General features: G+C 40.4%; 1 protein-coding gene across 1 annotated transcript; it reads right to left on the bottom strand.

Annotated features, from left to right (window-relative positions):
* Positions 1-23,939: 23,939 nt before the first annotated feature.
* On the bottom strand, positions 23,940-38,201 carry SLC40A1 (solute carrier family 40 member 1). Its single transcript, XM_070936745.1, has 8 exons — positions 37,803-38,201; positions 36,088-36,155; positions 32,684-32,843; positions 31,419-31,534; positions 30,309-30,435; positions 27,932-28,177; positions 26,778-27,428; positions 23,940-26,163 (listed from the first exon to the last, which is right to left on the bottom strand). Exons 1-8 carry the CDS (start codon positions 37,846-37,848, stop codon positions 25,844-25,846), a joined length of 1,734 nt encoding a protein of 577 aa, XP_070792846.1. The 5' UTR covers positions 37,849-38,201; the 3' UTR covers positions 23,940-25,843.
* Positions 38,202-72,089: the final 33,888 nt, after the last annotated feature.

The raw sequence follows: 72,089 nt of genomic DNA on the forward strand, positions 1-72,089 counted from the left end.
TATATAATGAATGTAAAAAGCAGTGACTGCAGTATAACCAATTAATTCTAGAAAGATTAGAAAAAGGTAGGGAAAACTTAAAAAGTCTTCACCTGACATGCAGAAAGACAAGAAAAGGGAAAGATCTATTTCTCCACAATAAACAGGCTAACTTTTTAAAAACACATCTTCTAAAGCAGGGATCCCCAAATCCCGGGCCCCTGGACCGGCACTGGTTCGCAAAATGCCAGCAACCGGACCGCACAAACAAGCAAAGCCCCATCTGCGAGATGCAGGCAACATGTGAAAACATGGCCCCTCTGGTCCATGGAAAAACCTTTCTCTACAGAATCAGTCCCTGGTGCCCAAGAGTTGGGGACTGCTGTTCTAAAGCAAGGCCCTCCAAACCTGATTGGCTTAGTAATTCTGGGTGTTGAAGTCCACAATTCTTAAAGTTGCCAAGTTTAAGACTGCTTTTCTAAAAGGAAGTGGTTTGTGCCAACTTTTAATTGTGGTCTTAAATCAAGGATTACCTGTAGATTTTAACTCTACATTAGCATATTTGACTCAATAGTTTTGTCAGTTTTTAATTGTCAGTTTTAATTACCAGATAAACTAGTGAAGGATTTATTCTGTAGCACCAATAAATGTATCCTCAGCAATATTTTTAATTAGCTAGTTGTAGATTAGCTTCCTAAGAAAGTAACAGGCTAAAGAATTCACAAGAGCAAGAGTTGGAGCAGCAAATACTTAAGCGGCTGGGAAGGTGACCAAAAATGTGATCTGTCTTAACCACAGATGGAGGATTATGAAGCAAAACAATATATTGTGCAATGTTCACATTCATTTTTTGCATTATGCTCGTTTCAGAATTATATAGCTGTTTTCTGCCTTTTTGGATGAATGAGTGAATATACTGTAAATACAGCCATATGTTCTGGGACAAATATGTATGCAAAGATTCTCAGGTTTCTAATCTCCAGCATTAATTAACGTTCAAGTAGCAAATCAATTCAGAACTTTGAGAGTTACTGACAATAATAGACAAGATTGGATAATCAGTAAAAAGTGGGTCAGCAGTCTTATTCAGATCTGAATTCTGAGGTACCCTATGTTTCAGTAGACTGGGGTTAGATTCCCACCCTACGACACCAACTAAAACTGACTACAGAAGAGGGAGAAGAATTGTTTCCAAACATTGCTCCTATCAGTTAGATAGCACGTTGGCAAGAACATACCAAAAGTTCCTGTTATTTTTTAGAACGATTGTGAATCCACAAGAAGTACTTTAACTTTCCACAAGTTTTGTAGTGGCTTCTCTCCCCACACCAAATGAACTCAAAAGAAGGAGGTTGGGGGGAAAGGGTTGTTCTTTCCCAAACTTTTTGTCAGGCACGAAAAACCAGGTCCACATGTAGAAGTTCCAAATTATTGGTTTATTGTTAAGCCTATGCTTAACAATCTTCTCAGATATCTTCTCAGACTAATCATTAGCATTTGGTTATAACTAGATAAGGGTCGATGGCATCCAATGAGGAGTTGACTTAGTTTACTTGTGATTATGTAAGGATTCTAAACTGATGCCTCTTTTATCATCCCCTTGACTCTGCCAGTCCTTCCCCTGCATTTCTACACATATGTTCTTCCACAGACATGCATGGAAAGGAGAGGTTTGCTCTTTGTGAGCCTCCTTCTACCATACTCATCCATAAGAGGACAGAAGATACTGGAACTAACAAGAAGAGCTATGATCACACTAAGTAATTTAGATGTTTCTTGGAAAGGAATAATGAACTTTGAGGCTCAAGTGTTAATTTCATTCATCCTTCTGGTCCATACAAAAAGGTTGGGGGAAAAAATGTGAACAACTAACTGATTATACCCTGTTTCCCCCAGAATAAGCCATCCCCTGATAATAAGCCCAAATGGGCTTTTGAGCGCATGCCAATAAGGCCAAGCGCTTATTTCAGGGTTCAAAAAAAAAATAAGACAGGGTCTTATTTTTGGGGAAACACGGTACAAACAGTCATGATTTGGCCTCTGTGCCAAATTGGGTGATTGATTGCTGGCATGAGATAGATTGTATATCACAAAGCCTGGAAAATGTTTTAGGTTGCATGCAAAACTTACTTGGAAGAATTGTAAACTATACCTTGAGAGAAAAGATTGTATACTGTAATATGAGAAATTTTAAAAAATTATATTCCAACTGCATGAGGACACAGCTTAAATAATCAGATTTTCTTTGGTGATGGGCCTTAAGAAACCCCTGTTGGTAATGTGCTGTAAAGATGTAGAATCATTGTTGAAAAAGCCTTCTTCATCATGGCCACTAATGTTACTGCTCTCTGCAGTAGGCAAACAAAGAAGAGTCTCTATTCCAATCTTTCAAATAACTCAAACTGTTAATGGTTTTATTGATTAATGCCAGCATCTCAAATATGACAACAATTTCATTAATAATACAGCAATTGATGCAATATAGATGTTATATTAACCAATTTCAATTTCCCAGGAATATTCAGAAGGGCGCATTGTATATCAGCTGAAATTATCAAACCATCTTTAAAGACAGTCACATTGAAATAAAGGTAAAGTAGCCTTCATGTCAAGTTTAACTCCTGGTGCCTGCATGGATTGACAATAAGATGGAAGTCAAGAAGAAGGTTTTTTTTACTTCTCTGACTTATTCTAGTATTAAGACCTAACCCTGCTTAGCTTCCAAATACAGACCAAGTTGGTCAAGTGCTCCAATCTGCTAAAATCCACTCTGTTTTATATAATGGTCATTAAAATACTCTAGTTGTGAATGGTTGATAGGATTAGACCAATCTGATAGGACCATAGCTAATATAAGCACAAGCTGCAAAAAAAACCCCTCTCCTGGTCAACATTTTTGCTTCAGATGTCATAGTAAATAATTCCAGAATTCCAACTTTGCATTTTGTCTTTCAAGGAGAGTAGAACTATAACTAAGATTGGTTGAAACCTCCATCAGTGTAATATGTAAATTAGCAGTGTAAATTAGCAATGTCTAGTACGAATCAAGTTTCACTTGTTTATCCTCATCCTTCCTAAAACAATCCTCAAATCTCAGTTCAAGAGCTTTCTAGATCAGTAGATCAAAATCGGAAGCAATACTGAATAATACTCCATGCTTAACACATCAACACAAATCCCACAGCATATAAATGTTGAAAACTATGAGACCGTGATGAAGCCAAGATCATGGGCTAAAAGAGCTATTGCTAAAAAGAAATCTTCCAGTTCCAATTTCTGAGTCTTACCGTCTGGAAACACTTTTTAAAAAAACTAACTGCAAAAGCATCTGAGAATTTCAGAAGAAGTGCTTACCTTGAATCTATTACCATGTGGAATTTCATTACTACTTTTGCCCCAAAAGCAGGCTTGAAACCAGATTGGAATGGATTTACTTAACTGAGAACATCCAGAATTCTCCAGTTAAAAGCTACCACGGGCAAGAATGAAGTTAAGAAATTGATCTTTCAATGGAGTTATTACTATAAATGATTCATAACCACTGACTCCCAGTTCCAGGATGTCCCTGAGAGATATTAAAGTTTCTTTTTGTTTTGATTTGACAACACCTTGTAAAAAGCTTTTACTTATAACTTCAGTTCTTACATTTTCAAAATATACGTATTAAGACTATCCTCAATTGTCCTGACCTATTTTATTTTTCAAGTCTTTACTAATCACTGAACAGCCCAGAAAATTGTATGTTGTATTTGTGTTTCTCAATGGCCTATTAGCAATGGTCATATTGCTATTTTAGTCCCAGTCCAAACTGTCGGAATCCTTTGAAGATGATGCTCCTCTGGAGCATCATCTTCAGAGAAAATAGACATGACTCATGGAAAGCATTTGCATTGCTAGAGTTAGATATCTCCTTCAAAATATTTATCCTTCTGCTCTTAAGTCATGCTTTGCTCTCCTTTGCAATATTGTCTAAAGGTCTAGTGCCTTGATTGTTTTATATATGTAATTTTCATTGTGATAATTACAGCCCCTTGAGAAATAATTACAATGTTTTGTGGAAGGACCTTTTTTCTTCTGTGGAAAAGCCACAATCAATCGTCTCCCTTGTCAGACACTCATGGGTTCCTCTGTAAGATAATACAATTATCATGATGTAGTTGTTGACCCTGCTGCATAATTCTTCCTAGACTGTAAGCAGTTTCAGCCAGAGGTTGCCATCTCTCAATCCTTGATAAGGATTAATTCATTTTAATGTTTATGGGTAATAGGTAGCCTGTAGTACAGTGGACTAAAGCACTGTTATTAACATCTGCTGCTTGCAATTACTGCAAGTTCAAATCTCACCAGGCTCAAGGTTGACTCAGCCTTCCATCCTTTCAAAGGTAGGTGAAATGAGGACCCAGATTGTGGGGGCAATAAGCTGACTTTGTATAAATATACAAAAGTATGAAGGCTATTGCTTAACACATTGTAAGCTGCCCTGAGTCTCCGGAGAAGGGCGGCATATAAATTAAAGCAAAAAAAATAAAAATAATAATAATAGTGACAATCCAAGCATTCAATGGAAAACAATAATAAAAATGCAAAGATTACCATACCCCAAAGGAAAATAATGAATTGGATGGTTTTCAAGTATGTTCACCGAGTCTCTGTTTTAGGATATTGCTTATAGCTATTAGTTTTATAGAAGGAAATTATAACCCTCATCTTTTTCACTTCAGAGTTTTAACTTTAAAAGTTTGGCTTAACAATACAGCAAAAATAAAAGGACAAAATTATATCTTCTGGCCAAACATACATGAATTTATATTTATTTGTCAATATTTATATGCTATCCATCCAAACTACTCTTGGCTTAAAAGACAGTAAAAAACCCCTGATTAACCATTAAAAGGCAGGGAGAGTAGGATAAGCTTTATCAGCAAAGTTATTTAAGGATTGAAATCCAATGTTAGGGCATAGAAACATTCTGTGTTTTCCAATTTAAGATCAAGTGACTAATATGTATTGCCGCCTCAGGCAAAGTATAATGTGATGTCTTTCTCATTCTCTGTATTTTTTTTCAGATTTTTTAAAATCCTGTCTTTATTACTTTATAAGTATCTCAAGGCAATGAACATATTCAGTACTCCTTTCTCCTATTTTCTCCACAACACTCCTGTGTGGTGAATTGAGTTGAAAGAGAGTGACTGGCCCCAAACCACCAGCCTGCTTTCATGGCTACAGCAGGACTAGAATCAAAGTCTCTTTGTCCCTAGACTATTATCTTAACCACTACTTCAACTTGGCTCTCAGAAATTGATTGGATAAACATTTGGATCTTATGTGGTAGTGGCTACAGTATTTTACTCTGTAAAGTGGGGAATAGATAGTGCAAAGGACGTCATATTATACTCTCCTCTCCTCTTAGACACTCATGAAGCTATTTTCCTCTTCAATTTTTTTAAAATATAATTTTTACTGAACAAATTTTTAACAAGATAAAAGCAATACAAATATTAGAAAAGAAACAAGAAAAATAAAGAACAGTAATGAATAAGAAAATAGAAAAAGAAATAGAAGAAAAAAAATAAAAAAAGAAAACATTATAAAGAAGCAACTTCCAATCTTTTTGAGAACAATTATACAACGTTGTATGTTCATGTTTTATCCTCTTTCTCTAAGGTTGTATAATAATTTTCTTCTCTCTTAAGCTACCATTTCTAACATGAAGCTCATAAATCACAAGTTCATTTTTTTTTCTTTTTTTTTTCTTTTTTTCACCAAGGGCTACAAGGAGTTTCCAGTCACTAATAAATGTAATAGTTGATCTTTCTCTAAATAAACAAGATAATTTTGCCTTCTCTTCCCTCCTACAGTTCTTGTGATTCTTTGATTTATGTAATTATATGCTTTCATACACTTGGGCAACATACCATCCAGAAGCATCTTGAAATCAGCTATCTGACTTCCCATTCAGAAATGTTATTTTTATAAATCATAAGAAAAAACAGGAAACCCTTTATGAGGAATTAAAAGAGCACAGTAAGACAAAATTTCAATTGGTTCTGACCCATAAAAGACTGTAGTCCTATTCACTATTAAGCACTACAAAATACCTTTAAGGGGCATAGGGTCATATCTGTAGGATCCATTTTTGTCCAAAGTGGTTCCATCCATCAGTCTTCAACCCTGTGGGTCCAACAGGATGCACTGAAACAGAATTTATCATGTTCCTCTGAACACCTGAGAGCTCTCCTTTATCAGCTTCAATGATTACATCCAAAATCCTCCTGGTCCAGGACATAGGTCAAAGACTCCTCTGTATAAGAAGATTGGGAATTTGAGAAAACAGGTGAAATATTCCATTTCAATGCTTTATTCAGTTCAACCTTTTGACTTCTGCATACAGCAAGTTTGTTCTCATTATTGGTCTTTCCTAAAACGATTTGGTCTGTACCGGTAGAAAGCTAATTCTGCCTGGCAACTGACACATATGGAACCATGGCAGCAGAAGAAAACAGGATCTAGTCTCTGAATTATTTCTCATTCCCATCCCCAAAACTACCCCAGCAGGATTGGGGCTTTGATTAGGCAATCATTTCAGCAGCCCATATAGTTGATTCCAATATTAATCTTAAATCCTTATTAGCCATGCTATTTATCAAAGCTGTATCAGGTTTCAGGATTGTTCAATATTATTTTCTCCAGAGCCCTGAATACTTGACTATAATATTCATATTATCATTCCAAGCGGATCTGACTTGCTGATATTGTCCATTACTAAATAGACTCAAATTATAATTTGAAGAGGCAAAAAGGAATAACAACAACACTTACAAGATTAGAACCTGTTTGTGTGAAACAATCCATTAAATTAGCCTCATTTAAAAGATGGGCAGCTGCAAATTATTTTGCTGGCATTTCTAGTATTTGGATGATTCTTCTGTAATGAACCTTTTCTTAATTGGCACTTTTTACTGCAAGGTGTTTGAGGGTGTGGTCTAGCTAAGACATAAAATAGGTCACCTAATACATAAACCCTGATATTTTGTTGAATGGAAAATTATAAGGCTGGCTTCTTAAATCATCTTGAAGTACTTCATTTGAAAGAAAGGTGTGGCTTGATGTTTAAATAAAAACCTTTCTTCTGTTTATAGGATAGACTGATGAAATTGAGGATTTCACCGGATTTCTGCAAGGCTTACATACTATTGCTGCCCATTTTTGGATATTATACAGTAGAACTGAAGCAGACAAACAGGTTATGCCATATATGCATTGTAGCTTTTCAGATTTCGAGGTCAAATTTCTGAGATGGCCTGAAAAAGCCATCTCAGAAAAGTTAAGGGATCCTCTTTCAATTCCGTATCAGATGCTCCATTGAGTAGAGGATCAGATTCTTGAATACTAGGTGCTGAAGAGCATGGGAGGAAAAATGCTATTGTACTTATTACTGCTACTGGGTTGTCCAATAGTATTCTGAGAGAGTTGTGTAGAAAACAGGATGCTGGATGCTAAAGCGGCTTTTGGTCTATGCCAGCATACACTAGAATGCTTTGTTAAGCAGAATACAGAAATATGCAACGCAATTGGTATTTTTGGTCTTGTGCTCTTGGTTAATATAGTTAATATATGCACCAAAAGCAAAAAATAAAATAAAATAAATATTCTGTTATAGTTTGGCCAGTATATTCATCCAAACATATTCAGAAGGCAGTCTGAAGTTCATCATCAAATGTTCTAGAAGTGAATCTTATGTGCTTTGAACTAGTTGCACCAGCTATTTCTCCATCTGATGAGTCTTGCTTTCTATTGAAGTTTCTCCTTCTGCTTTTCCTATTTTAATGATCTGGCTAACCAGAATTTCTACCAACCCTTTGCCCATAGTGTTTAAATAAATTGGAGTCCAGCTCATATCTAATAGTGGCAGCTGCAACATTCTGGATGCACTACTTGCCACTAGGTGTTAATCAGGATTATGTGGAAGTTGTGTGGGAACCGTCTCCAAGGTTCCAAATATATCAAACCAATTCCCATAGTCTTCCATTCATTGCCAAATGTTGTGAATCATTCCTACATATTATCACTGTTCACGAAGATATGTCCTACGTCCATAAGCGCAGTAACCTTTGAAGCTTGGAGCAATTGTTCTCATGCACACATAGAGTGCAATTTCATTTCAATCACTTTTAATTTTATCAGAATCTTTAAAGCCCAAAGAGCCAAAAGTAAAAGCAGATTCTTTTCTTTAAACTACTGTTGATTTAGGATGATCCAAAGCAGGGGTGAAATGCTCCTGGTTTGGACCGGATCGCCCGATCTGGTAGTGATGGCGGCAGGTGGTTCGGAGAACCAGTAGCAAAAATCCCTGTGTCCCCCCCCACTCCACCATGCCCAGCTGAGCCGCACGATCATTAGAGGCCTCTCCTCATGTGAAAAACACATGAAAGCCCGCTTAGAGTTTGTTCCTCACAGTCTAAGAGAGGTGCTTCAGGTGCTTTTTTGAAAACTGAAGTACTGAATGTAGATTCATGAGGAAAAAAATGAATTTCAACAACTGTAGAATCAAGCTGTAGCACAACAAAATGAAGGGGGTCTGAATACTTTCTGAATGCACTGTATCTCTAATTGTCCATAACAATTTTTTTTTAAAAAAATTGCCCCATGGTATTTTCAAACTGAGAATAAACCAGATTGTAAATTTGTCATGTGGATAAGAGTTAAAATTATACATACAGCAAAATCTTCTAAATCAGTCTTTTGTGGGATAAGTGAAAATAAATTTAGAGTGACACCATCAATTCAAACTCCACCCTTGCCCTTCTCCACACCCTGTGGCTGCTGAAGCATTGCCTGCCCATACTTAGCAGGTAAGGTTGGGAATCTTTATTTTCAATATAGGGGCATATAAATGATTTCTCATTGGCACATCATGCAGTTTCATTTCCATTCTCTAACTGGCTTTTGAGTTGTGCCTGTTCTGTAGCAGGTGCAGCCAGACAATCATAATGATGAACAAACAGAATTTATGGTTTAAAGAGATGATAACTTATTGTAAAAACTGGTGAAAGGCAGAATAATATATACAACAGAAAGCAGGATGGTACTTCAACAATAGTATGATGGGCAAGACATTAGAATTATAAATATAAAGTTTGTGAGACAATGAGGGCTATGCTAGTGGACTCCAAAATGGTGCAAAGCATGAGAGAATATGGAAGGCTGAGCAAAAAAAACCTACATAGTCTGTACATACAATTGTCAACTCTGGTATAAAAGGTAAAATTTTTTTTTCCTTTAACGAACCATTCCTTCCTTTTATAGAGTGCATATCTCATAATTATCCCATAAAACTATCAAGAAAATATTCTCCACTTCATCTTGTCTTTCAAATCCAAGGCTTTCTGTGAAAATGAACATTACTTAGGAATCCCTTAGAAAAATAGAAAGGATCTTCTTAGGAATGCTTATCAAGCATGTGTGTATTTAAAATTAAAAATTCCCAGTCTGTTTTGAAAATAGGAGAGAGAGAGAGAGAGAGAGAGAGAGATCAAATTTGGCAAAGATTCCACCTACAGTTATATTTAAGCTTAGACTGCTTGCCAAGAGCAAGAGGACCAGGAAGCTGAACTTTGCTCTACATTGAGTTTGAAAAATAAGAGACAACCAGAAAGCTTTTGAGATTCTCTGAGCATATGTTTCTTTGGAGGAGGGACGGTGGATTTCCCTCATTATGCAGATGAGTGGGCTGTAGGGGTTTATCTGCTGGCTACACTCCAAACTTCCATTCCTCTGAAGGACACCCTCCATTCCTGTGAGGGATTCATATGCTCTCTGCATGGCCTGTCTGGCAGATACAGGTTCCTTAAGAGAGATTTTTTCATTGTTCATGAAAAAAAAATCATATTTTTATTAAATTATCCCCATAATATGAGGCCATGCATTTCTCTGCTACTCAGATGGTCTTTGCTAATCAGGTGGCATAAGGACTCCCGTTTTGAAGGACACAAGGGTAATCAAATCATAACAATGAGCAACTCAGGTTTCTGTTCTTTTCTGCCACATATACTTCTTTGGTTATGTTTGTCAGTATCCTACAGCAAGATGTGGTTGAGAGGTTATTTATTAACTTAAGAAAGTTTCAGTTTGGAAACCATTGGAAACTCACTTCTTCGTTGCTCTCAATGTCAACTTGCTTTTTTATTTCTGAATCCAATTTGGCAAATTTCTAAAAGTGAACTCATTTGTTATTATTCATGGAGTGTAGTCAATGTCTATTTAGTGGAATTGTCATGGCACAGAAATGGGATGTAAAAATTAAACACAGATATTCTGATTTCCTTTATAGCTAAGGTGTGGTTAATTTGTGCAATGTAACTCTGAATGCATAATCCACTCAGTGATGGCGAATCTATGACACGTGTGTCAGACATGCCATGGCATTTTGGGGACATATCAGCATTTACTGACCTGTGACAACAATTATTCTTGAAAACATGCCCCATTCTCACGCGATTTTCAAAGGTTGCAGAGGCTGTACAAGAATGGGCCTTCTCTTGCATGGCTTCTAGAACCTCCATATCAGGGGTGAAATCCAGCAGGTTCTGACAGGTTCTGGAGAACTGGTAGTGGAAATTTTGAGTTCGAAGAACTGGTAGCGGAAATTTTGAATAGTTCAGAGAACCAGCAAATACCACCTCTGGCTGGCCCCAGAGTGGGGTTGGAATGGAGATTTTGCAGTATCCTTCCCCTGCCATGCCCACCAAGCCATGCCCACCAAGCTACACAACTCCCACAGAACTGGTAGTAAAAAAAATTGGATTTCACTACTACTCCATATATCTCCCAAGAATAGTGTGTGATTTTACACAGTTTTTGGAGAGTGCAAAGACTAAGGAAGAGCATTCTCTGAAGCTACCACAGGAACAAAGGCTTTATGTGACCTGAAGTAGCATTGGGTGGGCTGCAGGGGCCTGCCAACAGAAAGAGAACACTGCTTGAAGGTGAGCAGTGTATGACAGATACTGGGAAACATTGGGCAGTGGGGGCAATTGCACTATTCCCCAAGGCTTACACCTATTCGATAATGGTGCAATATGACCTTTTAGAATGGCAGTGGTGGCATTAGGGCTGAAGTCAAAAAGTGGGCTTCTACTTCAGTCCAAGGCTTGAGACAGCCACTAAGTGCCATTATTCAGAGTGGCCTAGATGAAAGTTTTTCTTTTGTTCGGAGGTGGGGGCAGGATGACACTACAGCAGAGTTAAATATTTTCTGAATTTTTGACCCATTGAGCCCAAAATGTTCACCATCACTGATCTAGCTTGAGAAATTGCCTTGCTGGTTCTCCCTGAGAATTCTGGGACTTGTAGAGCTGAAGAAGCTTCTTGGATGAGAAGAGAAACGTCTTCAAAGAAAAACCAGAAAGTCCAGTTGCCTCTTGAAAAAACACCTTTGAGACAACCATGACATAGATGACTGAGAGTCTCCATAGACATCTGGGACATGTAGTTCACCATACTGGAAAAATGCCTGGAAGACTAGTTTGCCCAGAATTCTTGAAAGTAGGGTTAGTTCCATGTAAATTGAGAATACATCTTAAGGTTACTATGTTTCTTGAATAGTCACTGAAATTCTTTCATTTCAGCATATATTTGTTTAAAAGATTTCTTATGAATATTTTTTAACTTTAACCATGACAAAGCTTCTCTCATCTTACACCCATATCTGCACAATAACGTGAAGTGCAGCATTATCTAGATTAGGCCACTTTGATGTGTTGTGGATTCTTTTGCCAGCTGATAAAGGGGGGCTTTTTATCAGGTCTGCCTGATACGCCAGTTGCGTCCCTTTCTAGATCGGGACTCCCTACGCACGGTCACTCAGGCACTCGTCACTTCCCGCCTGGACTACTGCAATGCTCTCTACATGGGGCTCCCCTTGGGGTGCACCCGGAGGCTCCAGTTGGTCCAGAATGCGGCCGCGCGGGGGATTATGGGAGCGACGGGGCACTCCCATGTGACACCTCTCCTGCGCGAGCTGCACTGGCTTCCTGTGGTCTTCCGGGTGCGCTTCAAGGTGTTGGTGACCACCTTTAAAGCGCTCCATGGCTTAGGGCCGGGGTATCTATGAGACCGCCTTCTGCTGCCAATAGCCTCCCACCGGCCAGTTCGCTCGCACAGAGAGGGCCTCCTCAGGGTGCCATCAGCCAGACAATGAGATACGCACGATACCAGACCTCCGGACTTTTCGTCGGGCCCTGAAAACACATCTATTTCATCTAGCTGGGCTGGCTTGATCCCATCCTTGCGGTTTTAATTTGTAATTGGTTTTAACTGGGTTGTTTTAAATTGATGGCCAAAATTATTTAATGTCTTTTAAACTGCTTTTAAATTTTATATGTTGTGTTTTACTGTGGCTGTTCACTGCCCTGAGTCCTGTTGGAGAAGGGCAGTATACAAATTAAATAAATAAATAAATAAATAAATAAATAAATAAATAAATATAATAATAATAATAATAATAATAATAATAATAATAATAATAATAATAATAATAATAAAATTAATTCAAGTTATGCATTCTGAAGAAAATATTTTCATCTATCTTGTACATTTAAATTTGGGGGCTCTATATGATGGATTTTTTCCCTGTTAATATTGCTTATTGCTGATCGTTGTTTGTATCTTGATTGTTTATTGTATGCCAGTCAGAATCATGCTGTTTGAGTTGGATGGTCATATAAATTCTTAAATAAAATTTGTGGAATCTATTATTGAAATATAGAACCTGCCTTGCATTCAGTTTCAAAATGGCTCCCAGGAATTCTGGGAGTTGAAGTCCACAAGTCTTAAAGTTGGCAAGGTTGGAGACCCCTGATCTAGATGTGTGGACTTCAACTCCCAGAATTCTTAGCCACGGCCATGCTCAGAATTCTAGGAGTTGAAGTTCACACATCTGGAAGGGAGCAGTTGGACTCACTCAGGTACAACAGTCACAACTTTTGCACACTGAAAGAGGAGTCCCAAATGATGCTTTTCCAGTATTCTGCAGTTACAAGGATCAAGATACGGTCAAAAGGATCCAGATACAGCTGCCCAGAATCACCTTATAGTGGAGATGGGTGGTATAAAAAATTAACAAAAATAAAATAAAAATGCTCCTGGCGTCAGTGGTGAGTTGCACCCAGTTTGGACCAGTTCTATAGAACCGGTAGTAAAACTGGCAGGATGCTTTGCCCACTGACCTGGATGTCATCAAAAGCGATCTGTGCATGCGCAGAAGGGTGCACAGACGCAAGCGGGCACGATGTGAACCGCTAGTAAAGGTAAATAGAACCCACCCCTGCCTGGCGTGTATCAAATCCAGTTCTGTTTGTGCTTTATCTGGCAAGTTTTCCTCTCCTATTCCTCATAACAGGCATTAGAGCAGATGTTCTTCAACATTGAGGAATAACCATTGATTTAGTTATTAAATTTATATGCTGCCCATCTCACTATCAAAATGGATTCTGGGCGTTTTTAGGAAGTACAAGGAGCTGTAACAAAAGGAGAACAAAGTAAAGATGAGAAAGTCTTAACACCCCATTTTATCTTAAAAAGTGCTTGCAGGGATCAATTCTCTGATAAGCAAACACAGTTCCTGTCAAGACGTATATTTTTATGAAGAAACTGAGCACAACACAAACCATTTAGTATATTACAAAGTTATAAACTCCAGATTAATGGGTGGAAGGCTAGTCTAGGAGCTTTGTAATATCTATTTTGTACCTTTGAGTCAATGATGATTTCTGGCAATTCCTTGGACCAATCCTTGAAGTTTTCTTGGTAAGATTTTCAGAAACGGTTTGCCCTTGCCTTTTTCTTCCTATGGCTGAGAGAGAGAGATTGACCCAAGGTTACACAGCAGGTTTTCATGCCTAAAAGCAAGACTAGAACTCACAATCTCCTGTTTTTTTTTTTTTGTTTTTTTTTGTTTTTTGTCTGGAGGCTTTAACCTCTACACCAAATTGGCTCTCCTGTATAGGCAAATGTCATTATAATTTGATGGTGAAGAAAATTATGCCATGATGGGAAGAATAGTAACATTCTCTTCCAGTAACACTTTTATTCAATAGAATGTAACTCCAGGAAGTTCTGCAGTATCAAGGGCAACTCTTTGGCAGCTATAAAATAAAGGATATATTGGGATGGGGAAATACTCCCCCCCCCTTTTATGTATATAAAGAAACTTTACTTGTCCTTCTTTGAACCTTGCCTTATCTTCTCCAGATCAGCTGAATGACAAACAAACATTTGTCAGCAATCTTGCAAGGCAATCATTGTGTTCAATGCCCTGAAAGAAATAGTTTTATAAAGCAAAAGGTTGCCTATGACTATGCAGCAGGTAATTTCAATAAAGATTTTTATGGAAATGTTTCGCACGGGTGAAATCAATACATTTTCCGAGCCTTTCACTTCTGACCAGCATATGATGGAACATCCAGGGTGTGCACTTTTATTGACAGCTGGATGACAAACCTCTTGATTGCCTTGACTTCTCACCACATTTCATATATATATATATATATATATATATATATATATATATATATATATATATATATGTATAAAATAATTGCTGTTTCATTATTTCTTGGAACCAAAGTAGAAATTAATGGGCCATGGGAGAATGACTTTCTCCCTTCTTTGCCAATGATCAAGATTAAAAGTTGCCACAAAACCAAAGTGGAATTCTTGGGGCTTGCTCTCCCTTTCACCTGTAATTTATTCTTCGTATATACCTCCTGTCAATATCAAGTACATCTTCAGAGCAGATCTGGGGAGACTCAGTGTTCCAAATGAGTTCAAAATTTTTTTCAACTTTAGATACTTAAGTGTTTTTGACTCACAGTATGACTGTTGTCAGCACCAGCATAGATAGCCAGCAATCAAAGATAATAGAAACTATATTCAGGGGTGTCAAACTCATGTCACATGGGACAAATGTGTCACGTGCTGGCCACACCCATCCCCGATTTAGCGGAGGGGAAAAAAGTTGTGATACGTCACATGATGACAATGTGACATCATGAGTTTGACATCCGTGCTATAGGACAACACAATGAGGAAGGCTAAGATGAAGGCTTTAGATATTGGTCACTCTTAACCAGGTTTCTCAATCTTGATCATTTTAAGATGTGTGGATTTCAATCCCCAGATTTCCTCAGGTAGCACTGGCTGGGGAATTCTGGGAATTGAAGTCCACACATCTTAAAATGGCTAAGACTGAGAAATACTTTTCTTAATGTTTGTGATGTGACCAAGAGCTACCAGGTATGAAGGATTAGCATATAATGAGCAGACCATTTCTCTCTCTCTCTTTCTTTCTCTCTCTCTCTCTCCCTCCCTCTCCCCCTCCCCCCTTTCTGTCTGTCTCTCTCTCTCTCTCTCTCTCTCTCACACACACACACACAGAGCTAGACTGACAGACATAGGTAGGAACAACATTTTCCTTCCTCTATCTCAGTGTTGGCAGCCTTTATTTGTTTTCTTCAGACAATTATGTTCAGCCTCTGTTTTCATATGACCCTTGCTTTAAAAAGCAAAGTATCTTGACAGCCATTTTGAGCAATTGCAGCTGAAAGAAGCTGTAGGGGCTGCTGAACACAGGTTGAAGGAACAGTTCCTCTTAATACTTTACTTCTTGGCGGAGGTGAAAACAATTCTGGGTCCTCCATACTTCTAAAGAACCAATGATTATAGGGAAGAGGCGAAGGCTCTGGTGGACTGGTGCAATAAAAGTAACCTGGTTCTAAATGTTAATAAAACAAAGGAGATCATTGTAGATTTTAGAAACAGCTGGCATGGTCATACTCCAGTCTGTATCAAGGATGCAGCTGTAGAGGTGGTCAACAGTATGAAGCATCTGGGGGTGCAGATAACTAACAGCCTGAACTAAATCCTTAGTGAAGTGTGCAAACCAGCATCTGCATTTCCTGCATTGGATGAGAACACATCTTTTCCTTCTGTCCCGGCCACTTTTTACAGAGGCACGATTGAAAGTGTTTTAACAAACTGCATCACTGTTTGGTTTGATGGTTGCAGTGCCTCAGAGAGAAAGTCCATTCAGTCCATTCAGAGAGTGGTAAAGACAGCCGAGAAGATTATAGGATGTTCGCTTCCCATATAAGCGCTATGTGCTTAGAGCTCAAAGCATTATTAGAAACCCTCCCCATACCCTTCACAGTCTGTTTCTGTTGCTCCCCTTTGGGAAGAGGTTTCAAAGTATTTTTACCAGGACTACCAGATTCTGTAACAGCTTTGTTCCCGATGCCATCCATTTGGTAAACTTGTAAGATTCGTTTTTCTTGCCGTGTACATGCATACATCCAAACTAGACTGTATTGTTTCTCCATGTCATATAATATATGTGGGTATATGCATAATTTTGTATTTATTTCTTCTGTCATGGTTATGTAGTGTATATTGGAGGTGGTGACCCTTTGAGAACTGTATGCAATGAAATTTCATTTTAATGTATGCCAATTAGTGTACATTCAAAGTGACAATAAAGTTATTCTAAATTCTTAAGTTCTAAAGAAAGTTGATAGGGTAAAGCTCTAATCTATTATCCACAGACTGTGGAAAGCAATCCACAGACTGCTATTTCCAACATGAGAACTGCTACCCTTGTGGGGAATTATGCTACTTGCAAATTCAATTCACCTGTGAGGCACTAAGCTGAGAAAGACTGATAAAAAACCTTGCAGGCATATTATGTATCGAGTATTCTATTTTAGCACAATCATCCCAATCCATTAAAAAAAAAGAAGTTAGGTCTGTGGTTTTACATATGACACAAAGCGATAGCTGTATCACGTGAATGGAGATAAGACATAAGGAGAGAATTCTGCCAGCAATTAGGCAGAGGCAAATCAGGTAATTCTGAGGCTGCTTCTTTTGGTTCAAACTTTTGCTGACTAGAAGATTGCTGAGTCACATTTGAATTGCACAAGAGAGCAAGGCAAATAGTAACAATGACACAAAGTATTTTGGTCTAATTGTTAACCCCAGAGCACAGTGCTATGGTATGAATATTTTACAGGAAATATATGTTAAATATTTCTGACATTGAATCTGTTCCCTTCCCATTGCAATAGAATATGGGTATATCATACACAAATTGTTAATAACAGCAGAAGAGGCCTGCTGGTTCATCATCCAGCATTATATACCCAAAATGACCAAGCTGATCGCATTGGATCAATGATTGAAACAATACTTTCTCACCTATGTGGCTGAGATATTGATATTCAGATGTATGACTGCCCTTGTTACAGAGGTGAAATCCAGCAGGTTCTGACAGAACCAGTAGTGGAAATTTTGAGTAGTTCGGAAAACTGGCAAATACCACTTCTGGCTGGCCCCAGAGTGGGGTGGGAATGGAGATTTTGCAATATCCTTCCCCTGGAGTGGGGTGAGAATGGAGATTTTGCAGTATCCTTCCCCTGCCACGCCCACCAAGCCAGGCCCACCAAGTTACACCACGCCCACCAAGCCACGCCCACAGAACCGGCAGTAAAAAAAAAATTGGATTTCACCGCTGCCTTGTTATATATGTTGGGGTGTCATAAGAAAACCATTGTCTATAATAGAATAAAGACTCACCATGGAAATATTGTGGCCCATTTTTATTGAGGTAGCTGCTTCATTCTCTGAAAGTGGCATATCTAGTAAGCTATATCCTCCCTGGATTTATTTAATTTACACTATGCTCGCCCACTATAAATGATGCATTCAGTGCATAATACTGTACTATTATTGTTATATGATACAAATTATAGTATTATAAGAGATGGGAATAATCTTCCCAGTTCATTTTTTCCATCACTATCATTTTTCTCTTTGCTTGTACTATTTTTATAACAGTCAAGGACATAATTCTACTATTATTGACCTTATTTTTGAGAAAACAAAATTTCCAACATGTCCTAGGCTTTCCCAGATAATAATTGAGATTTATCCTTGCTCTAGATTAGATCTCTGGGTGAAAGAAAAGGTTCTTCTACACACAGCTGCTTCTCACTTGTTAATTTCACAACTTTGTGTTGAGTCTGTTTTTGGTTCAACATATCTAGGATCGTATAGAAGACATTCTTACTCTCTACAATATGAGGGCTGCAAAACATTTCTGTGCAGCCATTTTACTATTATCAGGCTCTTGTTATGTCCTGTTTTCTGGGCTCAGACTAGCTTCTCTCCCCTGCTCTCTCCACATATGTTTTAGATCTTTTAAAACAATAGAAGAATAGTGACCTTGTAGCTTTGTAGCTCCCCTTCTAGGGAAGATCTCTGTCCCCTTATAGGAATTGCTTTTGGAGAAAAAGAAAAGAAATGGTCAGGTCCCTAAGATCCCAATTGGGATGCTACCATTCTGGCAGAGAGGGGCCCCTGGATGCCTCGTTACAACCTTTCCCCTATATCTGGTCTTCCTGTTACTTTGATGTACCTGCTTGGGAAAGGGAGGGGGAGGGATTGGCCTGAGGCCATCTGTTTTGTCTCAGCTCCGAAAGAACTAGCAAAGCGGTGCCTGAGAACAACTTCTTATCACCTTCTCAGCTCAAGTTCTCATAACAACTTCGTACCTGTGGATTGGCTCACCTCGGACTGGACATAGGGGAGGGGTTTTCTGCAACATTATCTAGCGTTTTTTGAGTAGGAACTTCAGATCCTGCCTTGCTTTCAGGGGTGAAATGCTCCTGATTCGGACCGGATCACCCGATCTGGTAGCGATGGAGGCGGGTGGTTTGGAGAACTGATAGCAAAAATCCCTGCCCCCCCCCATGCCCAGCTGAGCCGCACAATTATCAACCTCTTCATCTGAAAAAAATGCTTTTAAAAGTAAAAAAAAAAAGCCTCTGATGATCGTGCGGCTCAGCTGGGATCATCAAAGGCTTTTAAAAGAAAAAAACCCTTTTTTTCTTTTAAATGCCTCTGATGATCCCAGCTGAGTTGCCTGATCGGCAGAGGCTTTTTAAAAGCCTCTGCCGATCAGGCAACTCAGCTGGGATCATCAGAGCCTTTTGAAAGCATTTTTTTACAATCTCTTCACTGAAGAGGTTGTAGAAAAATGGTTTTAAAAGTTAAAAAAAAATTGGCCACGCCCACCCAGTCACATTACCACCACCCCACCAAGCCACGCCCACAGAATAGTAACAAATTTTAGATTTCACCACTGCTTGCTTTCCTTGCTATTATTTCCTTTCAATAAAAGTTTCCTTTTGAAATAATGCCTGTTTCAAGTGTTCTGCTTTCTTGAGGAAAGAGGAGAGGGAAGACCTTACAGAAATGATGCACCAAGGCACAGAATATAAAAAGTAAAGACATGGCAGGCAGGATCTGGGATGAGGACTTGATTCAGGGATGTGTTTTGTATTCTTTAAATACCGGTAGGTCTACAAATTTTGGGAAATTATCGACCTCTGAGATAAAATGAGTTAATTTTACATATTTTGATTACATGAATTAGAAAACAGATGATAAAGGTGCTGGTTGGCTAAAGTTTTAAAGATATTTCACAATAAACATTTATATACAGGTGAGTATATTTGCCTACAAAGGAGGGAGGTGTCTAATGATCATGATGTCTCGTAACTTCTCAACTAAGTATGGTAGAACAATGAAAATGGTACCATGCGGAAATGTATAAATTTATCTTCACTTTGAGAACAGCAAGGCAGATGACTATGAAAAACACATGGAAAATTTGCTTAGGTCCTATAAAGCACTTGGTGCAAACATGTCACTGAAAATTCACTTCTTACTCTTGCATTTAGACTTTAGCATTTCACTTTGAACTATGGGGCAGTGAGTGATATGCATGGGGAGACATTCCACCAGGATATCGCAGGCATGGAGAAAAGATACCAAGAGAACTGGAGTCCATCCATGCTTGCCGATTACTGCTGGAATCTCCCCAGGGATGATCCTACTGCAGTTCACAAGAGAAAAGCCAAAAAGCGCAGTTTAGACACCGAATAAAGATAGAACCTTGTCTTTTAATCTGATGTTAGAGCTTGTCAGTTTTTCATACAAAAAGCATGAAAATGTTACATGAAAAACCAATAAATGAATGGCAAGTTATGTAATTGATATCAATAAAAATATAAATGTATAATGATTGGTGTGGCACCATTTTCATTGCTTTATCACATTTTGCAGAAAAGTTATGGAGCATAATTGCATACACCCCTCATAATTTTGCTGTAATTTTGACCTGAAGTTGTATCTTGGAAACTGGATCCAATTAATACTCAAGACTTAATTTTCCTTTATTGGTGACACAATTCTAATAAAATTAAGCTACTTTTCATTTCTGAGGCTTTCTGCTTGTAGACCAGTGTACCTGAAAGGAATGGCTATTCTCAGGGTCCTGAGACCTTGCAAAATTGAGATAATGGTAAATTGGCTTCAAATCCTTTTCAAAGGAAGTGGGAAGTGAAAACGGGGCAGTCTCAAATAAAGAAAGAAAGACATTTCACCATACTTTTGTCATTTCTATCTTTTGCCAAAATTGCATCCCAGTAGTTATCTCTGAGCCTTGTGTGTTGGTTCAGGTAAGGTGAGTGCAGGGCACTTTGTGCTACAAACCCACATCGATTGACATTTTTAGTCTAACAGCTGAGCAAACATTATAGGCATGGGTCATTGCCCACAGCCCAGTTTCTGTTGCTTGATCGAAAAACAACATGGTTTTACAGAGATGCCAGATGGCTAATGTTCTTAGTTCTTAGAAAAGATGGCAGCCCCCCCTTTTTTTAGCACCAAGTGTTCGCAAAACCAATTTCTTTACATTTCTTGAAGCTGCACTAATGCTATGCAAATGATCAAATCAAGGAGTGACTTTTTATGAGTTTTTATGTTGTGCATTCTTGTAAGTCTGGAGTCACCTGTGTGTGAATTGGGCAGCCATATAAATTGGTATAATAAATGAAATAAATAAACCTAAAATTTGGTCAGTGAGTAAAACATTAACATACTCAAAAAGCAGCAGGAGAGAAAAAACAATAGTTATAGACAGGGTATAAAAATCAAGAGAGAAATAATAAAATGGCTGAAATGATCAAGATCTGTCTCCAGTATGCCTTATATAGCACCACTAGGAGAGTATATAGGACAATGAGCATGGGAAAGAGATCTTCTCTCCATGCCATTTTGCCATAGGCTTGTAGGTTTCTCAGGAATCACTCCAATGTTTTGATAGGCTAGGGTTGCAATGAAGCGATGAGGTTCATTCCCACTCACCTTTGTATCATAAAAGAAAAAAGTTGGTGGGAAAGAAACCCTTTTCATTTCTTGTCTTTTCAGACTTGCTACCCTAAATCTGCAAGCAACAGCAAGTTAAGATTTGACTAGTAGTTCGTTCCAAAGCTGAATGCAATAAATTTACAAAGCATAGCAAAGGAAGGTTTTGAAGGAAAAAAATATTATTTTATCTTTCTCCCTTAATAAAATAAAATATAAAATGTTTAATGGCCAGAACAAGAGCATCTATTTCTAGTGGTATACTGTATAGCAGGGGTGTCAAACTGGCAGCCCGCATGCTGGATGCGTCACGTGCAAGCCACACCCACCCTGGGAATAGGAAAAACATCGCGAAATATCGCGAAACATCACGTGATGGCAACGTGACACCGCGAGTTTGACACCTGTGCTGTATAGATATGTGGCCAAAGTGTGTTGCAACAAATTCCATTTAACATATCCATAAATAAATGCATCAAGACTCATTGCCAGTTTTATCATTACATAGTGGATTTTTTCTGTATCTTATCAGTTTAACTAAATTTGCTTAGTTATTTTGGGATTGATGTAGGTATCTCTTGGTATCTTAGAACTAAATCCTCATTTCCTTTGAAAAATGTGCTAGCCAAGCGATTCGGGATTATAAAAGACCACATCTAAGATACCCAAATACCTAAGATATCCAAAACAGCCCCAGATTGCAAACGTCAAGTCTGACAAAAAATCTTGGGGAAACAAAAATATAGGATCCACACACTATTCAATTTTAGGAGGTGAAGCAGGAAATGAACTGCAAAAGTTTCCTAGACTTCACTGTCATTACAGCTAAGACCTTTGACTTCTTCTCATTTAAAAGTGAGGTCATGTCTCTTGTACTTTATTAGAGATATTTGGAGGTGGACTCCTCTATGCCCTTTGTTATGTACCTTTCTTGCAAAATTCAGCAAGGAAAACATTAACTAGAAAGAAATATTGACTTATGGTAGAACAAGTTGAAGTATTCGGATAAGCATTATCATATAGCATGCACTTTGTCCTCCTTTGGTGGCCTTTCAGTAAACACACCGGTTTTTTGTTCTTACGAGAATTTTTAAAAGTATTTTTTTAGCCTTGTTCTGGTATCTTTAGAGGCATGTGAACTCTACAGGCAAGGAGGATGCATAAGGCATGCATTTGCTTTCTTCCATATTCATAACCCTAATACATGGGGCAATTGTCTGCAATAGACGACCCCCCCCCCATGATTTCAAATCCTACTTTTTTAAAGTTCTTAATTTGATGAAGGTAGTGGCTCTTCATTGCCATTGGTGGTTCTCTTGAAGAAGACAGTGGAAAATCAAAAATTGCCAAGAGTATCCATGTCAGCAGAAGTCAAGCTTGTTTTAAAAAAAATTTTGACCTAAAAAGGAAAGCAGAACTAACACATTCATTTGTATCACCTCATTCACACCCTAATGCTTGAATTTGCTTAATAATCAGTTAACATTTTTCAGGGTCCCACGCAGTGGTGGGATTCAGCCAGTTCTCACCACTTCAGGAGAACCGGTTGTTAACTTTTTGAGCAGTTGGCAAACTGGTTGTTGGAAGAAATCATTAGGGCAGAGAACCAGTTGTTAAATTACTTGAATCCCACCACTGGTCCCATGGCACAATTTTGCACAATGTCCTAGGAGGTAAGAAAATCAGCAATCCATAACCTGGGAGTGAATATCAAAGGTTTGTGAGGTCTAACATGAGATTTCAGTGTTTCAGGTAAGCTCTTGAGAGATGTGTTAATTTCACAAATTTTCAGGCACAATTTTACAGAAGGGAGAGACAAAGTTGTCCAAGCATCATGATGCCAACTACTGCCATTTGTTTGTTTGTTTGTAAGTTACAAATGAAGTGGGAAAGATCATGTGTCCTTTTTGGTCAATACAAATTATTGCTTCCTTGCCAAGGCCAGTCAAACTCATGTTGTCTTTTCTGCTGGACAAATTTTATTTTCAGAGGTCAGAGACCACTAGTATAAAATAAAAAGGTGGGATAAAAATTCTATAAATAAAAGTCATGTTTTTTTAATTATTATTTTCCTTAAAATATACCTTGTTGGCCAATTTTAGTAGACATGCTATAAAAATAGATATGTCTCCCAAATCCTATGTTTTCAGATTATATGTTTCTTCTCCATTCATCTTCATCTAGATCATCATCAGAGAAATGCTAGGATATTACAATCCCTCTTAATAAGGCAAAATATTGGCCATTCGGTGTCCAATCCAAGTATGTTTTAATCCATGGGTGGAACTATTATGAAGAAAGTAACTATATATTTATGCTCTTGAGTTATTTATCCAGGAAGTTTAAAAATGGACTAAATATAATTTTGTAATGACATTGAAAAAAGTATTGAGTTGACATATATGCAAAAATGAATTATAACGTTCAGTATTTGGGATTTTTGTTTGTTTGGCTTTTAAGCTGCTACTATAATTTTCTCAAATCAATCCAAGACTTATCTACAATTTATTATGCTGGAAGCAATCATAACTCCATTTTGATAAATTAAATTAAATTTTGTGTATAAAATTCAGTTTCAATTTAAGAGTTCTAGAGAAAATTCTAAACACAGGTTTTGTGAATCGCCACTTAATTTCAGATATGGGATTAACTATATTGTGTGCAAAACATATTACCCAAATGAAGAAAAGGCAAAAATGTGAAAAACAGTTTATATTTATGCATACAAATATTTTACAAATATTTAACAAACAGAAGTTGAAAATTATATTTAGAAAAACTCCAGAGAAGAGTAAGAGGATTCAACTCTATTTTAAAGCAAAGTGCTTGTAGCATTGTTACTGCAATTTCCACAAAAGTGCATGAAACTTACTGTAAAAAGCATTGTATTCATTTCTGTATACCATAAAATGTCTCCAAAAGCAATTCATACATAGATGGCATTGTCGCTCACTACTGATTATCAGTTTGCTTTTACATTAACAAGTTTTTTAAAAAATACACTCACACACACATTCCAATTGCAAACCAATTGCAACTTATTTAAAATAGTATTTTTAGTAAGCTATGGTATAAAAGTTTTTTAACAACCAGAGTGCATAAGGGTATTAGCTCTGTAAAACATTTTAAACTATACAGATGTACCCTAATTCACCAGTGTAAAGTGAAGCAGGACTGACCCTTTTTCTAAATGCAAACCATGCTGGCTGATTAGCACAGTAGAACCACACTAATCCTGTCACTGAACAGAAGGCATGCACCGCTGCCAGTCTTCACCAAAATCTTGCTCCAATATACATTTGGAGTTGTCAACATCAGTGCTGCCCAGAAGCTGTTTGATAGTATAAACACTGCTATGCTTCCTTTTGGATGCAAGTTGCTTTTGCAGATATAGATCTATGATCAGGGACATGCTTTTACTTTAATCATGATTAAACTATTAATCACGTGTTCACAAGTTACACAGCTTATTTCTCCAAATTACTAACATACATAAGAAAGGCATACACACAAAATTCATACATAATGTCTCATATTGTTCATCTAGGAAACAAATTACTTTTTTTTGTCAATTCATAGTCATTTGAAATGGGTTTTATATAAAGAAGGTGCTCGTGGTGTATTCTTGATTTCTTCTAGATATTAAGCGGGTCTATTGTACAATAAATGGTTGCAATTTTGCAGCTTAGGTGCTTTAAATAATTTAAATAATTTTGAAAAAAATAGATTGTATCTTTTTCCTTTGTACTCATTAACGCACGGACACACACACACACACACACACACACACACACGACACAAAACCTAGTTCTCTCACTTCATATATTTGGCCTTTAATACTATGAAACCAAGGCTTAGTAAGCATGTTATTGAAAATTTATAAAACCAAAAATATTTCCCCCTTATGTTTTACAATGCTATACTGTATTATATAAATAGCTTCGGTCTACGCTAGGTTAATCTTGCCTCCTATGAAGTGCTACATACATATTCTATACTATTTTACATTATTTCTTATTCAGATAATATACTAAAGTAACCCAGATGTTTCTCCAAAACTAAACTAGAAGTAACTTTACAGAAAAGAGGTCTTGTTTGTTTGGTTAAAGGCACATTTGAGACCTTTTTGAGATCAATAAACTTTGCTGTCGTTGATTTGTATGTTTTCCTCACATCTAGTATTTCTTTTAAAAAAGAAAAAAACTGCACATCTATGCTGTATGAAACAATAACACCCACTAATCATATTACATATAAGAGCGTATTTTGTTTAATTTATTAATCTCCAGCCCACTCCAACCAATAGTAATTGTGTATTTGAAAAGAATCAAAGTTATGTCCATCTAGTGAACTGCTTTTTTTTTTTTTAAATTAAACTTTAACTATTGAGGAGATATCCTCTTAAATAAATATGTGTATCTCTTGCACCTGGTAAAAATCCATACTTGGTTACCTGCCGAAAGGCAAAGGAAAACAAGGCAGATTGTGGGCTTGGGTGCTGGAAAGGAATACCCTTTTAGGTGCCAGCTGCTTCTGACCCATAATAAAGCATGCCAGTCAACATGGACCGGAAAAAAACACCTGGAGGAGTCAAAATCCTCTATGCATTGGATTCATCAGGATTTGGAGGCTCATTGGCAACTGACTTTAACTCAGGAGTACAGCAAAGAATGACATTCCTCCCCAAGCTTTTATGGGCAAAACGGAAGTACATGATATGACCCATTGCGACGAAGGAAACAGAAATGATTACTAGCAGTCCAAAAGCTTCAGGGTTAGGAGCCAGTATAACCATGATGAAATGCAGCAGATCCAGAAGGTAATTCATGGAGTTCTGGACACCATTTATGATACCTCTTTCGGACTCTATCACATTTTCCTGAATCAATTGTGTGACTGTCAGGTCAAAAGACCAAAGGCCTATACAAAGCAAACAAAAGGAAAAAGAAAAAGGTATTTAATTCCAGTTGAAGCAGGGCAGGAGACACAGAAGAACACTAGTTAAATAAGCACAGATCTCTATACTTCAAACAAATCCTATTTTTTTTTTCAATTCAAAGCCTTGCCACCCCATTTTGAAAATATATACAATGGAAGCATTTTGCTCCAGTCTTCTAGTCAGAACAGTTCTGATGGAAAAAGGCTGGGATATGGAAATAAGATAACCACTTCCACTGCGTTTCTTCCTGCAATGCAGGCTACATTTTTATATATCCAGCAACTGTGATGATGCTATTTCTGCACCACTGAGATTTATAATTATTAGTCCATTTTACTTATCTTGGATTTGTTTATGAGAATAAGACAATTTCAATTATATTGGGGAAGGGAAGCAAGTCCTAGAACGCTTAGCTGCCTAGACATTCTAGAAGTTGCAATCCAATACATCATAAATTCTAATCCAACTGTATCTGGAGACCAGCTTGAAAATCTAGACTTAATATATGATTTATGACAGGTCCCACAACTACTACAGAAGTATAGATCTGTATTCAAAGAAGTACCATGAGTATTTTATACAGGAATGTACGTACCAACTCTTGCTACAATGACTCCCGCGAACAGAAGGCTAACAGAGATGAGAGACACTGGGCTGGGAGCTAATCCTGGATCAGAAGACGTTGCATTGATCAAAGCAGGCATTTCAGTGGTAAAAGCCATTTCAAGGAGATCGCCATCAGGCGCCAGGGTGGGTAATGGATTGCTTTCAAACAACCTAGCACTGATGTCAGCGAACGGGGAAACCGTGAGATCCAAAGGACTTCCTGGTGTGAACACTGAGATCACACACAAAACAAGAGAAGACAGCTGGGCTATTCCAGAGATGATGCCTGTGCGGATTAACCCACATTTGTTACGTAGCCAAGTGAAGGCTATTGTTCCCAGGATTCCAGTTAAGGCAGAGGCCCCCATTAATAAGCTTAAAGTGGAGCCACTCAATCCCTGAGTGTATGCATAGCCAGTAGTAATGCAGTCAAAGCCAAGGACGGTCATGTAAAGGAATGCCAGGGCCAGACCTGCAAGGAACACTGACTGGTTATAGTAGGAAACCCATCCATCACGGAATGTACTGAAGGGTTCGGCCATGCGAGAAAGGCAGCTAGTATTTTCCTGTTCAGGCTCAGAAACAGCGGTCTCTTTCTTGTGAATTAACTGGACTCCTTCGGTGCCCTTCGATTCACCATCTGCAGAAAGAAGCAGCAGATGAAGGATCGCCCATTCAAGCAAACAAATTTGCACCCATGAACAACAGACATGCTCTTAGCAAGAAACTTTAGAGCTCTGTCCTCAGTCAGAGCAGGTTGTAAACAATTTTGACTGACAGGTCAAAACTGGTTCTCACAGCATAGCAGGAAAGATTTCCCATGTCCCCACCCCCCACTCCATTAGAAAGAAGAAGAATATAGGAAAGCACCAAATGCTTCTCTTTCCTCATTTCTGCTCTTCTGACTTAGGGCTTTGGGTATGTCAAATCAACCCTTAGTGTCGAGTGCTTCAGCAGCAAGAGTGCCACTGTCTTACTGGCTTTTCCAAATCTTAGAATGGATTTTTAAAAGTCTACTATATAAAGAATCAGAAGGAAACAGAAGGAACAACGAACTCCGTCGAAGTAAAATGACAAGGAAGTATGCAGAAGAGCATGCACTCATTGATATTTGATCAAAGATAACTTCTGAAATCCTGTTACCTTTCTGTACATTGAGCTGCTTCAGTTCTGACTCTTCACCCTTTGAACCAGTTTTGTGAGCCAAAGCAGGCGTCTTCTTGTACACTTTGTAGAGCAGTGTATATTCTATACACATGGAGATCAGGTTCCAGCCAGAAATGAACCCACACCCTATCACTGGTGATCCAAAGGTCATTATTTGTCCCACGGCCATAGGAGCCAAGATGTTGGTCAGCTGATCAATCCTTCGTATGGTAGCATTCATATCTATAAGCCAATGCACAATGTCACAAAAATAATTCTCTTTTCTGTGCCAAATCTACACAATGAAAGGCAGTTTCAGAAGTGGCTTTCTGGTTCCTGAGCTATGGTGGTTTTTATGAGGCCGACTGAAGAACTGCTTACTTTACCAAGCAGCTTCGTCTCCTCTTTATTCTGTTTTTCAGTTTTGTTAACATTTATAAATAATCTCAACAATAATACAATGGAGACCTGAGTATTTAGCATTAAGATAAAGATAGGAACCTTTTTTATATTATACTTTCATTTATTTTGCAATTGTCTATCAATGTTACACTCATTTTTAATTGTACAACTTAAACAAGCTTATATTTATCAATATTTTAGAACTTATAACCCTGAAATAAACTTTTTTCTCATCTTTAAAGTTTCAAATTATCTGAGCTATTATGAACAATTTCTACCTTATACCATTATCTCCAGTTAATATATGTATTTCATAATGTATTATTCACAAGTTCTACTGCAATAAAACAATTACTGAAGAAAAAGGAATACTATTTCTTAGGCTTTGTAATTATAATTTTAATCTTTTCTTAAACCCTGGCATTATTTCGACTCTTCCCTGCATTTTTGTCTAATTTTACACTTGCTTTCAACTTTTAAAATCTGGTTGCATACATATTTGGCTTAGTATGAATACAATATTTATATTGTTTCATAAACCTTCCTAGAAGGCTATATAAAGTATGTTAAATAAGTATCACATATAAAAAAGCAAGTTGTGTGTATTCATTCACAAAAGAATAATATTTATTCTAAACAAGTATCACTGGATGCAAAGATATTATGCCTATCTTGAAGTCTTCTTACTCACACTAAACCTAAACCAGATAATTAATCTTTTATATATTATTGTCACATTGTGTTTCATCAAATTCTAGCATTTAACTAGTATTGCATAAAAAGCATATCCTTTTATCCACCATTCAACATTCCCATCATTCAACATTTTGGGTTGACTACAAATAGAAAAAAAACAGACTATTACAGAAGGAAAAAAGCACAATTTCCCCTTGTCTCAGTAGTCGATTGGTTACTTCTAATCTAACCATTCCTGTTACATATGTAAATTAGAAAATTTTTTAGAGCACAGCAACATTTCACTATCTACCTATGATGTAAAATGGTACATAAAATAAAAATATAGAGCATAAAGAATTTGGCATCATGCTATATAACAATTAGTTGCAATTCATTGTATATCTGAGAGTCATTTTTAGTTTCAACTAACAAAATCTGTGGGGTAATTTGAAGCATATTATTTCTATTTGAGTCTTTATTCAGTTACCAGTACAACTCAGAATGCTTAGGACTAAAATCTAAGGCTGCTGTTGTTAGTTTGCATCACAGGCTACCCTTCTTTCCATAAAAGAAGCGACATTAAGGTATCTTATTTGGTACAAATAGAATGGGCTTAGTTATTTGTAGAATTGCCTGCCTCCAAATACCTCTGCCTGCTGACTGAGTCAGCATGCTCCGAGTTCCATCATTTAAGCATGGTCATCTGGTGGGGCTAGGAGATGTGCCTTTATGTCTCTATGCCTGCCCCATGGAACAGCATTCCTCCCAAAATCCATATGGCCCCAATTCTGCCCCCCTTCTGAAAGGCTCTGGTGATTGGGTTTCTCCACCAGGCACAAAATAAAGAGAGTTTGTGAGCCAATCTTGATTAATTGTTGAAGCTGCTTCTGGCACAATGCAATTTATATTTTATTCTTTAGATGATAATGAGTATTTGTTGTTTTTAACTGCGTATGCCATCCGGAGTTGCATATTGAGTAGGTATCTACATAAATTGATTTGACTGATGAACAATGGAAACAATATTGTTTTGCAAAAAAAGTGATAAAGTAGTATTTTAAGGAGTATTACAATTTGTTTGCTAAATCTTGATGAAACTATAAAGACTACTTATTCATACAAATTATATAATTCTCTGATCTGTTGCTTTATCCAAACAACTAGGAAAAAAAAAGATCTGGAAAAGAAATCTAAATTCATGTTCTCTTGCTGTAATCCAGCAAAATGTGTGGAATTCAATTGTTCTTTTAAGCCAGTCACCCAGAATGAAATAAGGTAAACAAATATACCTTACCTGCTAATTTGCTTCTATTGTCACCAGCAACAACAACAACCCAGTCTCTCTGTATGGTGATTGCTGTGGCTGTACTGGCCAAATTCGCAATGTTTGCTATTGAGATGACTAGAATATAGCACAAGGTCTGTGGAAATGGAAAGAACTTATTTATGGAAAAGGTAAGAAAGTACAGGCCTTCCTCCCACTACTTAAATCAACCTTCCCTCCTGAACTGCTGCGTTTTGCATGAATTTTACATCTCAAGATATTTGGCCACATAGGGAGCAGACATAAACTGATCTCCTTACTCTTCCCTTAACCCATAGCCCCAAAGTCCTCTCCAAAACCATCTCCAGGATGTTCTAAAGACCTTTCTGAATGAGATTCTATAGTGAACCTAGTGAACATACTTTGTAGATACAGCTGTGATTTATAAACTATGGTATACTATATAGCTTAATGTAATATGTAAAATAAGCCAATGTGGCTTAGTCAGCAAACAGCAGTAATAATAAGACATAGCATATCTTGATATAATCCCTCTGCTTAAGGATATCAGGCTGGCTGCAAAAATGACCACTAGATACCATAATATAAAACATTGTAGCTGTCTGAAGTTTTTGCAGTCCGGATCTCTCACTCTTTTTAAGAATCAGTATATCTACATTTGCAATCAGTTCTTTGCGATTGGTACTCACGTTGTACTAATGTTAAATTGTAAAGGCAAACTGATCTGGTGTAAATGTAATTGACTGTATAAGTGTTGACAATTAAACACACTAAAGTTTAAAGCTGATTAAAAACCTACCTAAAGCTTGTCCCAAAGGTGCTTTTTGAAGAGGCAACTGGACTTTCTGGTTTTTCTTTGAAGACGTTTTGCTTCTCATCCAAGAAGCTTCTTCAGTTCTGGATGAGAAGCAAAACGCCTACAAAGAAAAACCAGAAAGTCCAGTTGCCTCTTCAAAAAGCACCTTTGGGGCAACCATGACCTGGATGACTGAGAATCTCCATAGACATCTACCTAAAGCTTGAAGCTGACTACAAAACGTGAATGTATTTTTCAGAGAACAGTTAATAGCAAAGTACTTTGTATACGCTTATAAATGCTTTTAAGTTCTGTGCACTTACAAGAAGCCATCCTTGATACAAATTTATAAGCTGTGCTTTAAACAGGAAGACGATCATCAGAAGGATGCCACACACAATGACTGATGCATTCTGCACAATTAAGGACGTCTGGGCTACTGTTTAGGAGAAAAGAAAGGGAAAGGGTGCACAATGTCAATACTTAAAATAGGAAACATTTCAGCCTATTATTACATCAAGATGTTTACACCTATTTTCAAGGCAACATTTTTACGGCAATGTCCTAAATATGGACTTAACAAGTAAAAGAGTGTGAGACATTCATCTCTGCATTAGTGCTTAAACAGCACTAGACCATGGACGGTTCCTTCCTGGTGTGAAAGCATCACTTTCAAATTGCTAACGCTATTACCAAGGAGGAAACACCCAGCTTGAGTAGTTGATGTTTACATCTAATGGACATTAATTATTCAAAATTAGCTTTGCTTAGGCTAGATAATTATTTGTGAAGTATTTAGCCAAAAGACAAGATTTAAGTTGTATTAATAACATAAACATATTAATTTTGAAGAGTACATAACATAATTACAGAAGCCACGGAAGTATGAGGTAGCGTCCCTACTGTGCATTTTTAATAAACAGTTCAAATTACTATTCTAAAGTAGTCGCAGATCCTACCGAGTCATGCCTCATTATGGAGTAAGTCCCAGTGAAGCCTGCAATTCTTGAAGAATAGGTAAACACAGATATGACTGGGCAGTCTATTTGTTATTTGCATAGCCATTCTGAATGAGACACTTGTTCTTTACATTAATGTCAACAGAACTAGTATTTTTTTTTTTAAGTTGGGATGTAAACCTTTAATTTTGCATTAGAGAGAAAAGTCTCTTTTAAATCAATCTTGATATCTGGTGCTTGATGAAGATGATCATTCATTTTTCTTGGCAGCAATACAAAAAATGGTTTACCACCTTTTTTTTTGGGGGGGGGGGGGTTGTTTAATCTATCAGTCCAGTCCATGGCTTTCATGTGGTTTTCATGTAAATGGCTTTTCTGTAGACTTTTCAGAGCCTTCCAAAATCAACTATCTTTGAAACCGTAGGGAAATCTTTGGCTATGCAGCTGAGCATTCTATTTTAGGATGTTCAGTAAGTCTGGTAAAGTTTTTCAAGCTTAATTAGGTGCAACTAGCCAAATGGGCACACTTGGCACTGACACAATTGTTTCAGCAAATTCCATGCTTTTTTGTGATTTAGATTTCCCTTATTATATGCAAATAGTCTTCAATATTGTATGACACTACTAACCTTTGAGCCTTGAATTCTTGTCTACCCAGTCTCCAATAATGGCACCTAGAAGAAGAACTGATCCTGCCACAACCAATCCATAAACAGCAGTTAGGAGCAAACTGTTTCCATATAATTCAACCAGGAAGACAGACACTGCAAAATGCCACATACGATCCCCCTAGAATGAATACAATATGTTTAATTATTCATCGCTTTTTAAATCTGCAAATAATTAGAAAACTTTGGGCAGATTGCAAGGTGATACACAACATTCAAAATAAACATCAATAAAATAGCAAAACATACTGCTATATCACCTAAATATGTATATATTACATTTTCAAGTCTCTAGCAGTCTTTCTTATCCAAAATGGCTAGATTCTCAACAGTCTTAGTAATTAGATTCATTAAAAGGAAAATAGGGATAGGTTACAGAATCTTGAGAACAGGATACTTGGACTATTCTGCCACTATAGTATAGTGTTTATAGGGTTTATATCACAGTCTAAAGATTCATACTTTTATTTATGTGTTAGATTTTTTTATCTTGCCATTTACATACATACATACATACATACATACATATATTAATATATTACACTAATTAATATCAACATCTACACGGGGAGGCCATTGCTAGTATCATCAATGATATACATACAAATTGAAGGAGGGGCTGGAGGTGGTTTTTTTTAGTAGTGGTACTTTGCTAAGGAACACCTTGTTTTCCTTTCATTTTTTCACAATAAATCTACTTATGTCTGACAAACTTTCAGTGTGAGAGAGAAGGTTCTTATATAATTTTTGTTATTTACATTTACTGTTTTTATATTTGCTGTATTGTAAACTTTCTCTGCACTGAAAACAAACAAATAAACAACCTTCAACCAAACCTACAATTATAACATTAATATTTTTGGATTGCATGTCCACTGGAATTTGTGAATCTCAAAATATCTGGAACTTATCATCTTGGAAAAGACTCTCTTAAGACTTGCATTCTGTCTCACTGATAAAATGCACCATCTCTTAATGTCTAGGCTGGCAAGAATTTTTATTTATTTATTTCTTGAACTTAAAGATTGCCCATCTCACTCACAGAACAACTTGGGGCGGTGCCAGTTGTTTTGTCAACTTTTATGTTTGGGTTTTCTTATAAGTCAAACAGATTCTTAGAGGAAGAGAAAAAAACTAGCATTGATGAAACACAAGGTTACAAATACCCTTCACTTGGCCTCTTATAAACTTTTCAGAATAAGGCAAGGTGTATTTGCACTGTAAGTTCCTCATTAAGAATCCACCCAAGTGTTATAAAGTATATGAAATTGGCCCAATCTATTTTATGTGCACTCCTAAAGGTATTTCATTTTTCACTGGCAAATATCAATATTGTATATGGGTTGATGAGATAAGTTTGTTAAGAAATCATGGTTAATATCAACTCTTTGGAATGTACTTTTTAATTCCCGGTTTGCTTTTGCATAAGGTATAAACTGACCACAATTTAATGAAGTTACCACTGGTCTAATAAGGAAGCAGATTCATTGGGCTTTGAAAATGTAATTACTTTTGACTTTGCCATGAAGTAGAAGCTACAGTTTTTAACTCAATATGTAAGCTTGCTATTGTTGAAGTTCTAGCATGAGTTTCTTACTTTCTAATTAATAAATAACTTAATAGCTAAATCAGCAATATTGATATTTACTGAAATTGCAGTATTTCTAAACTTCTTGATACTTTACACAAATATTTATTTGCCTGTTTCTTTCTACTTAAGAAAGAAAAAATGATTTAGTCATTCAATATTACTGTATTTGGCTGTTTGCTTTCCACTTAAAGAAAAAAATGATTTAGGCATCATGAATGAGTGTAAGCGATCATTAATGAATTAAGCAGAAATTTTTATAAATATATTCTGGTATACAAATTACATAGCCATTTAAAATTATGCCATAATTCTAAATTTCCAAAGACAATACAATGAAATAAATAATGCTTAATTCCTTATTGGATCATAGTACTAGTCATATAATTCATTAAATCAAGGGACAATCAAATATGCTAGTGTTATGGTTATTGTTAATTTTAACAACTGGAAAAGTGATTATCACATCAAACACATTATTATGATAATGATAAAATGATAGACATCTTTTGGACATTTTAATGAGGATGGCCATGATTTTAAATTTTAAGAGTTGCTATCCACGACAAAGAGCTGACCAGTCACACTATATACAATGCTTTTATATTAAGTTCTTACAATAATTAGTCACTTTACAACCAAGTCAGATTTAAATCAAAATGTAGGTGTCAGGTTCATCAACCCAATACTATTTCTATCTCTTTCTCATACATACGTTTAATCATAATTTTAAATATAGGATATATTTTGAATGTTGTTTCTAATTTACTTGAGTATTTTTAAGTAGAAAAGCAAGTAAAAATAGATTGAGTAATTATTTTTTTTCTTAAGTCCAACATTGTTGCCAATCAGATATTTTTCACATAAGCTCTCTTACTACTGCAGTGAAAAATAAACAACTTTTTATTCAAATGTAGAACAATGCAGGAAAAGATGCAATAAGTGAATATTTAATATAAGTGAAAACCAAACCCTCTTCTAAAATTCTGAAGATTATAAGATTTAGCATTAAACATTAATAGGTCACAATTCATAATAATCAACGTAACTCTTAAAAATCAGTTACTAAGCTAACATAAAAATTACCAACTGCTTGTTTTAAACTGTTGCTCGGAAATGCAATGTACTCTATCTGCTTTTTTAAAAAGTTTTGCTTCCTCAAAAATGTGATGCAAATCCAACTTCTTGAACAATTAATTGCTACAAGTAGTTTCTATTTGCAATGCAAAACCTCAAACTTCTTACCCACAGAATATTAAAAATTACTAAAAGAGAGTTAAATCCATTGATGATTGTGTTGCAAGCATTGCCTGAAAAAATGGAAATGTGTCAAAGAGAATAAAAATGCCTCAAATCAGATGCAAAGTTCAATTTATTTTGTACTTAGTAGGTTGAGACCAGCCAATGACTTTTTAAGTAGATATATTAAAACCAAGGGAACAAATTCATAAATTATCAAGTTAAGGTCCACCAATTTCAAAAGATCTACCCTTAAGTATGGCTGCATCTGGACCTACCATTCAACAACTGTATGAGATTCTTTAAAATCAGTGAATCATGTGTTTTATCCATAAATTAAAAAGTCCAAAATCTAGTCCTAATTGTAATATTACTGACTGTAGGAGTGATTTCACAATTTACACCAGAGCATAATTTAACAGATGTATTTTTGCTAAATATAATATAGTAATATAAATGCACATGTATCCAAGTAATTGTAATACATATTAATTACCCTCAAATCAAATGCAAATTCCTGTGGTTTTATTTCACTTACCCAAGTGGACAGGGCATGTCCAAAGTACAGGAGGACTTTTGCAGATGTCAAATAGTTAATACAGGATTCTAGGATGGAAAAAACAAAACACTGTAATGAACACAGGTTGATGCCTGGTAAATTACTGACTGCAAGTGTTTGTTATTACCATCATTGTTCAGAATCTTCTTTTAAAGAATTAATTTGAATTAGATTAATTCAAATTTTACTTCTACTACTAAGGTAGCTTGACAGTTACCCATTAATATATTTCAAGAAATACTTGCCATCCTTTAATAGTAAGTTTTTAAAGTGCCTTATAATACCTTTTGCCAGCAACATATTATGGGGTTCTGATCATCTCCATTACTCCCATTCCATGTCCCTATATCCTTCATCACGAATATGTTTTTATTTCTAGGTGCTGTACATTTGGAAGGGCCACTCTCCAATCAAATATACAAGGGATAACTGGATTCACTTACCGGTATTTTAATGTAGAAAGTTGTCCCAAAGACATAAAAGCAACTGTATAAACTTAATTTTCTGGCACAAAATATCCCATTTGGGCATGGTAAGTGGAGGAAAAAAACACCCAAATCATACAACCTGCAGAAAGCACAATCTACCTGCAGTTCTATATATATGTTGGGCTATCTGTTGGGCTATATATATGTTTGGCTGGCCTGGACTGATGGGGTTTTAATTTTTAACTTGTTAGTCTTAATTGCACTTTTAACTGTTAAATTATGAGATTTGGATTTAATTTCTTTTAACTTTTTCATTAGATGTTTTTTACTGTTATGAGCCGCCCTGAGTCCGGCTGGAGATAGGGCGGCATATAAATCTTAATAATAATAATAATAATAATAATAATAATAATAATAATATCTGCAGGTTGTATGATTTGGGCCATTTTCCTCCGGTTACCATCCCCAAATGGGATATTTTCTGGCAGAAAATTGAGTTTATACAGTTGCTTTTATGTCCTTGGGACAACTCTCTCTCTCTCTGTGTATGTGTATGTATGTATGTATGTATGTATGTATGTATGTATGTATGTATATATGCAAGTTTTGGTGTATTCGGGCCTTTTCCCCGTGTAAGATTGAGAGTATCTTGGCCAAGATACTCTCAATCTTACACGGGAAAAGACCCGAATACACCAAAACTTGCATATTTCTACCCGTGAAAATCTACGAAAACACACACACACACACACACACACACAGATCATTTTCTATGTGCAGGAGGACATTAATCTCACCAATGTCATTCTGGACACGAATGTCATGTCTTATTGAACAGTCCACCAGGGCTTGCTCTGAAGCATCTTCTTTTATCACAAGAGCAAAAAGGATTCCTATAGCAACATTCCGGTGGCCCAATATTATTTAAACCCAGTTTCTAAAAGAAGCGGGGTTCCCGCACGCCTGGAGAGTCGCACAACTGGAAAAGCCTCCATCTCTTCCCGACAGTCCACTTGATGCTCGAATTGTGCTTCCCTCCCCACCCTCCTCTTTCCCCGGTTCCCCCCACCACCACCACTCCATCCTTCCACCCATTAGCCCCACTCGCCTCCCCCCCACCCCCGCCGGGAAAAGCGCCTTCCCTGCGCGTCGCGCCCACTTGGCCCACGCGCGTTTAACCCTTCCAGCACAAAACGCAACCTCGACGGCTTTCCCACTGCTGCCGTTCCCAGTAAAGCCCACCCCATCGGGCTCCCGCACACTCACCGCAACAGCCTCGGCTGTTTTGTTGTTCTGTTGCAGACCGAGCCATGGCAATCCGGGGTCGCCTCTTCTCTTTTTTTTTTTTTTTGCTCAGTTGCGGAGGCTGTCAAGCCCTTTCAGGCGCAGAAGCAACAGAGAGAAAGAGGTGGAAGTAGATGAGAGTGAGATACAGAAAGCAGAAACACGGGGCGATTCAGGATGGGGTGGGGGCTAAAAGGGGTGCAGGAGGACGCAGCGGCTTCTCTCTGTTTGGTCTTTCCAAACTTAGCTATCACTGTAGCTGAAGTTGGAAAGGAATGGCCTTATGCCCAGGCAGAGGCCAAGAACGGCCCCGAGAGAAAAAAAGGGGCCCAGCGAAGAGCCCGCCGCCCTCGTCAGACTCTAGCCGCCTCTCTCCTCCGAGCCACAGCTGCCCGCTTGGACTCTGTTGTGCCTTGCGGGAGAGCCGCCTGTTTATAAAACGCTGCCCAGAGGGGCCGAGCCGAAACGGAGGAGAGCCCGGGAATCACCTATCAGCGCCCAGCTGATCTGCATATCTCCGCCCGTCGGTCCGTCCGTCTGGGGTTCTTGCGCTCGGCCTGCGACCTCGGGAAGGAGGTGGTGGAGGAGGAGGAGAGTTTGGGGTTCGCGCGCCCTTTGGGGAGTCTGCGACTGACAAGAGGGGGGCCTTTTATACTTCTGGGAAGGCTGACCGGAATCTCCACCCCAGAGCACCCTATTTGCACCGAAACAACACAACACCCTGAAATAAAATGCAGGGCGTCCTCTTTGGGCAGCCTCTGCGTTCCTCCCGAAAGTGTTTAAAACCCCAAAGCCGGCGATTCCGCTGGAAACAAAAAGTGTACGGGGTGGATGGGTGGGTCGTAGCGATCCGAAGATATTTTGTTATGTTGTACATCATCCCCCCCCCCCACTTTTTAATAAAAGTTTATACGTTTTTACTTTGCCGGGGATTTCTCCCTGCGTCTTTTTTTGGTTTAGTTTCTCTCCTTTTGGGCTGTGAATGTGGTTTGTTATTTTTTTGTGTCGAAACTTTATTTTTATAAGCCATTGGGGGACTTTTTAATGGGAAGCCAGTCGTGGTATATGTATATTTTATAAACGAATAAAACCCAATTTAAACAAATAATCAACAATGATATTTTTTTCTGGTGCAAATATGTCAGGCCGTTAACCTTTTGTTTAAAAGCTGTCTTTTCTGCTGGTCTCTCATTTGCCTGCTATTGTTTACTTGGGCTACTCAAATTTTCCTTCTACTTTATCTATTCTGAGCATTTATCAGCTTTTTCAGGTGAATATTTCTGTGGTTGGCTTCCTTACTGAGGACCAAGAAGGCATTTGGCATCAGAAATGGAAAAAATACCCCTCCTTCCACTGCTAAGTAGAGAAATTTTAGTAAAAATAATTGACCCTTTTTTCTTTTTTTCCATGCAATATCCTTATTTGGCAATTGAAAATTTTAACTTAGGAAGGGAAAACTTATACATTTAAACCATACCCTTTTCAGCCCCCCCCCTTCCAATCCAAGTCTCCTACGCTGGAATCCTTGAAAATGGAGGCATACCCCTGAAAAAGAGCATTTATTTTTATACATGGAGAAATGCTATAAAAATTTGCTGTAGGGCCTATTTGTAGGTAGTAATGTCAAAGTCAATAAAATGTGATCAGTTGGGAATCGCCAACAGTAAGATGTCATTTTTACCTATTTGGACTAATATGTGTAAAGAAAGATCTTTCTTTTTTTCTAGTTGGCAGGTTGACAAGACTCTTTCATTACACTAGTTCTTTATCAAAAAACAGTGGTTCCTTTTAAACAGTGTTTTCCTTTTCAATTATTTTCTTTGTTACAATACATGTAATTTTCTTGTTTCCTTGTTTTTATATTTTGCAATGAAAATTTTGCTTGTTTTACTATTGTTGACTGCATCCAAAATTAATTGAGAGCTTTTGGCAAAATGGACAATATAAGCCTTTTCTCACCAAAATGTTAGTCTGAGACATTTTCTTGGAAGGACTGATTATAAATGAATGGGAAGGGAGGAATCTTAAAATGGAACCTTTTTATCATTTCTGTGTAGTTCAATGGTACTTTGGCATCATGAGGCAACTGGGGATAAAAGAAACATTGAGATTTTTTTTCTTCAAAAAATGGATAAATTAAAGGGAAATGATGTACTTGAGGGGCTTAATTTGTGTTTAGTTAGTATACACAATGTCTTTAACCCTCATCCTAGAATATGGGAAATAAAGAAATAAAAGAAATAAAGAATAATAGATTAAAACATGCAAAGTGGCATTTGTTCATCGGGAAGCATTAATAACTTTTAAAAAGGTTTCCAGGAAAGATTTCCTTCTTTGTGAAAGATGTTAAGCACTATTAGTCCATTTCAGTTTCGGTCAAAATATATAACCTTCCCAAATGGAGTTGAGTGCCAAATAGTACACATTTATGAGAGTTTATTTCCTGTCTAATGCACCTCATTAAAACTCAAAACTCAGCAGCACTTTTTCGTACGGCTGTTGATAAAAACAGGATCGAAACATGATCACCAACGTCCGATGACGGATATGGCACCACAACAACAACAAGAAGAAGTACCTCATTCCTTTTCTAATGGAAGCAAACAAAGAAAGACAGTACATATCAGCTATATCTTCTGTTTTCGTATTGTGGTTGGATGCAACTGACAGTTAAAAGGAAAGAGCCACTAGGAAATCATCTTCCAAGAATCCTATTTATTGGAATCTTTATGCATTAGTCTATTGCACAGTAGACACTCTGGACAATAGTAACATGAAGAATAATATAAACAATATATGTACATATAGTTTACAAATGTTTTTGCACATTAAAACTAGGGCCTAGTAATCAAGTCATAAAGTGCAATTAACTATTACAGAGCCTTTGGGAATGGGTGGCATACTAATACAGTACAAAAGTAAATATATTATTAAAGATCAAATGAACAACAATGTCTTCCCCAGCCATTTATAGGAAGAAAAGAGGAAACTAGCCCAATCACATTGGGGAGAAAGCTCCATAATAAGGAAGCTGCTACAGAAAAGGTCCTGCTTCCTTCCGAAGATCGGTTAAGCAAAGTGATGCATTTCCTGTTTTTCAGGGATAGCCCTAAGGGGCAGAATAGAGAATTAATACAAATGTGGAATGAAGAAACAAAATAAAGGGAAAAAAAGAGAAAAATGATTCAAGAAAAGAAAATATTCTCAGAATTATGTTTGCTCTTAACGTTTGCTCTTATGGATGGCATTTCAGCCCAAGTCCAGGCAATTCAGCCCATGCCAAGATATAAATTAAGCTTCAGAACAGGAATGATGTGCCATAATTCATTTCTATTATATTTCCTCATAAGAATATTTTAAAATCCAGAACATATTATTTTCAGAGGTTTCTTTGAGAGATTCTATTTAGTATCTTAATAATTTTTTAATCAAATCGTTCAGATTGGACATGCAAAACAATGTTTTTGTGAACCTACCAACACAAGACTCAGTGGAGAAAATGATTTATTTATTTATTTATTTATTTTTTAAAACAGACAAACATTTAGTACATCTATCATCCCTCCCCTGTGACATCTCGATGTTATCTTCTTCACTTCTTTTTATTTCTTCTTCTTCCAAAAGTTTCTTCTATCTTGATCTTCATCCAAACCTCTATGACAATTCAGTCCTATAACCATATTCTAATCATCAAGTTTTTATACATAATTATAAAATTAATCATTTGTATCTCTTTTCCAACCAACAATAAAAATAATTCCATATCTTAAAATATTCTAGTCAGTCAGAGAAAATGTTGAATACACGAATATTACTGAAGAAGAGTAACAGTATGCACTGAATAATTTATCTCGATAGTGAAGCTTGAAAAGATTATGAGCCAAAGACTCATAAAATACAGATCAAAAGAAAGGCAGATTAGAATCCATTTCATTCAACACATAAGATCTGATACAGTTCCAGACCTGCTTTTAAAATGATATTAAGAATCTGAGTATCAGCCAGGAGAGGTCCAAGTGAGTGCATTGAATCCATCTCAATCTGATTCACCCCAACCAGCAGTTGCTTAAAAGGAGACATGTAACGGATGCCCCTTTTGAGGAAGTGTATTGAATGCATTCAACTGTTTACTGAATTGAGATTTACATGCAACTGAAGCAAAAGTTTCTTAAGTCCTTCTCATGGCCATCTTAGAGGAAGTGTGCTTGTGCATGTGTGAGTGAGGCAAATTTATTTATTTATTTATTTATTTATTTATTTATTTATTATTGAAACTTGTATGCCGCCCTATCTCCAAAGGACTCAGGACTCAATAAAAACAAGCAAAATCAATGTTAAAAATACCCAATAAGATTATAAAAAGACCATTAAAATCCCCTTTAAAACCCCTTCAGTCCAAACCAGCCAGGCGAAATAACCATGTTTTAAGGTCATGGCAGAAAGAGCGAAGATTAGAGGCCACCCGGAGCTCCAGGGGGAGCTGATTCCACAGGGTAGGTGCGCCCACAGAGAAGGCCCGCTCCCTAGGGGTTGCCAGCTGACATTGTCTGGCTGACAGCACCCCAAGGAGGCCCTCCCTGTGAGAACACACTGGGCGATGGGGAGCTGTCGCTGGTCGCAGATGGTCCGCCAAATACCCCGGGCCTAAGCCGTGTAGGGCTTTATAGGTAATTACCAGCACCTTGAATCTCACCCGGAGGGCAACCGGTAGCCAATGCAGGTCCCGTAGGAGAGGTGTAACATGAGAGTGTTGGGACACTCCCATTACTACCCGCGCGGCCGCATTCTGCCCGCACATTCTACCCATGCAGCTGCATTCTGCACCAGCTGAAGCCTCTGAGTGGTCTTCAGGGGCAGCCCCATATAAAGAGCATTGCAGTAGTCGATCCGGGATGCTGTTAGAGCAACCATGTAAGACCCAAATAAAAGTAAGATCTGATCATGATGTTCCAAAATGTATTTATTTGCTGCAAGCAGTTCTTCAAAATGATAGATATTATACTTGGTTTTATAGAAATGCTAAACTGACGTAATTTGTCACGAGGCATCTGCTGCTGCTGAGTTTTAGGTCATTGCTGGAGGCCTGGCTATCAGTTGCAGGGACGGGTAATTTGCTCTCCCATGGAAGTTCTTGTTTAAAATATGCCCCGGTTAACCTGGGGTCAATAGTTGTATCAATGAATCACACTGTTCATCTTACCCATGGGAGGAATATCTTCTTGGTGAGGACCTTAAACACTGGTAAGAACATAAGTTAATGAATGCTTCTGTTAATAGAGAAGACTTAATATTATGATATGGTTGTGCCATAACAACACGTGTGAATAAAACATACACTGGCAGCATATGCACATGGTCATTTTCTTTGATAGATCACGTTCAGCATGTGACCGTGTCACTATCTGTTTGTAAACAAAAAACTTTTCCCCTGCTTTTATTTCAGTTTGGTTGTGGATTCATAATTGATAGCCTCCCCAAAAATGGTATACAAAGATACTTTTCTGCCCATATACAAATTTCAAAGCCAGATTTATAAGTAATAATAGACTCTAAATAAGAAATGTTTTGCTCTTCCATTTCAAACAAATGTTTCACATCATTTATCTATTCATTTCATTGCACGCTAGTGATCCACTGATGTTTTTTTTCTCTCCAGATGCAATAGGACTAATATAGTGAATCTTCTTCCTTATAACAGCTGGTTTGTGACTGCTTACAACCTGTGCTCAAAATGTCTAAAAACATGCTTCTGTGCTATATATGTGGCTATATTGCCACGTTAAAATGATGCATACTTCTTGTCCCGTAAACCATTGAAAGATCATAGACAATTTTGAAGATGTACATCTCAATGTTGGGTCATTAGTTCAAGGCACTCTTTGTCATCAAAACATTTGCAATTTTGATTTCATTCAAGGAGGAGACTGAGTACTTGAAACTTAAGTGTGGTGAACTTCCTGTTTTCTTACCACCAGCTAGCCTGAGCAATTTTGCAAAAAAATGATTTGCACGAGATGCAGCACCAAACATGTGACAGGGTGGATCCTTGGATAGGAACCCTTCAGGCTTCTCATATCCAGCTTCAATCAGTCAAAGGAGGCAGAGAAAGAATCCTGAGGGTTGCAAATGAAGGAAATCTGGTGGGTAGGAGGATGCATTCCTTTGAGGGCTAGATAAACAGCAGTTTTAAAAAAATCCCACGAACGTTATCAGGCAACAGATTGCAAGGAGGGAGCTGTTTGGATGCAGAGAGAGGGGAGAACTTTCAGAAAAGGTATTCTAACGAAAGTAGCCCTTTCTAAAAGTCATAGACCTGGGAATATTTCATGCCTGACATATGTTTGGCAATCAGATAATTCAAGCTCAGCTTCCTTCCTTTAAAACAGAAGTGGGAATTCAATTTCATCATCATGGGCAAGTTGCCTTGATGCAAATGCTTGCCGGCTAACGGTTCAGTTGGGGAACAGAGACAGCCCAGGCACAAACAGATATCGCCATATCCCAAACAAGGAGTGGGCAAACCACTCAGCATATTTTCCCATATCCACACAATGAATTCACATATAAGTGAATGCCTGCCATGGTAAGCAACTGAAATGGGAAAGGTATAGAAGACACAGTTGGGCTGTTTTGGGGGTTTCAGATGAAGATGAATCAAGTAGACATCTTTTTATTGTATACCAATCACTTTTCCATTGTTTGTTTATACCTGTCAGAAGCGTCACAGTTAAAATAAGGCACACTATATGACTGTGATGGTGAACTTTTGGCACGTGTGCCACAGGTGGCCCTAGTTCATCTCCAGTGCGCATGCACGTGCTGGCCGGCTGATTTTCGGATGGCCTTGCCCACGCTGCCCCTCCCCTCCCAGGAGTCTCCACATGGCCCGTTTTGGATGCCAGGTAAGTAAAGGCTTGTGCGGAGGCTCTGGGAGGGCACTTTCGGCCTCCGGAGGGCCTCCAGGTGTGTGGGGGGGAGGCTGTTTTCGCCCTCCTCCGGCTCCAAGAAAGCCTCTGAAGCCTGGGGAGGGCAAATAATGGGCCTTCCGGGCCCAACGGAAGTCTGGAAAAGGGCCGTTTCCAGCCTCTGAAGGCTTCAGGAGGCCTGCTATGCCCAAAATGGGGCTCGTGGGGGTCATGTGCGCATGCACGGGGGAATGCGGGGGGATTGCGCACGCATGCACAGGGGGTGTGGGGTGGGGTGGGGATTGAATTATGGTTGTGGGCACACGTGCATGCGACCCCCGCGCTCCCCCCGCTTTTGGCACGCGGCGGCAAAAAGGTTATCCATCACTGCTGTATGATATAACATTTAAAATATAAAATACAAGATTCAGATATATACAGATTAAACAGATCTTGCCCAGAAACTAGAAACATTAATGGTGTTCTGTTGCCTGCCACGAGGTCCTCAAGTGTGCATTGATCAGGGTATAAAGGCTGTGTTGTCTGCATTTTACCACAATCATAAAGGGCAGAAATCACCGGATAGCCCCAATTATTCAGTGCCTCTGGATTTTGAAATAATGAGTGGGAGGGGCAGGTATGACGGGTGCAGGGGGACATATCATGTGTCGGGGGTGCGCACACGCTGTTTACGAGCAATTGCGCACTCCGGCCCCCAATGTGCGACTCGTGGCCTGGGTTGTGCAGAGTTTCAGGCCCAGGGTCCATGGCTGATGTTGTGTAATGCCAGGTCGGTTGTTAATAAAGCCCCCCTCATTTGTGATCTTATTTTGGAGGGGGGTGCGGACCTGGCAGGTATTACGGAGACCTGGTTGGGCCAAGAGGGGGGGTCCCCCTCGTCGAAATGTGCCCACCAGGTTTCCGTGCATTTCATCAGCCAAGGGCCCAGGGGAGGGTTGGGGGAGTGGCGGTGATTATTAGGGAAAGTCTTTGTCCAAGGGAGACCACTGTTCCTCAGATAGCCCGATGTGAGTCCCTTTTTGTGAAGTGGGGCCGTGGGGTGCAGATGGGTTTGCTGACTACGTACCTGGCTCCCTGCCACGTAGCAGCGACCCTGCCCGAGCTACTTGACGTCATTGCCAGGGTGGCGGTTGATACCCCCAGACTTATTGTCTTGGGGGATTTCAACCTTCCATCCGTGGGTGAGGTGTCAGAGGTGGCTCGGGAGTTCATGGCTTCCATGACGGCCATGGACCTGACCCAGTTAGTTCAAGGCCCCACTCACATAGGGGGACACACTCTGGACTTGATTTTCATCTCTGGTCAGTGGTTGAATGATCTTGGTAGAGGGGACTTAGATATTAAACCCTTGTCATGGACAGATCATTCGCTCCTTCACTTGGACTTTCCTACCGCTTCCCCCTGCCGCAGGGAGACGGAACCGACCAAATGGTTCCGTCCCAGGCGCCTGATGGATCCCAAAAGATTCCTGATGGAGCTTGGGCCGTTTCCTGAGACTCTGACACACGACTCGACTGAAGAGCTGGTGGCCGCCTGGGAGAGTGCGGCCACCGGAGCTTTGGATCGTGTCGTGCCTCTGCGGCCTCTGACCCGATGCCGATCTCAATTGGCTCCTTGGTTCTCTGAGGAGCTGAGAGAGATGAAGCGTTGGAAAAGACGCCTAGAGAGCATTTGGAGGACTAGTCATTCTGATTCCGACCGGACACAGGTGAGGTCTTATATCAAGACCTACCTAGTGGCGATAAAAGCGGAGAAATCTAACCATTTTTCCGCTCTTATCGCATCTGCAGAGAACCGCCCAGCCACCCTGTTTAGGGTGACCCACTCCCTTCTTTGGGGGGAGAGTGCGGGAAGATCCCTTGCAGGGTCGATCTGAGGATTTTGTGCAATTCCTGCACGATAAAGTCGCTCGGATTCGGGAAGGCTTGGACTCCGACTGGGTGAGTCCGGGGGAGGAGACAAGGGTAGGTCTTGAGAATATTACCTGGGAGGAGTTTGATCCTGTGGCTCCTGAGGATGTGGACAGGGTTCTGGGTAGGATTAGTGCCGCCACATGTTTATTGGACCCGTGTCCCTCCTGGTTGGTACTGGCCTCCCGGGAGGTTACACGAGGCTGGCTCCAGGGGATTATAACTGCTTCTCTGAGTGAGGGTGCCTTTCCCGCCGCCTTGAAAGAGGCGGTGGTGAGGCCCCTCCTCAAGAAGCCTTCCCTGGACCCGGCTGAATTAGCTAACTACCGTCCGGTCTCCAACCTTTGTTTTTTGGCGAAGGTTGTTGAGAGTGTGGTGGCACGACAACTGCCCGGGCACCTGGATGAAGCTATCTATCTAGACCCATACCAGTCGGGCTTCAGGCAGGGGCACAGCACAGAAACGGCATTGGTCGCGTTGGTGGATGATCTCTGGAGGGCTCGGGACAGGGGTTGCTCCTCTGTTCTAGTCCTATTAGATCTCTCAGCGGCTTTTGATACCATCGATCATGGTATCATGCTGCAGCGGTTGAGAGGGTTAGGAATAGGGGGCACCGTTCTGCGGTGGTTCTCCTCCTTCGTCTCCGACCACTCGCAGTTCGTGTTGGCAGGGGGGCAGAGGTCGACCTCGAGGCATCTCGCATGGGGAGTGCCACAAGGGTCAGTCCTCTCGCCTCTTCTGTTCAACATTTATGTGAAGCCGCTGGGTGAGATCATCTGTGGTTTTGGGGTGAAGTGTCATCTGTACGCTGATGATACTCAGCTGTACATCTCCACCCCAGACCACCCCAACGATGCCCTTGATGTGATGTCTCGCTGCCTGGAGGCCGTGCGGGTCTGGATGGGGAGGAACAGGCTCAGACTCAACCCGTCCAAGACCGAGTGGCTGTGGCTGCCGGTGTCCCGATATAGTCAGCAGGTGCCATCACTGACTATTGGGGGTGAATCTTTGCCCCCCACAGAGAGGGCTCGCAATCTGGGTGTCCTCCTGGATGCACGGCTGTCTTTAGAAGAGCATATGATGGCCGTGGCAAGGGGGGCCTTTTACCAGGTTCACCTGATCCGCCAGTTGCAGCCCTTTCTGGACCGGGACGCCTTGCGCACGGTCACTCATGCCCTTGTTACTTCCCGGTTGGACTATTGTAATGCTCTCTACATGGGGCTCCCCTTGAAGAGCACTCGGAGGCTCCAACTGGTCCAGAATGCGGCCGCGCGGGTGGTTATGGGCACAACTCGTTGTGCCCGCGTGACACCCCTCCTGCGCGAGCTGCACTGGCTCCCAGTGGTCTTCCGGGTGCGATTCAAGGTGTTGGTTACCACCTTCAAAGCGCTCCATGGCATAGGACCCGGGTACCTTCGAGACCGTCTTCTGCCACCAATAGCCTCCCACCGACCAGTCCGTTCCCACAGAGAGGATCTCCTCAGGGTGCCATCGGCCAAGTTATGTTGGCTGGCGACAGCCAGGGGGAGGGCCTTCTCTGTGGGAGCCCCAGCCCTGTGGAATGAACTGCCCCCGGAAATATGTAAGATCTCCGACCTCTGGGTGTTTCGCTGCGCACTGAAGACCCTGTTGTTCCGCCAGGCAGGGCTATCAACATAATAATTTCAAATTGGGGTATTTTAAATTTTTGGGGTCTTAAATCGGCCAAATCTATTTAATTATTTTAATTTTTAATTATTGTTGTGTCCTGTGTTTTTAAATTGGCTGTACACCGCCCTGAGTCCTTCGGGAGAAGGGCGGTATAGAAATAAAATTATTATTATTATTATTATTATTATTATTATTATTATTATTATTATTATTATTATTATTTATTGGTTAATCTTTAGTGAGATTCACAGCCTTTGAGGCTGGTTAATAGCTCAGCAGCTCGAGTCCTAACCAAGGACCTAGGAACTGTTAAGGTATCGTCGGAGGATGTAAGCTGTTCCGAGTAAGGTGGTTTTTTGTAGAGTCAAAATGTTCAAGTCCGGCAAATTTAGAATTTCTAAATAGCGGGGTAGCCCTTTGGGAATTGCTCCGAGGGCTTTTATTATTATTATTATTATTATTATTATTATTATTATTATTATTATTATTGTTGTTGTTGTTGTTGTTGTTGTTGTACCCATGCACGGTCTATTCAACAATTTCCATAGTTCCCAGCTTTCGTCAGACCCAGGTGCCCGCTCCTCCGTTGATCCTGTCCCGTGTTGTTCTTTGTAGCTTTCCATAGGTCCTCTCTGCTTTCAAATTCTTTGAAAATTTAAAGCATTTCTTTAAGTGCCATATATAGCATTCTATCCTTTAAAAAAAATCTTGTGAATGAGAAGAGATTTCACTTTCTCCTTGGCCCATGACTGTTACAGGCCACTCACTGGTTTCTGAGAGCAAAATCAGAAGATGTTGTCCTCTCACTCCTGCCCCTTTGTAAAAGCACCCCATGATTTCCAGTTTTACCCCATTCCTTTGATTTCCAACTTCAATTCAAAACAGCTTTTTCCTAACCTGAGCTGTTTTATGCCCTTCAGAGGGGAGGCCTCATTCCAATTCTAAAGCAGCCCCAGCTCCATTGACTGCAGTGTCCAGAAAGTCCTTCCTCTCCAGCAGCTGGTCGCTGTCTTGTGCAGTTATTTCATTCTAGGCTTTCAGGAGATGGCTGTGGTTTGTTTTAGGGCAGTGATAGCAAACCTTCTGGGTGTGTCAAAAATTCCAAAAATGCCTATGTTGGCATCTCTGTCTCTCTCTCTTCTCCCTATCTAGTCATCCTGGACAGTGGCACTTGATGGCAGTGCTGAGGCTGGCCTAAAATAGAGGCTTGGGCCTTGACTTCAGAGCCAGTGCCACCCTTGCCACTCAAAAAGGCCATCTCATGCCATTCCCCAAGGTGTGCAAGTCTTGGGGAATGATGCAATTGCCCTGCATCCCAGTGCTTTCCAGGATCTATCTCACACCACTTACCTTCAGGCAGTGTCCTGTTTCTGTTGACAGGCCCCTGCAGCCTACCCAAAGCTGCTCAAGGTCACCCAAGGCCATTGTTCTTGAAGCAGCTCTTCTGCAGCCTCTGCACTGCAGCCTCCAAAAACTATGCCAAAATGTGCCTTGTTTTTGTGAAATTTTCGGAAGCCCTGGAATCTGTGCGGGATCGTGTCCTCTTATGTGACTTTCAGAAGCTGCATGAGAACACATCCGTTTCTCACGTGGCCTCTGCAGTCTACAAAATTGCGTGAGAATGGGGAGTGCTTTTGAGAATAGTTGTTGTTGAGTCTTGGTGAACACTAGTGTGTCACCCAAAATCTTGTGATGTGTCACCTTTGACATACATGTCATAGGTTCACCCTCACTGGGTTTAGAATCCTGAGATGGAACCCTATTAAGTCAATGAAATTCATGCTCCATTCAGCCGTATGTTTCCCAAAGGGCAGTCATCCTTTTGGTTCTGGATAATGCTTTCCTTGCTTTCCTTTTCCCTCCCCACAATATTGCAAGATTTTCCTGTAATTTTGCAAAACGTAATTCATTTGCAATGTAGGAATTTTGCTATTTTATTTCATTGTCACTGATCTATCTGTTCTTAACTTGCTACAAAATTCCTATGGACCTATATAGGAAAGACACAGCCAGCTGTTCTATATTGCTTTGATTATATTGTAGTATTTTTAAAAAATTTGCACTTTCTTGCACAGTACAGCCTTTTACTGTAGTTGCTTTGAGGTACAAGAACTGTAAAATGCAAAAGAGGTGTGTGAGATAATATCAAGACTTGCACATTGCAAGGTTAGAGATAAATTGTCTAGGTTTGTTTGGCATTGGCTAAAGAAATAGTTGGAAATATTCAATATTTACCCCACATTGTATAAGTTTGCCATATTAAGCATTTCTGGGTATGGAGTTCAGTATTTTCTGATTTGTTATACTGAAGTAATGTGGACAGATATAAAGAAGAATTCCTTACATCATCATGAAATCCCTTTGGATGCCTTTTTTCATTCATGCAAAGCATTGATCAAGGTTATGTTCTAAATAAATCCCTACCCATTACTGCTCTGCATTTGATAACTATTTCAAATAAGGGTGGTAGTAAACAGCTAAACAGCTGGTTTCTTAAATAATAGATTGACTTGCTGCATCAACACAGAACTCACTGCAACCTCAGGCTTTATGGATATTAAGTTGTTTTTTTCAACTCATTGCTCAAGGATTCCATTTCAGGATTCTGATGTGATTATGAGGGATTGTATTTTTACGACTGTCCATAATTTGCTCTGGCCATTCTCATAAACAACAATAATGCCATTTCCTTTCTTCCATCCCAAATATCTTGACATGTGTGGCTTTCACAAATACTTTTTATCACTGTTTTTATTTATTTAAGGCTGTGGATGGGGGCAGAAAGGTACGTAAGGAAATCTGTTTGTCTGTTTGTTTTGATAGGAATGGAGAAGAAATCCATCCCAGATTTCCTTTATATTGAAATGTTCTGATCTGCCAAGCTTTGCATAATGTAATAATTCATTGATTTTTATCTGAATTACCAAACGTATTTATTGTATAGTGCTAAAGGCATTCCCTCTATCCAGGAGGCATTATGCAATCTTAGATGTAACTCATTTAATTAAGGTTGTATACCACCTCCACACATTCCATCTTAATATGATACAAACTACACCAGCATTTTAGGGCCTTTCCCTGAAACCTCTTCCAGTTATAACCCTCTGGAGTTTTACTGAATATGTAATCTGAATAATTCTGGAGAACTCAGAAGTTTCTGTACTATAATGAGAGGTTTTAGTTTGTTTATTTATTTATTTATTTATTTATTTATTTATAAAAGATATTGGCTGCCCATCTTACCATAGAATAACTCTGGGCGACTTAAGAGTTACATATACAATTAAAACATAAACAATTAAAATCAAACATTAAAACCAAAGGCACATGGGGAGAGGTGGAGGTGGGATCTGTTATTACTCAATCAATCAGCTCCATTGTGCTGTTCCCACATTGGGGCCCCAAGCCAACTGGTAAAGCCACATCTTTATGCCCTGATGAAAAGATAGGAGGGTTGGGGCCAACCTCACATCGGGGGCCAGGATGTTCCAGAGGGCAGGAGCAACAGCAGAGAAGGCCATCCTCCTGGACTCCGCCAGCCAGAATAATGGGGCTGATGGGACCCGTAGCAAATGTCCTCTGTTGGCATGAGTGGTACGGACCAATCCCAGTGGAGTGAGATGGTCCCTCAAGTAACCTGGACCTATGACATGAAGGGCTTTAAAGGTAACCTCCAACACCTTGAATAGCACCTGGAAGCAGACTGGCAAGCAATGCAGCTCTCAGAGCAGTGGCGTTACAGGTTGGTTGGAGGTAATAAAAGGAATTGCATGGTTACTGGTCTTCTAGGCAAACTCTAGTAACAATTTCCCTAGTTAAACAAATAATGCTCTCTCTTATCCAGAAAGCAGAATAAAGAAGGAAGACTTCAGCAGCATTAATTGTGCATCTATTTTGGGTAAAATCTTAATACCGCAACATCTGCCTCTTCCAAACTGAAATGACTCTTTCTTGAAATGGTCCAAAATGAACCAGATTAGATTCATACTTTCTGTTTGTCCCAAGGCCAGTATGGACTGGCCACCGATTCCTTACTGGAGGAATAGATAACATATTCTGTTATACACTCCCAATTCATTGCAATTGTACCCCATACCTGTCTTTTCAAGTTTTCATTCAAAACTGTTGCTTTCCAGCCTGTTGTGTCTTAAGCTCTTCAAAATACTGTAGGTAGTCTGAAGCTCTTCATGCCATTCTAACTGAAGCTTCAGCTATGACTGATTGCTGGCATGTCTCCATTTCTCTAGTAGTTGATCATTGTCCTGGGCAGTCATGTCATTCGGACTCCTGAGACACAATGTTCTCTGCGGGTCAGCAGTTCCATTTTTAAACTTACCTTGTGGTTGATGCAACAACCAACTGTTAAGTCTTTTTTTTTTTTTTTTTTGGCCTGTATTTTCCCAATCTCTCTGCAGTTTTTTTCATTCCATTCATCCTTACATCTCTGGGAGTCTACCTTTTGATTTATCTGGCATAAAAGCATGTTCCCCTTTTTCCCCATTCTGGGCACACACAACTGAAAATATCCTTCCCTTGTCCCTGTCCCTGTCTCTTTTCTTTTCCCCACCCTTTTCCTTTCCCTCTCTTTCTCCTTCTCCCCCTTTTTCTCCCTTTCCCCTCTCCCTTTCTCTTTCCTCCTTTCCACTTCCCCTTTTCTTTTTAAACCTGTAAGTTGCGATGTAGGCGTATTGGAATGAAATTAAAAGGTTTAAATTAATGTTGCTTAGCAGCTTCCATGAAACTGAACCATCAGTTTCTCTTTGCTAAAAAGTTTCCATGGCTTACAGTGGAACACAGGAATGAAGGAGCACCTGATTTCCTTTGCTTTAAATCATTACAGCATCAAAGCAATGATGGCACAATAAAGGGGCAGAGGAGAAAGAAAGGGCATGTATCTGTGTTCCCTTGGGAAGGGTTTATGAAGGCATCTATATGTACAAAGGTCTGAAAAAGAAAAAGTATAAGGACTATTGAGGAATAGAACAGTCCCTTAAAGGAAAAAGCCACCTAACGAGAAGGAAGGACTGACTGGAGAAGAGCCTAATGTTGGGAAAGATTGAGGGCAAAAACAGGATGACAGAGAACAAGGTGGTTGGATGGAGTCACTGAAGCAGTAGGCATGATCTTAAATGGACTCCAGAGGATGGTAGAGGACCGGAAGGCCTGGAGGAACTTTGTCCATGGGGTCGCGATGGGTCAGACACGACGTCACAACTAACAACAACAACAACAACAACAACAACAACAACAACAAAGGAAAAAGCAAGCATTGGTATACTGATTTACTCAGAACCAGCAGATATGAAAGGCAAGAAACCAGAGAAAGACCAATTATGCCCTGTAGTGGCCATAAACTGGAGTGAACACCAACCCAGCCCTGTTGTTAAACCAAGCTGCAATTTCGGAAGCCGGCTTCCAGAAGAGCCCGGAGCAGAATGGGAAATGAGCAGGTGAGGGTGTGTAATTGTTATTCTGGTTGTCGTGTCTGATACTTTGTGACCCCCCTGGACCACAGCATGCCAGGCTTCACCGCAGATCCTCCACTGTTTCACATAGTCTGCCCAAACTCATGCCTACTGCATTGATGACACTACCTAACCCCTTCTCCTTTTGCTTCAATCTATCCCAGCATCAGGGTCTTGTCCTCTCTTCTCATTTGGTGGTCAGAGTACTTGAGCTTCAGCTTCAGCATCTGCCCTTCCAAAGAACAAACAGGGTTCATTTCTTTTAGGTTTGACTGATTTGATCTCCTTGAATTCCAAGACTCTCAAAAGTCTTCTCCAATTTGAAAGTATCAATTCTTCGGCAGTCAGCCTTCCTTGAAGTCCAACTCTCACAGCCATTCATTACTACTGGGAAAACCATTGCTTTGATTATTGTATATGTGCTGTGGTCTTGCTCTTAATCCTTCACATTCCCTTTGGAATTTCATTAAGACCTTGCAGCAGAGTTAGCTTTTCCACAAAGGTTTTATTAGGTGAATGAGAAGGAAAAAAAGCACCCTTCTGAAAAACTGCCAGAGGCTATCCTATCCTCCATCTGAGGGTCAGGGTCAGGCTTTTAAATGACTTAGCTCTCCTCAGAGGTGGATCAATGGCCATTCTGTATCAGATTTTCCTTTTCAATACTTGTAACTTTTTTATATGGAAAGTAGCAATCAAAACACATACTCCTCTCTGCACCAGAAACTATAGGAGTGAGGTAAAATGTTGTAACATCTAAACACATCCTGGGGTGGGGGTGGGGGCTGATCTATTCTATTCCATACACTCATAAATTGAAGTATGCATATTCTAGATCAGAAGTGTCAAACTCAAGGCGGGGTGCTTAGATCTGGCTCGCGGGGTTGCCCTGGAAACAACAAAGGACCGGCCCGCGGTGCCTCTGCCAGTGAAAACTGAGCTCGGGAGGGCCACGTGCGGCTCTCTCAATGTCAACCCTGAAGCTCCGTTTTCACTTGCAGAGGGCTGCGGGTGGATCCCACAGCCCTGCCTGGGCCACCATATGTGCCCCCGACACGAGTGACATGAATCTGGCCACGCCTCATGGCCATGCCCCCTGCACCCCTGAGGTCAAACACAACCCTGATGCGGCCCTCAATGAAATTGAGTTTGACACCCCTGCTCTAGATACTTGATCCCAAAAGGGAAAAAACAAAACAAAACCTGCAGCACATTAAGTTGTCATCCGGAAGTGATTTGTACATTTTCTATTCTTATAGTAATAATGACAATATTTTTGAAAGCTGGCCTTCTTATCAAGACATAAACAATAACACAAGTGAGAACACAATAGCTTTGAGTACATCTTAGTTCCAGGTGCAGTTTATTTGTATTTTGTTTATACTTCTTGAATAAAGCTTGCTGCAGTTGTTGTCACTTTAAGAAGGTACTTGAGTCATTTGCCCTAAGCAACACAAAACAACTTTAAAAAAACTGACTGTTTTTTAAGTTCTTAATTTTATGCAGACTCATCTCAAATAGTGGAAATATCAAGTCAAATTCTGAGTGGAACTTAAATAGCTGACAAGCTTTTCCACACTTCAGACCTAAACCGTTTCTCTCTCTCTCTCCCTCCCTCTCTCCCTCCCTCCCCCCCCCCTCTCTCTCCTCTGCCTCTCTTCCATCAAATAAAATGAAAGTTGCTTGAAAATGAAATTGCTTTCTAAGTTTCAAGCTTTTTCTTTCCTTTGGTTACACTGAAGATTTGATGTTCTGTTCAGGCCATATTTATCTAGTGTTTGGCAGATTCAGCTGAAATGGGGAAGAAAGGGAGGGAGGGAGAGAAAGAAAGAAAGATTTTACTACTTTTCCTGTCACAAAGGTGCTTTTCAAAAAGGCAACAGGATTTTCTTGGATTTTGCTTCTCATCCAAGAAGCTTCTTCAGTTCTGACTGAATGGTGGAGGTTGGAAGGATTTATATTCTTTGCAGTCATTTGGTCGTAAGCACTCCAAAGGTCTGTCATTAGCTCTCAGACAGTTGCTCTTTTGAAGACAGCAAAGTCCACATTCTGGACAGTGAGGGCCACTGGTTTGAAAGGGGTCAAAGAGGCTGTCTATATTGAAATTAAACAGTCCTCTCTCAACAGAGGGGGAGGGATATCTCCTGTCTACAATGCAGCCTTTTCAGCAGTTCCAAAAAGATCCCACACTGATTTACACTCTGATTCAGGTGACTCTGAGGATACAAATAAATCCCCAAGTGGCCTCAACGACTCTCAGAGAGTTAACAACCTTCTCTGCTTGTCCTAATGGTCAGATTAACATTTCCATGGTTGAAAACAGATTCATTTAAATGTACAAAGCATAGTGGATGTAGCAGTGTGAGTATTAATTTCAGAAATCAGACGATAATGAACAAGTCCCAAGTGCCGTGTAGTGGCCAACTGTGAATTTATGTGTTATGCTATGTGATTCCACTTAAGGAATATAAAACAAGTATGAGATTAATAAATATAATTATGAATACTGAAAAAAAAATTATATTGGGAGATCTGCTTGTCTATAGACCCTTAGTTCTCAGGCCCTTAGTTCTCAGATATTGAAGAATATTCTATTGAAGACTATATACAGAACACACTAATGTGTTTTTAAATAATGCAGGTAGTTCTCAACATCCAACCACAATTGAGCTCCAAATTTATGTTGCTAAGTGAGAAATTTCTTCAATGAGTTTTGCCCCATTTTACAACTTTTCTTGCCACACTTGTTAAGTGAATCACTGCAGTTGTTAAATTAGTAACACGGTTATAAGTGAATCTAGTTTCCCCATTGACACTGCTTGTCAGAAGGTGACTCCGGGACACTGCAAGTGTCATAAATGTGAGTCAGTTGTCAAGCATCCGAATATGAATCATTTTATTTTATTTTTATTTTATTTCGAATTTATATACCGCACCTTCTCCCGAAGGACTCAGGGCAGTGTACAGCCAGATAAAAAACATACAATACAAACATTAAAAACAATTAAAAAGATATATATTAATTTGACCCCAATTTAAAATAACAAACCAATTAAAAATATTTAAAAATATATTAAGCCAGCCCGGCTTGCTGAAAAAAGAAAGTTTTAAGGGCACGGCGGAAGGCACCGAGGTCTTGGATTCTCCTTATCTCTGGGGGCAGCTGATTCCAGAGGGTAGGTGCCCCCACAGAGAATCATGTGACCATGGGGATGCTGCAATGATCATAAGTGTGAAAAATGGTCATAAATCACTGTTTTCAGGGCCGTTGTAACTTCGAACAGTCATTAAACGAACCGTTGTAAGTTGTATTAAATTCTCCAGATGTTATTATGCTTGTTAATTTGAACTGTGTTCTGCAATACAACTCTGTTAATTTCAAACACCTATTAATAAAGTAATGGATAATGCTGAGAACTAAAGAAAAATTTGAATGGTGACACACATGGGGTCCATGATATTACACTATGCTAGAAAATATGCCCGTGTCTATAATTGCTTCTGGATGGCATTCAGGTGTTCTGGATACCATTTATCTTCAGATGAGCTGAAAGCCAACTCAGAGAATATTGAGCAATCATACTTCAGGCTGGCAGGAAGGATTACAATACAAGAGCCTCCTTTTTTAGACTAGACTAACAATTCATCAAGAACAGCATGTCTCAGGCTTCATTAATATCAGCCAGACTTGTAAACTCAGTACAGTTTCTCTCTCACAGCCCAGTATCAACCATGTGCTTCATAAATGAACCCACATAGATCTGTCAGATTGGGATATGAAGCCAATACTAGATTAGAAAGGAAATTGAAGAAATATGTCACACACCCTCCTTGTATAGACAAGTTGAGCAACACTAAATAAATTAACAGCTCTTGCTAAATATCGTTCTATTCAAATCAGCCTTAAGTAATGAGGCAGTCATGCTAAGGAAGCAGCATACAGTTAATCCACAGCTGCATAAATACTTTATTGTATTTTACTATTTAATTTTCTTCTACGCTGGTCATTGACCAAAATGATTTTTTTTTTTTTAATTTTCTTCTCAGTCAGTCAAGGTTTGTGGATGCTCATCTTCTCATTGATCTACTTCCTTTCTCTTGGTATTAAACCCACCATCAACCTTGGTAAAAAAAAAAAAATCTTGGAGGGCTCTGGTGATCACTGATACACCGACCCACTTGTGGGTATAAACAGATGAATGATGGATAAAATTAAACTGCAACTGAAGATTTGTGGATTAGTATGCTCATCAGTCTGGCAGTTGCCTTGGATGGCAAGTTGTTGCCATAGTTGGGGATGTTTCTCTGCTCTTTCAGATTCTGGTCGGACTGATTGCAATAATGCAGGCCTATGTCATCTCCCAATTAGATTGCATTATCTTTATGGATTTTCCATTGAAAAGTATTTAGAAATCATAACAATCAAATTGTTGCTGTTTGAATTTTTTTTACAACCTTGTGGCAGTTAAGTGACATGGGAAGAAGATTATATATAGCTGCTAGTGGTTTTTTTTTTTTTTTTTTGAAGATCTTGGCTTCACATGTATTTATTATTCAAAGAAACAATTATGTTTCAAAGATATTGTGGGAGTCAAAATATAGGCAGAGTCTCCATATTACCAAAGGGTGCCCTTCTCTGACATCAGTGAGGCTGGTGTAAAACCCAGCTGTCACATGATGCTTTCCCTTCCCTCACTCCATCTCACATGAATTTCTGAAAGGGAGAAGAGAAGGAGGAGGAGGAGGAGGAGGAAAAGAAGAAGAGGAGGAGGAAGAGGAAAAGGAGGAGGAAGAGGACTGCAACAAACACACATTATGCTGGGAAACTAAACAAACCTGTAAGTCAATTCATCAGGATGGGAGCTTAAAAACAGAAACAAAGATATGATGCCTGTTTCAAGGAGTGCCATTGTGCACCTCCAGATTCCTGGAGAACATAATTTTTCCTGACTACTCACTCTCTCAGTGTCAGCCAGATTAATAAACATCTTTTCATTTACCAGCCTGTTGATGAAAGGCAGCAAGCACCTTAAGCTGACATTGGTAAAAAAAAAAATCTAGCCAAGAAGTTTAGGAAGATTGTTGCTGAGATTGAACACTATGGGGCTGAAAATTCTCCTTCCTTCTTTGATTCAGGCTTTTTCTGAGGAAGCCAAATTATTAAGAAGTATACTTCGATATTTGTATTTGTAAAATCCAAATCATATTTATGGTATTTGATTTTAATTTAAGCAATCAGTAACAATAGAAACAATTAAGACTGTCTATGGCACTGCATCTATCTTTAGACATAACAATGCTGGTATGGGCAATCTTTTCACATCTTAACAGTTTTTCAAAGGCAAGAATTGCAGAAAGAAAATGATGACTTTAATAAAATAGGCAGAATCAGAATTTTCTGATGTTTTTTCTTGGATGTGAGAAAACAATATGGGGTGGAGCAGAGCTTTGATTGAATAATATTCTTTGTACTCTCTTATTGGTCAGCTCAGAACTTCAAGATGATTGACAGGAAAACTGTTCATCGTGCTTTTGAGGAGGTAAGTAGAAACAGCTGCATGTTGAAAATGCCCTTCTTGTGATTTTTTTTCTTGGTATGTGAGGAAGACTGATACCTGCTTGTCCAGCTCACCATTCACCTGAGCTACAGTTGTGTTGAAGAGAACGTTAGCAAAATCTTGCTAAATCTTTTTAATGCTTGGCATTAAACAGTCCAATAATCATTTCCCTTACAGAAGAATCTTTGGAAGTGGGAAGAGTTCCACAAAATGGAGGCTAACATAGGAAAATAGGTGGTAAAATGTAGGACAGTGGCCTAGGTAAAAAAAGGCCCATACAACAAAATTTTATGGTAGAGTCTCTGCTGCCAGCCTGGATCTCCTTCTCTCTGCCTCCTGTCAATTATTTTATGTGAGCAAGGGCATAGGCCAACTCAAAATGGAGTCAATCTATGAGCGAGTTTTCTGTTTTTCCATTTCTGCCTTATAAGCTCACCCTATCCCAGTCCATATTTCCATTATCAATAAATAGGCTGATAGGCATTCTGATTCCTTGCTGATTTGTGCTATTCTACAACAGTGTAAAACATTCCATGGGCAAAAAAGTGTTTGAGAAAAACTTTTCCACAGACTTAAGCTGTAAGAGTATGTAGTAATTTTAGCTGTGATTAAAGCACATTGTTGTCATTGCAGGCTACTGATACATAGAAATACAACCAGGTAAAAACATGGTATTAACCCATCAGGAGGATTATTATTATAGGATTGGACCTAAATTGGAAGGGATTGTTTTAGTGAACAGGGAGGAAACATAACTAATGAATAATGCAGCCTTGGCTTTGCAGGTTGGATTTGTATCTGTAGCAAGATGGAATTAGTGGGGAGAACAGAGGAGAAAATATTTTCCTTTCTAATTATATGTTGCTTTAAGCTTCATGTTTGCTTGAGGTTAAACACATCACAGTGCCATAGCTCTCATCTGATATGCTTTGGTTACAATGCTATCTGATCAACATTGTCTATTTGTGTTTACCTGGGATCAGTTCAATTTCCCCACCTATGCTTAGAATCAAGATAAATTCCTGACTTACACAATCATACACAAACATGAAAATAACACACGTGTCTCTCCCCCCCCTCCAAATCGAAACCTGTCAGAACTGAACGTACTGCTTGTTCAACATTCCAGAGCTTTTAGAGAGGCACTTTGGTTTTAGAAAGATAGTCAGGTAGAAAATTGATACCTTACACTGGTAAAAAGAAAATATCTGGTAGCTTTTACTTTAATGGAGGGTATTTTTTTGCCTTATCAATGTATAGTGCTCCAGTCTAAACTCTACTTTGGAAAGAATGGGATAGGATGTCAAAGGAAAAGAAATTCTTTGGGAAAACGTGGAATAATGTCAGGTGGACATTAAGAATCTGAAGAATGTAATAAAAACCAAGAATCTAATAAAATTGAAGTGTAATAATTGTGACAGTTCAAGTAGCAGGAATTATCCAAAGGTATTGTATTTAAGCAATGGGAATAAGAAGATGGAGAAGGGAAGGAACAAGAGAGAAAACTCTGCTTGTGATTTCTTTTCTCTTTTGCTTTGGCATTCAGATACAAAAGCTGTTACCTGATTGTGCATATTATGTTACAGAGTCAACAACTGTGCTCGTAGCAAGCAGAAGGTTGTCTGGATCCAAATGAACTGTAAAATTAGTTCTGAGTTTTTAACAACTTGATGGTAGGCCAAAGGAGAGATCATTTGTTTAGCGTTGAGAAAAAAGTCTCACTCGGTGCGCTTGTTCTCCTGGTTTGCCAAAAATATGTCTTGGAATTCTGACTAACAGTGCATGGTTTTTCATCCCCATCTACAGAAAACGCACATTTGTAGGAATCCTATTTTTGAGAACTTTAGACTGACCACTTGGAATGTATATACTGTAAGTATTCTATAATATTCTTCAAGCTACACGATGCAAATCAGCTGCAAATGTAAAGCACAGATTAACCAAACATGCTGAATAATCAAGTTAAATGTGATAAAACATTGATCTACATTTCCTCACTATTTGTAGAATCATAATTATACAGGTAGTCCTCGAGTTATGACCACAACTGAGCCCAACTGAGCCCAAAATTTCTGTTGCTAAGTGAAATGTTTGTTAAGTGAGTTTTGCCCCATTTTACAACCTTTCTTGCCACTGTTGTTAAGCGAATCACTACAGTTGTTCAGTTAGTAAAACGGTTGTTAAGCATTGACTTTGCTTGTCAGAAGTTTGCAAAAAGTCATCCCATGATCCTGGGACACTGCAACCGCCATAAATACGAATCAGTTGCCAAGCATCTGAGTTTTGAACATGTGACCATGGAGGTGTTGCAACGGTTGCAGGGTGAAAAATGGACATAAGTCACTTTTTTTCGTGCCGTTGTAATTTTGAATGGTCACTAAATGAACTATTGTAAATCAAGGACCACCTGTATATGGTAAGAAAGCAACCTTCCCCGAAATAGCAGAATTCTAGATAGCAGAATTGTAAATAGCAGAATTGTAAATATCCATAGAGATTGGTCTCAGGAAAAACATCAGCTGGTAAAGATAAAAGTGGCTCAGTGGCTAAGACGCTGAGCTTGTTGATCAAAAGGTCGGCAGTTCAGCAGTTCAAATCCCTAGTGCCGCGTAATGGGGTGAGCTCCCGTTACTTGTCCCAGCTTCTGCCAACCTAGCAGTTCGAAAGCACATAAAAAATGCAAGTAGAAAAATAGGGACCACCTTTGGTGGGAAGGTAACAGCGTTCTGTGCGTCTTTGGCATTTAGTCATGCCGGCCACATGACCCTGGAGACGTCTTCGGACAGCGCTGGCTCTTCAGCTTTGAAACGGAGATGACCGCCCCCTAGAATTGGGAACGACTAGCACATATGTGCGAGGGAAACCTTTACTAAAGATAAAATGGAGTGAAAAGGAAAATAAACAGAAATCCTGAGGATGAGTCCATGAAACGAAAAGGAACAAAGGCAGCCTCTGCTTCTAAAGGAAATACCAGACAGAAATGAGCCTGAAGAAACTCAGAGGAGAGGTGGAAAAAAAAAGGGAAGGTCCTGGGATTGCTTCAGAAGGAAGAGGGCAGTTTGGCTTAATGATAGGCTACAGGCAAAATGCCAGACACTCCCTAAAATAAAATCAGGATCCAGAAATGATTTATTGTGCTTGGCTTGAGAGTCTCACCTAACCTCTCTCCCTCTATTGAAACATCTAAGCAAACAATATTTAAACTACCAGTCATGTAGCAATTAAACCTCATAATATCCTGCTTGCAAAGCTGACTGTGAGAGGAGAGTTGACATTCACCAACAATTAGCTCCGTGTCATCCTGACACTATGCTTGTTTACAATAGTGGCGACTATGCTTAAGGCTCAAGAAAGAGGCCAGAAATTGCAAAGCAGGAGCGTCACTGCATTGCCTGTGGAGCAACTGGGTACCGTTTCCTGCCAGGCACGAGCTGCGTTAATTTTGGGGGTGGAGTTATTACCCCTTTCCTCCATATCATTTGCTCTGTTCTTCTCATCGACTTGCAAACCTTTGACCCCTGCCTACAAAGGTGAATCAGGCTTGGTGCTGAAGGCATTGTAGATTGGATTCCCTCTTGCAAAGATGCATGTGAGATGGCGATGGCCAAAAAAAGTCAAGAGGTAAGCTGCAACCACACAATTAAAGCACTTCCTCTTTTCATATGTGTAACATGTAAAACAATTCCATTTTTGACCACCTCTGTCTGTTTGGAATTACCTACCATATTTTGCATGGTATTTATTTCTTGGTGATTCCCGGCACTTGGGGTCATCAAACGAAACAGGCAGAGAAAAGAGAAAAATGAAAATAAAATGTGATCTAAGAACTTTAACCAGATTGTTAAAGAGCAAGGGGGCCATTGTCCACTCCTGTTGTCCACTCCTGTCTTAAAATGGTTACTCTATCACAGACATTATCAGACCAAACTCCTTAAGAAACTTTATTGACTCTCCTCATAAATGTGCAGTCCTTGCTAATATGTTCAGTAATGGTGACCCTGCCTAAGATTATGACATTAATCAGAGTTGTCGAGCGTCAAGAAGCACTCGACATCATGTCCATGCACCGGCAGAACATGGATACCCGGCTGGAAGGGGGGGGGTTGAGCCACATGGGTGATGGTGGTGGAATAGGCTTCCGAGTAGGCGTTTATGTGCACGGGTGCCTTATGGGGTCGCGTGGGGTTAGCTTACTACTCTGAGAACACTCTAGAAAAGTGACGGCATCCCAGTACGTCCGAAGGAAATGAGGAAGTACGAGACCTTCCAGCTGAATGTAATCTGGAAGGAACTATATAAGGACTCGCTTGCAAGGGCGTGACAGCTGCGTCTTTGTTTTGCTAGCTTTGCATTCCGGTTTCTGTAAGCGCTGATTGCCACGATTAAATGAAGATACACCAGCTTGGCTTTAAGCGTGTTCTTTGAGCGTGGACACGGTCCTAGGGGAGCCGAGAGGAAGACGCAGCTCTCCCTTTTCACAAGCCGTTTTGGAGCCGCCCCCCCCCCCCCGTGAAGGAAGGAACGGGATGGCAGAGGGCGTAGCGGCCGACGTGCTGCCGGAGGATACAGCGGAGACCGTGGGTGAAGCGGAGGAGGAGGTTGACGCCGGGATGGATGGGGCGGCCAGCCCGCCGGTGGTGCGGCCAAAACAGCATGAGCCCGGGGTCGACGGCGCCCCTAGTGAACGAAAGGAACGCGAACGCAACGCCCGGGGGACGCCCGGCCCAGAGACAGGTGGGATGCGTCTTCAAACCCCGCCCTATGCCGGTTCCCAGTTCCAGGATTGGAGGGAACGGCGATGGCTGGAAGACGAGGAAGGGGACTGGAGCCACTCCACTGGCCTGGGGCCTTCCACCCTAGAGATCCTACGCGACCGTTTTGGCGAGGCGAGCTTTCGCGACGCGCCCTCCTGGCAGCCATGGGCGCCCAGTATGGAGGGAGCCACCTCCTGGTCGGGAGGCGGTACGGCGGGTGGGAGTTCTGACAGCAAATTCCGCCTTGCCAGCCCGAAGCTGAAGTTGGAGGGGCGTGAACAACGCTGGGTGAGTGGAGAGCGGAGACAGGCTGTACATTCATACGGTGGGGGCGAGGGCAGCCACGCAACTTCCGGTGCCGCTACACAGCCCGGGAGAGAGAGGAGAGTAGATCCCGTGAGAGACGCCCCTCGACAGCTACCCGGCACAGGAGATAGGCCACCACAACAGCGTTACAGAGACCCGCTACCGGCATGGGGCCACGGTCAATGGGCACCCCCCCTCCAGCAATATCCCTGGGGATTACCGCCTGTGCAGGCTGCATTTGATGGAACTGCAGGAAAGGTGGCACTGTTCCTGAGTCAGGTAATAAGCCATATGGACCTTTATGGCAGATTATATCCTTCGCAGTGGTCCATGGTCGTGGCGGTCACAGCAGTGCTCACGGGGGAGGCAGCTGAATGGGTTGCCGATTTACATAGTGAACACGCCCGCGAGTTAACAGATCTGGGCCTGTTCCTTGAAGCATTACGCAATAGGTTCGAGGATGAAACTCGGACCCAGGTCATCGAAGGTGAATTGGTCAACCTACGACAGCGTGGTCGCCCTGCCAAGGATTATGTCAAGGAGTTCCGTAATCTGGCAGGAAAACTCCATTCGTGGCCAGAGCGATTACTTATCCACCAATTCCAGGCAGGGCTAGATAGAGAAATAAAACAGGCCTGTGTATACCGGGGTCTAGGCCCACGATTGTCCGAATGGTACAAGGCAGCGGTGAGCCTAGACGTTGGTCTACGAGAATTCAGGCCTCGGAACACACCACCATTCCAGTCCCGTCGTGGTCCAAGTGGCAGATCCAGTGACCGCGGGGCATTTAGAGGAACCCCGGCATTCGGGCCGACCGCTACCGAGGCGAACAGACGCCCGTTCCGGTGCTTTCGATGCAACCAAGAGGGTCATAGAGCTGCGGACTGCCCCGTCGCAGCCCCGCGACTGTCAACTTCCCGGCCATCCGTTCCGACTACCACGCCACGTGACCGACCCCTACGAACACCAGAACGCTCTAGGGCGGCCACGCAGACGCCCTCGTTAGAACCGACAACCCGGTCCAGTAATACCATGCCAGGGATGGCTCGTGTCCCCGACGCATCCGAAGAAAGCGACAACGGAGATGAGTTGCAGGATCCTATGGTAAGTGACCCTGTACACCCCTTCCTGATACCAGTGACCCTTAGACATCCTGTCACTAAGAAGGAGTGTGAACAAAAAGCCTTAATTGATACAGGCTGTACTCGATGCCTTATGCGGCAGTCGGTAGCTGAGGGCTTGGGCCTTCGGATCCTGACTCTTCGTACCCCCATTAAATTCGAGCAGATGGATGGGTCCATCCTGGGAGGCACACCTACTGCCAGTGTTACAGAACCCGTATTCCTGCAAATAGGAGCCCATCAGGAAATGATCCGGTTCATTGTAGTAACCCAGATGATCGAACCCATCATTCTTGGGCTCGCGTGGTTGGACAGGTGGGAACCACACATATGGTGGGAGGGGGGTTATCGTAGGCTCAGACTGCCATGTACAAAAGAGAGGGTGGCTCTCCAGCAAGAAACAACAAGACAAGGTACATACCCCCAAGCATATAATGACCTCGCCCGAGTATTTAGCGAGGAAGAATGTGACATCCTGCCCCCCCATCGGGATACGGATTGTGGTATCGAAATACTTCCCGGAGCCCGGTTGCCAAAACCCCGTATGTACTCGATGACACCACAGGAACTGAAGGAATTGCGAACGTATATAGATAAAAACCTGGCCCGGGGATTTATTCGTCCCAGTCGTTCGCATTTAGCGGCACCCATCCTCTTTCGAGGTAAGAAGGATGGCGGCTTACGTTTATGTGTTGACTACCGGGGATTGAATGCTGTCTGCGTAGAACCGTTGTACCCCCTGCCGCTGATAACTGATTTGTTGGCTACCCTGGCGTCAGGGAAAATCTTCACGAAATTGGACCTCCGCGAAGCCTATTATCGGGTACGGATACGTCAGGGAGACGAGTGGAAAACCACATTTAACACTCCCCTCGGCAGCTACCAGTTCCTGGTGATGCCTTTCGGTCTACAAGGGGCACCAGCGGTGTTTATGCAGCTTATAAACGGTATTTTACATGAACACCTATATCGGGGCGTCTTAGTCTATCTGGACGACATTTTGATCTACTCTGACACAATGGAAGAACACGTCCAGCTGGTTAGACAGGTCCTGACCAAGTTGCTGGACGCACATCTTTTTGTAAAACTCTCAAAATGTGAGTTCCACCGGGAGGAGATCGATTATCTAGGTTTTCGAATTAGTCGTACTGGTATCCAGATGGACCCGAAGAAAGTAGCTGCGGTCTTAGAGTGGAAAGCTCCGCAAACCCGTAAACAACTGCAAAGTTTTTTAGGTTTTGCAAACTTTTATCGACATTTCATTCCGTCCTTTGCAACAACAGCATTACCATTAACGGAGCTATTGCGAACAAAAGGTGTGGTGGCCCCTGGGAAAAAGCCTAGGCCGGGATACAAACTACAATGGTCATCTGAATGCCAACAAGCCTTTGAAAATCTTAAACGGGCTTTTGCCACTGAACCCGTATTAATACACCCTAACACGTCACAACCGTTCGTAATACAAGCGGATGCTAGTGACGTGGCAGTAGGAGCTATTCTAATGCAGAAAGATGCGAACGGTATGTTAAGGCCTTGTGCATACACCTCCCGAAAATTTACAACCGCAGAAAGGAACTGGGCAGTGTGGGAGAAAGAGGCCTATGCCGTAAAATGGGCGTTACAGACATGGCGGCACCTACTGGAGGGTAATCCCATACCGTTCGAGGTCTGGACAGATCACAAGAATCTACAGGCCCTCCAAACACCTCGGAAACTGTCCCCAAAACAGGTGAGATGGGCACAATATTTTCAGCGGTTCCGTTTTGCCCTCGTGTATAAGCCAGCTAGAGGAATGTTTTTAGCGGATGCGTTGTCACGGATGCCGCAATATCACAGTAAACGAGATGAGGGTTTACAAGCAGTAATCTCACCCCTAAAAGCGTATGTATTGACAGCCCCGCAGACCGAGGATTGGCTCACGCTTTTACGGAAAGCCATTCGGACGGACGCATGGGCACAAAACAATGCAGCATCCCTAACCCACCATGATGGCCTAGCGTGGTGGGGAGATAAACTCTATATTCCAGCAACATTGAGACAACGAGTGTTACTCCAGTGCCATGATAGGAAAACCGCCGGACACTTCGGGTTCCTTAAAACCCTACATCTGACGCGCAGACAATTCTGGTGGCCTAAAATGAGGAAAGACATTGACCAATACGTCCGGGGATGCCACACATGCGCGGTATCCAAGCCACAACCAGGGAAGCCACTGGGCTTATTACAAACCGTAGCCGAACCAAACAGACCATGGGAGGAAATAGCCATGGATTTCATTGTAGACCTTCCCAGTAGCAGAGGTTATACCGTTATTTGGACAGTAGTCGATCTTTTCTCAAAGCAAGCCCACTTTATTCCATGTAAAGGCTTACCCTCTGCCCGACGCCTGGTACGTTTATTCCTACAACATATTTACCGTTTGCATGGAGTGCCTAAGAGGATAATATCAGACAGAGGGGTACAATTCACCGCCCGATTCTGGAGAGGGTTTCTCCGTGATATAGGGTCAACCCAGGGCCTTAGTTCAGCCTATCACCCTAGTACGAACGGTGTTGTTGAACGCACGAATGCCATGATAGAATGATACTTACGCTCCTACGTTACCTACCAACAAAACGATTGGGTTGATTACCTTCTATTTGCTGAAACGGCATACAATAACGCAGTACATCGGAGTACCGGATTTACTCCGTTCCGGGTAGTCATGGGGAGGGACTTCCCTGCTATCCCGGAGTTAGACCTTTCCCTCCAAAACCCTATGACTCCCAACGACTGGGCTACTAACGTGAATGCTGTGTGGCCTCACGTAAAAACCGCTTTGACACGGGCAGCCGATGAATACAAGCTCCAGGCAGACAAAAGGAGGGCTACATGTCCATCTTTTCAGATCGGAGACCTGGTTTATTTGTCAACAAAATACTTAAAGCTACGATTACCAAGTAAAAAACTAGGACCCAAATATATAGGCCCATTTCCTATCATTAGAGTAATTAACCCCGTAACATTCATGCTAAAACTACCCCCCTTATTGGGAAAGACCCATCCGGTTTTCCACTCTAGCTTGTTAAAACCGGCCACTACACCCACTACAACACCAAAACCACCTCCTGGCCCGGTAACCGGTGCCCACTATGAAATACAAGACATCATCGATTCCAAACTACGTAGAGGCCAGTTATACTATTTAGTCCGCTGGACAGGGTATCCTGATAGTGAAGCATCCTGGGTACCTGTAAAAGACATAAACGCCCCCAGATTACTGAGAAAGTTCCACAAAGCAAACCCCCAGAAACCACATCCCTTACCTGACCCTTAATATCATCTCTTTTTGTCTCCTCCTCTTAGACGGACGCCTGGTAGGGGGAGCCGCCTGTCGAGCGTCAAGAAGCACTCGACATCATGTCCATGCACCGGCAGAACATGGATACCCGGCTGGAAGGGGGGGGGGTTGAGCCACATGGGTGATGGTGGTGGAATAGGCTTCCGAGTAGGCGTTTATGTGCACGGGTGCCTTATGGGGTCGCGTGGGGTTAGCTTACTACTCTGAGAACACTCTAGAAAAGTGACGGCATCCCAGTACGTCCGAAGGAAATGAGGAAGTACGAGACCTTCCAGCTGAATGTAATCTGGAAGGAACTATATAAGGACTCGCTTGCAAGGGCGTGACAGCTGCGTCTTTGTTTTGCTAGCTTTGCATTCCGGTTTCTGTAAGCGCTGATTGCCACGATTAAATGAAGATACACCAGCTTGGCTTTAAGCGTGTTCTTTGAGCGTGGACACGGTCCTAGGGGAGCCGAGAAGAGTAATAAGGAAAACAATTCGCCTGTAAGTGAAAGAAGACTTCTCTGATTCATAAAATGATTCCTGATTCAAAGGCTTTTAGCATTCATATGTAAAACACAACCATATGTTAAGGTTACTGACAATAAGCTATGTTTTTAAGAGGTGAGCAAATGCTGGAGTATGTTTTAAATCATACTTTCTTGATTCACGTTGTTGGAAGAAATGTCCATCTGGGTTCAGTTCCAAGTGGGGAGAAAGACACTGGAAACATGGAGACTGTTTGGATAGATGGTTTAATGGTGGACAGGACCACATGAGTTTTTTGGGTCCTGGGCAGAAAGAGACATGGGTATGTGTGAGAGAGATTTATACTCTTTCTTGGGCCCCGCCTTAGAGCTTCCTGTTCCTGTGGCAAGCTATTGGCTGATGTAGGAGTCATAACTAACTTTGTAGGTTTTCTGAGTCAAGCTTGGTTGAATCTTGCTGGGTGATGATGTAATGAATGGGCTTTGGGCAATTCCTATTATCGCTTAATGGCTTTGTCCTGGTTTGGATCTTGAGTGAGGGCTAATCCTATCATGTCCTGAGGGCCATGTCTTTTGTGTTGTAGATAGGCTGACCCAGCCTTTGTCTTGTAGATAGGTTGACACCAAAATATCTGCTGGGCACAGGGAGCTGAGGCCCTGAGTTTATGTCTTTAGAAACATGTTTTTCCTTTAGGGAAAATACAATATTTTGCCTTTTTAATATTTCCTAGAATGTTTCATTTTTCTAGGAGAGGAGTGGGTGCTAACTTCCTACAATGTAAAACAAGCAGAAATCTGCTACTGTGACATGGAATAAAGAAGAATCTTTATTCTATTTCTTGTGAGGGGAAGGAGAAGAGACAGGAAATGTCCAAAGCTGGGTGAATGTCACTTGGACTTCTTTCTACCTGGGAATGTACTTTCACTAATTTGTATTTCTTGCAAATGCACCTTATGAAAAATTATTCACCTTTTGGGGGCTTTTCTGATATTTTTCATCTCTTTTCCATCAAAGCTCTTGAAGGTTGATGTGGGTCTTTTGCTAGTGATCTATAAAAAGTCTGATTCCTGTTTCATTTCTTTCATAAAGACAGTCCTACCACATCCAGTGTATCTGCATGAAAATGTACTTGCTATCCTTAATTCAGTGCCAGGTTCAGTGGTGGGTTGCCCCCGGTTCGGACTGGTTTGCAAGAACCGGTAGTAAAACCAGCAGGAGACTCCACCCACTGACCCGGACGTCATCAAAGTTGATCTGTATGTGCGGGCACGATGCAAACTGGTAGTAAAGGTAAGTGGAACCCACCTCTGGGTTGGTTGCATCATCTTGAATTGCAATAATTGCAGCCAAACACTTCCTTTAATTTCTTTCACAGCACGGAGTTGGAATTTTGGCTCATCTATCCTTTACAAACTGCTTCAAATTAGCAAAATTGGTAGATTTTCCAGTATGAAACTGCTTATTTCAATACATGTCACATGTTTGTCTTTTTATGCAGAAGTTGTTTTTGGCTGACCCCTAGGTTTGAAAAGACAAATAACTGCTTGAACATTTACAATGCAGAAGCTTGGTTTAAGCCTTATTTTGTTTCATCTTATATCTAGCATAAAAATAATTTGTTTTAAAAAATCTTTACTTTGTTATTAGCTAATTCCAAGGAAGCAAACGCCATCTTTCAATGTTGCTTCATTTTGATAATGGGTTGGATGGAGGAGTCCTAAGAAGGAATGAAATTTGGACAAAACAGAGGTATAGCAAAGAAAATATTGGACTTGAAGTCTGTCAATGTGATGGGATTGTATTCCCCCAGAAAAAGCAGCTTTGCAGTTTGCAGATGCTCACTGATCCCCAATTCATCTGGATTTGTAGTTGGCAGTTGTGATGAGGAACATGTTCACACAGTCACAGCTACTGTGCCATCTGTGACCCTTCTTCAGCCAGATGGACCTAATAAAATTTATAGATACATTAAGAGCCTGGTGGCGCAGCAGACTAATAGCCTGTTATTAACATTCAGCTGCCTGCAATTACTGCAAGTTCGAATTTCCCCAGGCTCAAGGTGGACTCAGCCTTCCACCCTTTCTAAGGTAGGTAAATTGAGGACCCAGTTGTGGGGGCAATAAGCTGACTTTGTATAAATATACAAAAGTATGGAGGCTATTGCTTAACGCATTGTAAGCCGCCCTGAGTCTCCGGAGAAGGGCGGCATATAAATCAAATTAAAACAAAACAAAACAAAAAACCTGTTGGATACAACCAGGGGTGGGCTTCAAATTTTTAGCGAGGGGTTCTCTGCCCGGTTGCTGGGTGATCGTGGCCATGGTAGTCATGGCCTAGTCGGCCTTCTGCACCATGGTGTGTGTGTGTGTGTTTTTGCCCTCCCCGGGCTCCAGAGGCTTTCCTTGAGCCACCAGGAGGGTGAAAACGGCCTCCCCAGGCTCCGGAGGCCCTCTGAAGTTCCCGAACTTCTAGTAGGCCGATTTTTCACCCTCCTTGAGCCTCGACATGCACCCTGCACTTACTTGCATCCAAAATGGGCTGTGTGGGGATTCCTGGGAGGGGTGGGGCGGGGTGGGGTGGGGCCAGCCAGGAGTGGGATTTGGGGGTTCTCCAAACTGCACAGAATCTTAGCTAGAGGTTCTCCCGAACCCCTGCAAACCGCCAGCAGCCCACTCCTGGATATAACACATATTGACTGTTGCATTGTATTATAAGCTTTACTCTTGGCAAACATCAAAATTTGCACTTGGTGTGGGTTACTTTTTCTGCTAA

This window comes from Pituophis catenifer, unplaced genomic scaffold (genome assembly GCF_029215685.1).
Source record: "Pituophis catenifer annectens isolate HBS135680 unplaced genomic scaffold, rPitCat1.0.hap2 SCAF_1, whole genome shotgun sequence".
Taxonomy (NCBI): Eukaryota; Metazoa; Chordata; class Lepidosauria; order Squamata; family Colubridae; genus Pituophis; species Pituophis catenifer.

What these genes read in the sequence shown, in the direction of transcription:
- SLC40A1 (XM_070936745.1), bottom strand. Translation starts at nt 37,848, where the DNA reads ATGGCTCGGTCTGCAACAGAACAACAAAACAGCCGAGGCTGTTGCG. An exon ending in AAACAGCCGAGGCTGTTGCG is followed by an intron (nt 36,156 to 37,802) that starts GTGAGTGTGCGG and finishes TTTCCATCCTAG; the next exon opens with AATCCTGTATTAACTATTTG. An exon ending in GACATGCCCTGTCCACTTGG is followed by an intron (nt 32,844 to 36,087) that starts GTAAGTGAAATA and finishes TATTCATTCTAG; the next exon opens with GGGGATCGTATGTGGCATTT.